The 68878-nt window shown below is 45.0% G+C and overlaps 6 protein-coding genes across 8 annotated transcripts; 3 read left to right on the forward strand and 3 right to left on the reverse strand.

Annotated features, from left to right (window-relative positions):
• The first annotated feature begins 1089 nt into the window (after positions 1–1089).
• trim25 (tripartite motif containing 25) lies at positions 1090–10051 on the forward strand. The gene is made up of 10 exons (XM_069167165.1): positions 1090–1191; positions 1498–2116; positions 2620–2715; positions 2864–3097; positions 4220–4388; positions 4540–4602; positions 4725–4763; positions 5534–5674; positions 6968–7027; positions 7123–10051. The coding sequence occupies exons 2-10, from the start codon at positions 1523–1525 to the stop codon at positions 7656–7658; spliced, it is 1932 nt and encodes a 643-aa protein (XP_069023266.1). The 5' UTR covers positions 1090–1191; positions 1498–1522; the 3' UTR covers positions 7659–10051.
• A 232-nt stretch (positions 10052–10283) lies between these two features.
• LOC138208709 (E3 ubiquitin/ISG15 ligase TRIM25-like) lies at positions 10284–16075 on the forward strand. Of its 2 annotated transcripts, XM_069166787.1 has the most exons (10): positions 10284–10337; positions 10465–11119; positions 12271–12366; positions 12466–12699; positions 13243–13411; positions 13526–13591; positions 13753–13941; positions 14128–14253; positions 14874–14909; positions 15454–16075. In XM_069166787.1, the coding sequence occupies exons 2-10, from the start codon at positions 10526–10528 to the stop codon at positions 15543–15545; spliced, it is 1602 nt and encodes a 533-aa protein (XP_069022888.1). In that variant the 5' UTR covers positions 10284–10337; positions 10465–10525; the 3' UTR covers positions 15546–16075. The 2 variants fall into 2 exon arrangements, with proteins under 2 accessions (XP_069022888.1, XP_069022889.1); XM_069166788.1 differs by lacking the exons at positions 10284–10337; positions 14128–14253 and having other exon boundaries at positions 10350–11119.
• Positions 15898–24338, reverse strand: dgke (diacylglycerol kinase, epsilon). The gene is made up of 12 exons (XM_069166786.1): positions 24234–24338; positions 23628–24123; positions 23033–23192; positions 22812–22931; positions 22532–22675; positions 22292–22449; positions 21993–22041; positions 21743–21856; positions 21544–21615; positions 20763–20890; positions 20455–20566; positions 15898–19295 (listed from the first exon to the last, which is right to left on the reverse strand). The coding sequence occupies exons 2-12, from the start codon at positions 24077–24079 to the stop codon at positions 19074–19076; spliced, it is 1731 nt and encodes a 576-aa protein (XP_069022887.1). The 5' UTR covers positions 24080–24123; positions 24234–24338; the 3' UTR covers positions 15898–19073.
• A 2663-nt stretch (positions 24339–27001) lies between these two features.
• Positions 27002–31274, forward strand: cunh17orf67 (chromosome unknown C17orf67 homolog). The gene is made up of 4 exons (XM_069167441.1): positions 27002–27105; positions 28797–28897; positions 30097–30245; positions 31042–31274. Exons 1-3 carry the CDS (start codon positions 27051–27053, stop codon positions 30211–30213), a joined length of 273 nt encoding a protein of 90 aa, XP_069023542.1. The 5' UTR covers positions 27002–27050; the 3' UTR covers positions 30214–30245; positions 31042–31274.
• Positions 31275–32425: 1151 nt separating this feature from the next.
• cbx8b (chromobox homolog 8b) lies at positions 32426–36356 on the reverse strand. Its single transcript, XM_069167937.1, has 5 exons — positions 36153–36356; positions 35963–36006; positions 35541–35606; positions 35255–35321; positions 32426–33998 (listed from the first exon to the last, which is right to left on the reverse strand). The coding sequence occupies exons 1-5, from the start codon at positions 36219–36221 to the stop codon at positions 33147–33149; spliced, it is 1098 nt and encodes a 365-aa protein (XP_069024038.1). The 5' UTR covers positions 36222–36356; the 3' UTR covers positions 32426–33146.
• A 4809-nt stretch (positions 36357–41165) lies between these two features.
• Positions 41166–48319, reverse strand: LOC138209192 (E3 SUMO-protein ligase CBX4-like). 2 transcript variants are annotated; one of them, XR_011179144.1, is made up of 6 exons: positions 48028–48319; positions 47754–47797; positions 47205–47270; positions 45684–45750; positions 41386–44670; positions 41166–41350 (listed from the first exon to the last, which is right to left on the reverse strand). XR_011179144.1 is itself a non-coding variant. In XM_069167595.1 (5 exons), exons 1-5 carry the CDS (start codon positions 48094–48096, stop codon positions 43219–43221), a joined length of 1698 nt encoding a protein of 565 aa, XP_069023696.1. In that variant the 5' UTR covers positions 48097–48319; the 3' UTR covers positions 41166–43218. The 2 variants fall into 2 exon arrangements, 1 of the variants encoding a protein (XP_069023696.1); XM_069167595.1 differs by having other exon boundaries at positions 41166–44670.
• Between the last annotated feature and the right edge of the window lie 20559 nt (positions 48320–68878).

The raw sequence follows: 68878 nt of genomic DNA on the forward strand, positions 1-68878 counted from the left end.
TCAGCCAGCAATCTAGAGTGGAAATCACTGCATGGGGTCAAGAACTCTTCTGAACAGCATCGTCAGCGAACACAGTTCATTGCTGCAGTCACAAATATAGGTTAAAACTCTAGTTTAGAGTCTACCATATCACATATATAACTCTACCACATATAAACATATCTTCTAGGATTTACTCTTAACTTTAAGGATAAATTCTTAGACAACGTCATAATAGTAAGAATTTTCTTAGATTTTTGTTAATTAAGAGCAACCCTTTGTCCTATAAAGCTTTATGATTTGGGTTAATCTGGCCCTCTCCTGTGTATACAATAATTTTTAATGTAGAAATGTAATAAATATTCGTACCTTTGATGCAACATTAAATTCTTCGAACATACTTTTGGAAACCTAATGTCATGCCTCGGCCTTTAAGCTTGTCGGGTTTCTTGTTTTACTCTGAAATATCTCACCTCTTGTGTCTGTTCATTTTACTTCCTGCCCAGTTATTGTGCTCACCTGTGACTCATTACGCCATCAACACCTTGTGTATTTAGTTTTGCCTCTCCCTCTTTTATTTACTTGAAAGTCACCTGTCTTCATTCTTCCTTGTGAGTTCATTTCTTTACAGGTCATTACTCCTGGTGCTTACGTGTGACTACTCCCTGTAGCCGAGTGTTTACCTGTTATTTTCTCGCTGAGTTTATTTGTTCTGACTTTTAAAGTAAAGTTTTAGTTTGTCGAGCCTGTTGCCGACTGCGTGGTGCGTCTGGGTCCCCACAATGTGTAACTGCGACACCTAAGATTTCTTTTAGCAAATCTGGCTTTGAAAATGTTTAGGAAATCAGGCCCATTTTTTTAAATATTTTTTTATCTGTAGTGTGCATTGTTTTTGTTTTCACAGCAACAGCCATTTAATTGAATCCTTTTGGGTTTCTTTTCATATAAACTATAGTTTTCAATCAACTCTTAATACTTTGGAGGGATGAACAAGAAAAGCAACATGTAATCCTGCTGAAATGAACTTCATGATGAACCTTGCTCTTCATTCTTCTGCAGCCGCGCTCGAATGCTTATTGTGTGCGCATGCGCAGAGGGGCGGAAGGACTTTGACTCTGGCCTAGGCGCTGCGACGCACTGGAGCTGCGCGTTGTGCTGAATTCTACATTTCTGACTCTGGCTGATTTATTCTGCCTTTACTGCACATTCAAGGTACGGTGGGAGACTTACCCTTAATATATTACCGTGTTTTTCCCTTCGTTTTGTTCCTGTATTGAGATGTGTGAACATACATTTTGAAAGTCACACTCGGCGTCGCGCTGCGCGTCAAAATTGTCATTAAAATACGTTTGTTTACCTTTTTTAAATGGACGGTTTTTAATTATTTTGTGTTTAAATATGTTAAACTAGAAGAAAACCCGTCGTGGTTGAGAATTATTTTTGCTTTATTAAATGATCGAAAGCTATCCGTACTTTTGTGATCCCCCCACTGACTTAAGTTTCGTTTCTGACTCACAGCCTCGTCCTCAGATTAAGTCTCACTATGGCCGAACTGTGCGAGTCATTGCTGGGTCTGGAGGATGAGCTGACCTGCAGCATCTGTCTCGGTACCTTTATCTGTCCGGTGACCATCCCCTGCGGACACAACTTCTGCCAGCTGTGCCTGCTCGCCACTTGGACGGACACCTACAGCTGCCCCCAGTGTCGGACCCTCTTCGCCACCAAACCGGAGCTGAAGAAGAACACGGTCCTCAGCACCGTCGTGGAGACCTTCAACCTGAGGTCGAACAAGAGCGAAGCCAGCCTGTTGGGAGAAGAAACCGCAACAGAGAAGAAGATTGAGCGTGTCATACGCTGCGATACGTGTATGGAAGCGAAAGCGGCGCAGACCTGCCTCACCTGCATGGCCTCTTTCTGCGACGAGCACCTGCGCCCTCACCGGGAGAACCCCGTGTTCCGCCTCCACCAGCTGGGTGAGCCCGTCGGGGACCTGTTGGATCGCATCTGCCCCGACCACCACAAGCTGATGGAGCTCTTCTGCAGCCAGCACAGCCGTCCGATCTGCAGCCTCTGCCTGCAGCAGACCCACAAAGGTTGCAGCTTCACGTCCCCTGAGGAGCAGAGGACCCTGAAGGAGGTGCGTGATTGTCCACCTGAAGTTTAAAGGCCCAGTTCACTTAAGATAGATGTTCATCTGTGAGACTACAAAATAGGGATGGATGGATTTAGATTGTGGTGCTCAAAGCATTGAAGAATTGTGTTATAAAATTCAACGTTCTCCTGACGAAGTCCACGGGACAGTTTACAGAGGGACTACTTTTTTGGTTGTTCCAATAAAAAAATAGTCACAGTGTAGTACATTTTGTTCTTTTTTTTTCTCATTGAAAGTGAAATCATTTTATTTATATTTTTTAAGCATTTCGCAAAATCAAACTTGCGGCAATAAGATTCTGCAGTGGTTCTTCTGTTCTTGAAAGATGAGAGAAGACAGGCTTGATTACCCGAGACCCTCCTTTTCTTTATTTTTAAAGAAATTAGAAAAAGAGAATTAAGAGCAAAGTTACCATGTCAGACAATAATGTGTTTGTAAGAGATGACCATGATTCACTGTCTGCATTAATCTTGTTTCTCCGTTTTTAGTGCGACCTGAGAAGCACGTTAAAGATGCTGAATGGGAAGATTACGAAAAATGAATCTGTCGTAACGCAGATGAGGGACATGCAGAACAAGTTAAAGGTAACGCTTTGACTGCATTGTTCAAGTGAAGTGGAAATATGGTGCGTCGAAAGAAGGAAACCTCTAAACGACAAAACAATTCTGTTCATTTTCATCACTGTTCATTTACCTGCCTCATCACCCATCTATATTTACGGTCCTTCTCCAGGACTCCGCGACCTACAGGAAGAAAGCCATGATGACTGCCTTCCAGCAGATGCAGAACATGTTGGCCCAGGAGGAGAGCGACGCCATGAACGCGGTGGACTGCGAGGTGGAGACGGGCCAGACTAAACTCAGGCTGCTCGAGAAGAGGTTCAGCGAGAACATCGAGACCATGAGCAAAGCTAAAGAAGACATCCACAGCCTGCTGAGTCAGTCCCAGACGCTGGCCTTCCTGCAGGTGGGGCAACTGTGATTATCACCTCCATACAGCTGCGGGTAACGGTACTAAGATTTTATCAGGAGAAGCGGACGTGACCCGATGCCCCACTCGGTGTTACTGATTCGATAGATGCCGTGTTCAAGTGGAACTCGTGAAGTCGTGGTTACAGCGTGGGGAGTCGGAATGTTTGGCGTTCAAGTGGTTAAATCATTAAAAACAACATGGAGGGCGTCTACAGGCCTCAGAGGCGAACCACTTAGCAAAGGGAGGGAGGATGACGTAATGTAGGAAATGCAAAGTCACAGAGGGAAAAGATGAGGCCGCTGGGGAGAGCAACATTTTCCTCAGACGTAGGCTGTTATCTAAGTTATGAAGACAAACTCTACGTGACTAAAATTACAATATATTAGCTGGACATCCAACCGAACATGAACTTCCACGACCTCTGACATTCCTGAAATTTTGAGTTCCGACATCGTGAATACCACAAGAAGGCGGCGTTTATACGGACTCTTCTCGTGTACACGGTACATACGACCGCATTTGAACGCAGCAATAGTCAGAAGCTTTCAGACAATGGTTTAATTCTCTGAAGTGACGGAAGACAAAATCCAAAATAAACCAAAAAAAAATCTAACCAAAGGTAATGTGATGTTTCAGCAGTTTGAGTTCGGGCCAACCGGGTACTTTTTGTATGAAATTGCTTGCATGGAAAAGATATAGTTCCAAAACTTAAAACATGATTACCTAAACAAGCAACAACAAAAAAGATCCACTAATATTGTTTCTTTTGTATTATCAACAAAGAGGGTCAAAGTTTGAGGTGCATTTTTATGGCGAAGTAATATTTCCCAATTGCATGCATACTGTATGCAAAGGTTTGAAGAGTTTTACTTTGAAACTGACACAGGAAGTTGCAGTATTCGGCCTGTAGATCAAGATTATGTGTCAGACGGGGATATGTTCAATTCAAATAAACATTAGGGACAAGATTACTGAAAACCACTGGAATAATCTAGATTTATTTACTGCTAGTTTATCCGGATGGGCGCTTTTGAAATAGTCAAACATTATCTTGACTGTTTTTTGAATGAAATTGTGTTCCATTAAAGAAACGGCATTGTGCTCCTCTCTGCACAGACTTCATTCACCCTCCCTGAAGCCGTAAACTTTGACCCTTACACCCCTCGAATCAACCTCGACTCCAAAAAGGTGATGGCAACACAGATCTTTGTTGCTAACCTGAAGGACTATCTGGCGGCGATCCTCAAACAGCCCATGGAGTCCAGAGTACCGTTGCTTAAACCAGGTGAATTTGCATGCACATGTTGCATGGAGACGCATTGGGGGGAGGGGGGAAGTCTATAAATCAAAACGGTAGTTATAATGGTAATGGGATATTGGAGGAACAGTCTTGTGGATTAAAACGATGATGTAATGACGCTGTGGCGTGTTCTCAGGTGAAGGAGCAGCTTGTGACTTGGGGTTTCCGCCTTCGAGCTCTGCAACTCCACAGGAATCTGGTACGTTCACGTCCTACACATGGTTTATTATTAAAATGTTTAAAAAAAAAAAAGTTTTTTTTTTTTATAACAGGTCCATTGATGGGAATATAAAGCCTTATTTAATTTTTTGTTTTGTCCAGCTCCTCAGGTTAAAACGGGCTCGAAGAAGAAACCTCAGAGTAAGAACATTTCAATTATTTTTTTTTCTCCCTATTTTAATAGCAGAGCAGTAGCTACGTATTCCAAGTTACATACCTTAATCGAGATCAACACCCGAGTTGTATACTTCTCTGTGGCCACTGCATTTGCGATTTCACTGTGGACCTGAAACTTGAGCAGAGAGCGCACATCAAGTGTCAAACTTTGGGGAAACGGACATTCAAAGGGAGGCAAAATCTAGCAGGTCGTGGGGAACTACGATTGTGATGTTGCGCATTTTCATTAAGCCGGGAGCGCGTGGGGTTGTTGTCATGCTGGAGAAACCCTGTTGCCATGGCGCCACAGTTCAGGTGGTTTGTATTCTCTGGGCTTTAAAAGACGCAGCAACGGACAGGTAACTGACAAAGAGGGAAGAAGAGCACCCAGACTAAATACAGCAGGGGAGGGAAGGACAGCGAGGGAAACTAATCGGGGCCGACAATCATACGAAGGACAGGAAGTGAAACAAGACAGACACAACAGGGGAGCCATTTTCCAAATCAAACTGCTTGGGTCGAGTGTAAAATCGCAAATGCACATGTAGTACTGATCGCATAGGTGCTGATGTCGATCAAGCGACGTAACTTGGAAAATTTTCCCCCAAAGGTAATGGCTTCCCCCTGTTCCACAGTGTACTGCGTTCTATTTGTACACAACAGTGTACAGAACTTTGTGACAATCATATACTCGTTTCACAGTTTTGTTTTTTAATGGTTTAAATAGTTAATTTGTTTTTTGACCTCCTTTTCAGAAACCAAAAAGCCTCCCAAGTCCAACGAAGCCCTTGTGGGAAACAAGAATTTAGGCCATTCGATGGAAAACCTGTTGGACTTCGGTGTGATGGACATCTCCAGAGGCTGTCCTCCTGCAGCTGAAGCCAAACCGAAACCAGGTACACGCCTGATTTGTGGGCATCCTTTGCGAGTAGTGGCTGATGTAGGTTTAAGCAGAGCTGGACAAAAGGCTAAAGAAGCTTCAGAAGTTCAGTTTCTAATCTCCAGATGTCATGAGGTTCCCTTTTAAAACCTTGAAGCCCACGCTGCTAACCCATCCCAACCCACCCAAGCGACATCTCTTGAGGCAGTGCAATACCACCGAGGGCCACTAGAGTTTGGCTCCAGTTGACTCTATTCCTATTTTCTCCTGAAATGCAATGTCGGTAAATGTTTTCCACAAGTCATTATGGTGTCATCAGCTAAATTCCCTCCTTCTGATTCGGTGGTCCTTCTGGAAAATAATTCCAGCATTAATCAGATATTTGGCCCGGAAAAAGTGGGATGTTTGGCGGTGTGCCTGGTTTTTACATTACATTGCAGTACATTTCATTTAGCTGACGCTTTTGTCCAAAGTGACTCAACCATGAGGGTACAAAACCCAGAGCAACAAGGATCAAGAAAATACAATTTCTTCAAGAAAGCCAAACTACAAAGTGCTAAAAGTAAGTGCCATTTTAAGCGCTACTAAAGCGCTGCCTATTCAAGGTAAAGTCGGAAGAGGTGTGTTTTTAGTTTGCGGCGGAAGATGTACAGAGTTTCCGCTGTCCTGATGTCGGTGGGGAGCTCATTCCACCATTTAGGATCCAGGACAGCAAACAGTCGTGATTTTGGAGAGTGTTTAGCTCGCAGTGAGGGAGCGACAAGCCGATTGGTAGAAGCAGAACGGAGGGAGCGGGCTGGGATGCAAGGTTGAGTGACGGGGCTGGGGTACAGGCAGGTTACTGTTATGGGTGGGCGGGGCGTCGTGTCAGCTCCTCCGCTGCTCGCCCAAATATGGTCACTTCGGGCTCCGAACTAGCGAGATGGTGCTGACCAAACAAAATCAAGCTCAAGGCTTCATAACGGCAGCTCACAAACCAGTGGGTGACGTCACTGTTGGTTGTCGCTTGGTTCACAATTAGATCCACCCCTCGCTTCTTGCCAGCTCGTCCAATTATGATCCCTTCTGGCTCTGAATAACCAAGATGGCGATGTCCAAAATGCCAAACTGGAGGCTTCAAAAACAGCAGTTCACAAATCAATCATTGACATCGTCGTGGGTTACCACTGGCTATGGAGTCCAAAAAAACTCTTCGAGAGAATCGGTGGAGCTCCCTTTTTTAAAATTTTTTTTTTTTTTTTTTTTTTTATAGCTTTCATTTATTTTCTCTGCGCTCGATGACTACTGCTCTTTTTATCTCCTTCCTCAGGAACTTTGGACATTTCCCCAAACATAACTTCTGCGGAAAAAAGATCTGAGCTTCTGAAATGTAAGTGCAGCAGGTGTCTTTCTCCTCTGTGTGCTAATAGGAACTGTGTGTTTTTTTTTTTTTTTAAAGGTCTGTCTTTCTTCTGTCCCTTCCAGTTGGCACGGTACTCACTTTTAACCCGAGGACGGCCCATAGACGCATCACGCTGAGCGAGGGCTTCACGAAGGCCTCCGTGTCGGATGAGCACGCAAACTACCCCGAGTGCCCGGAGCGCTTTTCCGTCTGCTCCCAAGTGCTCGCTGGCAAGGGTTTCTCCAGAGGGCGCCACTACTGGGAAGTCCGAATGAGCAGCAACAACTTCGTCGGCATCGGCTTGGCTTACGGCGGCATCGACCGCAAAGGCCCCACCAGCCGGCTGGGCCGCAACGCCCTGTCCTGGTGCATCGAGTGGTTTAACGTCAAGCTTTCGGCCTGGCATAACAGCAGTGAGACCGTGCTGGTCAATCCCAATCCGAAGCGCATAGGCGTGCTGTTGGATTGCGAGGGCGGTATGGCTACGTTCTACAGCGTGGGCGACCGGGCGTATCCCTTCCACTCCTTCGTGATCCCCGGTGGTGTCGCCGCCATCTATCCAGCTTTCTGGATTTTCTCAAGCGGCTCTTCCATTTCTTTTTGCAAGCTGCAGGCGTGAACAGCACGCACAACTGCATTATGCAAAAAGAATACTCTGCCAGTTATAAAGCCGGTCTTGAATATTTGGAATATCTAAAAAAAAAAATTTTTAAAAATTAAACCCCAAAAGAATTCACGTTAAGAGGCTGAGCAGTTATTCAGCTAACTGGTTTATTAAGTCTTTGTTGAGAGTGTTGCTTCCGTACTTTTGGCTGTTTTTGCCGTTATTTGAAACTAAGATTATACTCAATAGTAGTGCTTCGTCCATGCTAAGTACCTTTCTTGTTAGGTCTGCTTTAAATCAAGAGAATTAAGTAGTAGGTGGTGGTAGTTACTCTGTCCCGTCTGAGGATATTATCGGACCGACAGACGAAGACGTCACAGCTGAAATCGGTGTCAGGAGTTGGTGGCATATCGTGGCTTTTGTCATTGGCTCTTGTTATGCTAGCCGTGATGTACAGGAGCCGAATCTGTGGTTTTTGTGACCGCAAACAGAAAAGCTCGCTGTGTAGAAGTGATTGCGATGCACTTGTGTCTTTCTCTCACTTTATGATAACTTGTATGCAGCAGGAATTAAAAAAAAAATATTGTTGTGTTTTGGTGGCAGAAGATGAGCAGAATAAAAGATCAGACGCACTTTTTGTTTCGATAAACTCAACAATCAGCCTGTAAAACTGGTACGATGCAGTTTTCTGTGGGCTGGTTGCAGTTTGTGTAGCAGAAACTACTGTACACTTACAATATGGTAGGTGTGTATGTGTGTCCTGTATCATACGCTGTAGAACCGCTGCACTCGCAGCTGTTCTGAAGAAGTGAATTTATCACTTCGGCACATCGGCGCAGTGTTTTGGTAGAAGTCTGCATATGAAAACTTCTTGTTGAGTGTGTCTAATAAGAGCTGGGTGATGCAGGAAAAACCTATCATGATAACCTTTTCACGATCTCAATATTTTCGGGTGACGTAAAAGGGAAAATTCGGTGTTGGAAAATGACAAGGAACAGTAAATTGTGCTGCTATAGATTCTGCCACTTTCTGTGTTCATGTCTGCTGGAGATTTGACACCAAAATAATAGTGATTTATAAAACGAAAGTGATGCGTCAAGCTTGCACCTTTGGCCAGAAGTGGCTTTACCTTTGAATACATCGTTTGCATCGCCCGGCCCTGAATCCTCACTTCCTCAATGTTTTTGACCGGTTTGGCGGATGGGAAGAAAAGTCGCATAGACTAACAGTTTCCATCACGTTCTGACCGTCTCTTTTTCTTTTTTCTTTTGTATATTTTTACGGTGTTTTGGCAGGAACGGTCCTTGGTCAGATTTGAACCTCCTGGGATGTCCTGCTTGCCTGTTATGCTCCATTGAAATGTTCCTTAATCTATGGGAGGCACATTAAACCAACAGGCCATCAGAATCCTCTGTTGGCTGTTTGGAAGGTGGAGGGAAGCTAGATGTATTGTTTCACATGGGTGAATTATTTGTGTGAAACAGGTTTTTTTTTAAAGCTTGTGAACACACAGGCAACTTTGATTATAGAGGCTCAGTTCCTGATGTGGCACCACTGCGGTCCGTCAGGCGTTGAAGTGGTCGTCAGTGTGCATACGGATCACTTTAAATAAAACGAGCATGTTCATCCTGCAGAGATGGATCTGTGTTTTGCATCAACAGTGAAGTTAGCTGATCTCTTTGTTCTTTCGGACAAAGAACTAGGTTCACTGTGTTTAAGAGGTTCCGATGACACTGTTGTCCTGAGGGAGGAAAGGTTCAGATTTAACGACTGCTGCGGAAAATTAATGAGGTTTTTCCTGCCAAAGCAGTTCAGGTATGGACCTTTTTATTTTGAGGTTTTATTCCTGTACCTGGTCTGAACCTGTGTGGGGAAATCTGTCATTGCTCATCATCACGATGGGAACTTTTGCTTTGGGTTTCTGAAGCTACCGAGAGCTTTCCCAGACCACAGTCAGTCTCCACGTCCTGATATGATGCTGACGCTTCTCGAGCCTTATTAGCGGGTTTAAATCACACGATGGTGATGTCTATGTTCAGGAAAATTAAAGAAGATTATTGTTCATTCCTTATAGCTTCTATTTTGTTTAGTTAAATTCCTCCGAGATCAACCACAGATCATTGTGTTGATTTTTAGTTTTTTACCTAAAACAGAGTGCTGAACTTAAACTGATCTGTAGTTGACTGTTCTTCGCATTAAATATAATGTGCTTTAATACCCTGGCTTATTTTTTTAATGTTGAACTGTCCTGTCTGAGAAATGGGTAAATGCAAAGAAACGTATAACTTCATACAATATAATATCTGTCTTACTGTATTCAGTGTATTCTTGCTGTTGCATTTAGTTTAACAGGAAACTGTATTGTAAATGAACCAGGGCTTGTTGTTATTAAAAGCTTTTCACTCTCAGCTGCCTTCTTTTTTCTTTTAAAGAAAGTTTATGTAATATAAATATCAAACGATATAAACATGATCCAGAAACACCGCCGCCTTCTCTGGACCCAAGCTCATTTAAGATGGACTGAGGCAAAGTGGAAAACTGTCCTGTGGTCGAATAGAAAGTTATTTGAACTGCAGTGCACTGGGCGTGTGGATATCTGTGTGTCTGTCTGTGTAAGGGGCGGAGTATTGTTTGTCACGGGTCTTGTTACACAACCAGATGCAGATCCGATCAGTCCGGTTTCAGCTGTCACTGGTACGTGGGGAGTAAATTCAAAGGAATAGTTCATTTTACATGCATTGTAATTAGAAAATTATAAAAGAAGTACTGTTGATCTTAATGTTTTTGCGACTTTTCTGACCGGTTGGTGTTCCTTTAACAGCATTGGAAACGGTTAAGTTTCGTTTCTGCCTCGCAGCCTCGTCCTCAGATTAAGTGACGCTATGGCCGAACTGTGCGAGTCATTGCTGGGTCTGGAGGATGAGCTGACCTGCAGCATCTGTCTCGGTACCTTCGACTGTCCGGTGACCATCCCCTGCGGACACAACTTCTGCCAGGATTGCCTGCTCTCCAGCTGGAAGGACTCTTACAGCTGCCCCCAGTGTCGGACCCTCTTCGCCACCAAACCGGAACTGAAGAAGAACACGGTCCTCAGCACCGTCGTGGAGACCTTCAACCTGAGGTCGAGCAAGAGCAAAGCCAGCCTGTTTGAAGAAGAAACCGCAACAGAGAAGAAGACTGAGCATGTCATACGCTGCGATACGTGTATGGAAGCGAAAGCGGCGCAGACCTGCCTCACCTGTATGGCCTCTTTCTGCGACGAGCACCTACAGCCTCACCGGGAGAACCCCGTGTTCCGCCTCCACCAGCTGAGTGAGCCCGTCGGGGACCTGTCGGAGCGCATCTGCTCCGACCACCACAAGCTGATGGAGCTCTTCTGCAGCCAGCACAGCCGTCCGATCTGCAGCCTCTGCCTGCAGCAGACCCACAAAGGTTGCAGCTTCACGTCCCCCGAGGAGCAGAGGACCCTGAAAGAGGTGCGTGATTGTTCACCTGACGGGAGCATTAATACATCCAGGACATGTGCTGACCATGTGGGTGACCCGTGCGTAATTAATTTGTCGTGCCCCCCTCTTTTTTTTAAACCAAAGAAATATACCTTTATCAATGTTGCACATAACATTAAATTACACTTTAAAACTGATAGAACAGATAAACACACCCGAATCTGAGGAAGTGCAATCAATAACTTAATAACAATACATGATCAGAGACTAAAATATGAGACACAGAGCAGGAAGTTGATCCTGGAGGAGGCACTTTGGTCTGGAGAGCCTCGCCTGCTGATGACGTCACTTCAGTCCTGCTGCTTGTGTGCTGGTTATCCAGAACACCTGGACTGGTAGTAGCCTCGATGGTTGGCCAGCAGTTGCTTAAATATGTTTTCAAGATAGTCACATTTCACAAGTAAACTGGGCACAAAGAAAAGCAGGGTTTACAGATTTGAAAACAGAAAAAAATAGAAGTGTAAATACATTAATCAAACTATTACGCTTGCCATATTTAAACTTGATATCATAAGCAAACCTTTATGCTCATATTTACATTCATACAGGAAATGAAAACACATTATCTACGTGTACAAACCATAGACTGTATATAAAAGTGGACGTAGCTTCCGGGGTCTGAAAAATGAGACTGATCCAGAAGTGCCATAAGCTGCAATACCACCGAGTGCCACTAGAGGTCGGCTCCAAAAAGCCTCCGGCTCCATAGGCTCCCATTCAGCTTCTGTCATGAAATACAAAGTCAATAAATGTTTTCCACGAGTTATTTCGGTGTTGTTAGCTGAAGTCGCTTCTTTTTATTAGCTTTCTGGTGGTCCATCTGAAAATAATCCCATCATGAATTAGATAATAGGCTTCAAAAAGCGGTATGTTTCGGAGGGGCGTGTCTGTTTCATTGACAGGCCTGTGCTTTGGTGATAGCCAAAATCAAAAATTGAGGCTTCAATAACGGCCATTCACAAACCAACCAAAACAGTCTAATAAATCAGATGGTGGACATGTACTATAAAAAGTATTGTTTGTAATTAAATCCGGGCCTTCCACTGAGGCTGTGATGAGAAAGTTAGCAGTGTCTTGTACCAAACTTCTCTCTACTAAAGCTTTTGTGTTTGGATTTGTAGTCCGAGTTCAAAGACAAGTTGGGTCAGCTGGACGAGAAGATCGAGAAGACTGATACTATTGTGTATCAAATGAATGAGTTGCAGAGCAAGCTGAAGGTAATTTTCACACATTGCACATCATGAATTGTTACTAATAGGACACATTAATTTTCTCTTTACTTCTACATACTTGTCCCTGTATTTATCTTTGCTCAGGACGCAGCAACCAAAAGAAAGACCGCTCTGGCAGCTGTGTACCAGCAGATGAGGGATATGTTGGCTCAAGATGAACGCGAGGCCCAACACGAGGTGGACCTCGAGCTCGAGATCGGTCAGACGAAACTTCTGGACCTCAGTAAGAAGTTCACTGAGAACAGTGAGAGGATGAGAAAAGCCAAAGCTGACATCAACGGTCTGCTGAGTCAATCCCAAGCAATGGCTTTTCTACAGGTGAGTTGAACAAGGTGAAGTAGGGGAGTGGGAAAAGGGCGGGAAACTGATATTTAGTTTCCAGATAAGACAGAAGGAGGTTGGCTCCAAAAATCCTCCGGCTCCATAGACTCCTATTTAACTTCTCTCATAATATTCTCAGTCAATAAAATGTCTCCACCAGTTATCTCAGTGTTGTTAGCTAAAGTTACTCCTTATTAGTTTTCTGGCGGTCCATCTGAAAATAATCCCGTTATTAATTAGAATTTGATTGACAGGTCTGTGGTGCAGTCAGGTTACGGCTATCGGTGGACGGGACGTCGTATCGTCAGGTTTCCAATCAGATCAGTCAGATCCACAGCTAGCTCCTCCCCCAGCTCGTCCAAATATGGTCACTTCCTGCTCCGATCTAGCAAGATGGTGCCAGACAAATTCCGAAAATCGAGGCATCATAACGGCCGTTCAGAAACCAACGGTTGACGTAACTGTTGGTTGCCGGTTGGGGGGGGGGGGGGGGGAAACACATCCCATTGCAACATATTTACTTTCCATTATTCCTCACAGGCTTCGTTTGAAATGCCTCGGGTTGTAAAGTTTGAGCCTCACATGCCTCGAATAAACCTGGACTCCAAGAAGGTGATAGCAGGACAGACCTTCGCTACTGCCTTGAAGGAGAGTCTGATGGAGACCTTCAAACAGCCTGTTGAGGCCAGATCACCTTTACCTAAACCAGGTAAATGTGCAGGCACACTTCAGTAGGAGATTTTACATTTGGAGTGGTATTATTATTTAAGTATAATAAAGGCCATCATGTCTAATATTCCGTGTCATGTGTGACGATGCACAGGTGAAAAAGAAGCTCCTGTCTCTGGACCAGAAGGAGCTGGAGGTAGTGGAAACCAGCCAGAAACAGGTGCATGCACCTATAAATATCTAAAAAACATTGAATATATATTTACACACATTTTTGGTGGTCAATTCATGTGCCATTTTATGCTCACTAAAATTTCTGATGTTTGGATGAAATTCCCAGTATACCTTCTAATTTCACCTTCTCTGTTCTAAATGTACCAGCACCTGCAAGGCAGAAAATAAACCCGCAGAGGTCCAAAAGTCCAGGTCGTCCACCCATCCAGCCGTGGTTCCAGCCGGTTTCTACTCCCATGTTTTACGAGTCGCACGGTTGGAATCCAACCATGTTTCCACAGGGCCACTCACAGGGATCATACAGAGGTCCTTACTTTTCAGAGGGACAAAAGACATGTAAGTAAGAAAACAAAAAAAATAAAATCATGCACAAACACGGGTCTGCAAAAAAAAACCAATTCAACACATTAATTTGAATTAATTTAGCAAACCAACAACAAATTAAAAGACCAAATGATGGACATAATTAGTTGTAAAATAGAACACCTACCATACGTAGCTAAGCTTTTCTCCAAACTTCAGACCCTCAGAAATGTAAAGAAGAAACTATCAAGAAAACCTTATCAGAAAAAACTGAGAAGAAAACCGTCTGTAAGCCAGCTCATAAAATGACCCCGAAAAGGCCAGAGACAGGAGTCAAACACAAAGGTAAAACAGAATCACCTTTTCATACTGAAAGGAATTTTGTTCATCCACCGTGAAAGTACAAGTTTGGACCATTTCAGCCTGATTTGAAGTTACAGTTAAGTAAGTAACTCAAGTTAAGTATTCTTGAAACAAACCAGGTCATTGGACACATCTGAAAAGTGTTTTTTATGGTTAACAAATATTGATTATTCTGCACTCTTGTGGCATTCCTGACTTCTGAACTGTATATTTTCTACAAGCCTCAAGTTCACGAGTTGGGACGTGTTTGCTAACGTTTGCAGAAATGTCAGAGGTCATGGAAGTTCATGTTTAGTTGGATTTTAAGTTAATATATTGTAATTTTAGTCACGTAGAGTTTGTCTTCATAACTTAGATAATAGGTTACGTCTGAGAAAAATGTTGATCTTCCCAACGGCCTCATCCCTTCCCCCTGTGTCTTTGTATTTCGTGCATTACGTTACCCCCATGTTAGCTTGAAAATTGTTAGCCTCTGTGGCTTCTAGACGCCGTCCACGTTGCAGTTACCTAGCAACAGTGTTTTTACAACTGGAACCGCTTGAACGCCGAGCATACGGTGCTAACAAATGTCTTTAAATATGTTGTCGTTCTCCCACATACAGACATGAAGAAGGATACCAGCCAGCAACCCCACCACAGTATGTTAATAACCTTTATATTCTTCTGCAGATCGTAATTTGATTTCACATGTTTTTTGTTGGTCATGCACACTATTACCAGGCTAAGGCTACATGTTTCTCATATTTTATTAGTAATAATAATAACATTATAATCTTCCAAAAAGGAGCCAGAATTAAAGTTTTATGTTTTTGTGTGCTACTCAAAATAACTTCTAAAAATGAATAATTAACAGACGTCACTTGTTCGTTCCACTGCACATTAAACTAAATCGGAAGAACGTCCTGTTTTTATAGAACTATTTTGTGAAATCAATCGTGTTGAGCTCTGGAACAGACATCATTAAAATGAGCTGCAGGCACAATACGTGTGCAGGTAAAGTCGGAAATGTGTCGCACCTGACCGTCTGCAGAGCCACTGACCGAAGTTCACTGGCACAAAGGTCACTTCAGGAAACTACTTTGTTTTAGCAATTCAGCTGTTGACGCACTTGTGCTGTTTGACACGTGGCACATCTCTCACTCTTTTTTGTTGTTGTTGTTGTTGTCGTTTATTTTTCTTCAGGACAAGACAGAAGACCACCCAGCACCTCAGGAGGAGCCAGGAAAGATAAACCTAAAAACCAACATCCTCACCATCCACATTCTAAAAATTAAGTAGAAGCTGCAGCATTTTGCATTCACAAAGAAGGCACTCGCGCGTCATATGATTTTGTACATTATCAATTGCATGACAGAAAATTATACTATTGACCTGCTTACATTCCTTGTTGATTATTGATGCGTGTTATTGTTTATGTGGTCATATTTTGTGTGTGCAATAGGTGTGCTAGCAGCTGAGTCAACAGCTGGTTGGGTGATAAGCTAGTGTATGATTAACATGTGCCAGCGCAGTGACTTCAGTGTGATGGTTTTATTAGTGTGTGACTGCTGCGATCTCTGACCCGAGTTTAAAGCCACCAAGTCTTCTCTTTACTTCCAATTTAATCAAAACACAGACACACCGGAGTTATATATGAAAATATTTATGGGAATGTCTTCAAATTCAAAAGCTTGCTTCATTACATTCATTTCAATCAGAATCCGTTTGTGTCACCTGCAGTAATCCGCCCGAGCCTCTTCATAAGCACTTTTTGTAAACAGCTATGGTTATATGATTGTTAGCAATAAAAGCTCATTTCCTCCCACCTGGAGTTTTCTTTGTATTTTGTATTTATTTATTTTTTTTTACCATATAAGGCTTCCCATTAACATCATATTGAAGTCAAAATTAAGTTGATTACCATGTTTTCTGCGGAGCCTCTAGCGTTCTCTAATCTTTACACGTCAAAAAGTTAAGCATTTTCAAATATACATTAATTCATAATGAAAGCATTTTGGTACACACAAACACAATGAAACGTGAATCGAATTCCGAACGCAGAAGCCCAGTGATAATTATTTAACGTCCGCTAAAGATAGCTACTCCGTTTCACTCAATTTGCCATTTTAACTCGATATAAATACTGTTTTGCGTTTTCCAAGATTTGATGAATAATAAACTGTCAGCTATAAGATGGGAGCAATCAACACGGCCAACAGTCATCCCTCCAGCATTCACAAAAAAAAACTCGTAAACCTCATTAGCCACGCTAGCACCGTTGGACATTATATGTTCGGTGGTTTCAAACTCGTGAAAGCTCAAAGCTGTTGTTAAATCTTTGTGGCAAAATAAAGGCCGAGGGGCACCAAAGAAACGACCGTCTGGTCACGCCAAATCAATTTTTAGGTTACTTTGCAACAAGCTGAACATCCAACACATTGTTGTCGTACAAAGATCGAGCTCTACAACCATTTTCTAGAGATGGTAAACTGTGAGTGTATCCTGATTAAATCTTAATCTAAAACTTACAACTGTATGTACAACACTGGCTGTTTTTAGTTCTGCTCCGGTCTCTACAGTCTCCCGGTAAACGTTCTCAGCGAGCGGTGGATCTGATTGGAAATCTGACAATACTACGTCCCGTCCACCGATAGACGTAACCTGACTGCACCACAGACCTGTCAATCAAATTCTAATTAATAACGGGATTATTTTCAGACGGACCGCCAGAAAACTAATAAGAAGGAGCGGCTTTAGCCAACAACACCCGAGATAACTCGTGGAAAATATTTATTGAGTCTGAATTTCATGAGAGAAGTTGAATGGGAGTCTATGGAGCCGGAGGCTTTTTGGAGCCGACCTCTAGTGGCACTCGGTGGTATTGCAGCTTAAGGCACTTCTGCATCGGCCTCATTTTTCAGAGACAGAAGCTACGAACACTTTTATGTACAGTCTGTGATTGAGACTGAGCTGCAGCCAGAACAGAGCTGAAAGACAGTAAAGAACTCCTCAAATTTGAGGTGACATTCACATTACACCTGATTGTTTTATCCAAGGTTGATACCTACAAGTCCAAATCTGATTCGAGCTGAGCGCTAACACATTAGCATTTTGCTGTCTTAAAAATGTTGCCAATAATTTGAGAGCATCACATAACGACATCAAATATCCTTAATAAATATGAGGACCGTCAACATCTATCATGAGATTCCTTCTAAAACTGAACTGGATTTGTGCTGCTAGCGTGGCTAAAAGCTTCCCAATAAACCTCGCTTGCGTCGAAGCGAATTCAGTGAAACACAGCAAAGGGCACGACTCCGGTAAACGCGGACGATAAGGTAACGGGGTGGAACGGCAAAACATTCAGTGAAACGACGAGAGGGAGATGAAAACCGTGGAGGTGCGTTTCCCTGCCAGGGGAGGTGCATAAGTCAAAAGCGTTAGGCAGCACGCGGGTTCTAAAAAGCTGAACCCCGGTTCAGCCTCAGGAGCAGCAGGTCGGCTGCAGGTTCACAACAAAACAAACACGCTTCTGTAATATGGCTCTGAGCAACAAAACGGGACCACCGCAACTCATTCTCCTCACAAGAGAGACAAACAGGAACTTCCTCCTGCACAGGCTTACCAAGAAACCTCAAGGGGGAGGATTCGATGCCACCTGCACCAAACACGCACGGAGTCCGCCACCTTGTGGTGACTACTGGGTAAAACCCACGACGGCTGCTCGAATGACAGGAAATCAAAACTGTATAATCTCATCAGCAGTTAATACTCTCGGCAGTAACATGACAGGGTTGTTGTGTTTTTTTTTTTTAATCTATTTTAAGCTACGTCCGAGACAGTGTAAGGTATTCAAGCAGTGTAAGTGCCAAAACAGTGCAACACAAAATATGTAAACAGCAGGGACGATGTAAAGAAGAGGGAAAAAAACAAAAAAACAACAAAAGGGGGGGGGGGGGGGGGGGGTTCTTACACGTCGGTGAAAACGGATCGTCTGAACAGCAGCTACTTTCAAAATAAACCTCAGCGAGTCCGGCGGCTTCCTGCAGCTCTTTCAGGAAGTCCCACGTGGAGTTTTTAAGTGTGATCCGACAGCGCATCACGAAGTAAACGGACGGACATCGACGTCCGGCGATTGGCGACACGTTGGCAGTCCTGCCGGGAGGCGCGCGAATTCTGCAGATAGTTTGTGCACGTTGACGTTTCACACGACGTCCTCTGGCGTCGACTCTCCCTCTGACCGTTTGTGCTTTTTGTGGAGTGAAACATTTTTTTTGGTGGGAAATCGAGCATCGCCTCCGTGCGTCACGGCTTCACCAACCCGCCGCTGCTTCCGAAATGGCTTTAATATGGGTCACCGTGTTAAAAATGGCTCGCCGGTACCTGCGGGTGCGACGCCTACAGTACAACTAAATACAGTGCAGTCCACTACAGACTATCTATGGCACGAGGGATCAGTGCAAATAAACAGCAATCTTTTTCTGAAACATTCACCTCCTCCTGACTGTCGCTGTTCTGGAGGGGAACTGCCTGAGCTCTGGGTTACAATATCTGGGGAGTGTGGAGACAAAGGAGCAAAAAAATAAATAAAATAAAATAAAATAAAATCACACCAGCTCGTTTCCAAACAAACCTTTCTAACTCCAGAGAAAAGAAATGAAATCATCACACAGAAAAAAAACGTATTCATCTTGAAGTGCAAAGGGTCATAGAGGAGGTCACAGATGAGGGCTGAATGGAAACTCGGGCTGTAAAAAGGATAAAAGGAGAGCTTCGGGTCACGTGATGTTCGGGGGGGACGGAGGGAGGGGGGGGAAGGGGCGTCACGCACGAGCAGAGGCCGGCCCCGGGGGCCTGGGCGAGTCGTGAGGGGTCGGGCTCTCCGCCTCGGAGGCGCTGGACTCGTCTTCGTCGTCGTCCGTCTGCTCGGCGCTGTGGTACAGCATGAAGGCCTGGGTCTTGTGGGTGATGGTGATGGTGCAGGGGCCCTGGGCCCACGGCTCCCCGTCCACCTGCATGGGCATCTTGGAGCTCTTCAGAACCAGCTGGAGAGGAGAAGGGAAACATCCTGACACTTCAGTGCCACGTACTGTACCGACGGTGATTGAGATCTCTTCTGCAGTCTGTAGTTTGGCTTGGGGGAAAAAAAAAAAACCGGGCGACCTCTGTCGCCATTGGCTACAACAACACCCGCCTGCAGCTATTTGCTGAAAATGGTCTCGACATGGAGCCCCTTTAAATTGCTTTGTAGCTTAAAACGGAGCAACCAGGTCGCCGCTTTTGGCTCTTTTTTTTTTTTTCGCCGCCCCGAGTTTCGCCGCACGACGCGATGAATAAAATTCAGAACCTTCCAAAGTTTTAAGGAACATTTATTCTACTTGCGTTAATATATCTACGTGTGACAGTGAGTACGATTAATATCCTAAATCAGGGGTCTCCGAGCTTTTGTTTTTTCCTGTGAGAGCTCCTCGTGTTCAGTAACATTTATTCACATAAGTGAGCTCCACCCAAACCAGCCGAATCGGCTAATTTTATGTGAACAATAACAACAGTAAATTGATACTCAACACACATTTTGTATCACAACAGCTTCAATTCAACAGCATGTGCATGTTTTTTGTTTTTTCTGTGTGCTTTTATATCATAATGTATTATTTGATTTAATCTAATTTAAAAGCCAAGAAATGCAAGAAATCCACAACTCCCATTGTGACGTTAAAATCTTCACCCTCCACTAGCAGCCATGTACCATGTCGTGTTTTCAAATAGCAGTAAAATCAGGTCGTCGCCGTGCTCCGTGCGGTCGTCACGGACACGCTACGGTGGACGGTAACACAACACGTCCTCTCACTTTCCAGGATAAATAATGGGAGGTCTTCGCTGTTTGAAAGCACTCGGAAGTTTGACGTTTTTGTTTGCGTGCGTCGGCGGCAGGATTATTCTCGCGTTCTCACTGACGGCGCAACGTGGATTTTTAAGGGTTTGCGGTGACGTCACAAAGAGCAGAGGGAGGCGAGGAGAAGGGAGCGCATGCAGGAGCTGAGAGGGAATATGACTTAATCAGATTAGGTCCAATTAGATTCTCAAGTGCTGCACCGAGGCCGCTTGATTACATAAAACGGGAAGCAAGGCCGGGTGTGTGTGTGTGTGTGTGTGTGTGTGTGTGTGTGTGTGTGTGTGTGTGTGTGTGTGTGGTAGCCTCACCCTGACAGTGTGCGCCTGTCCGAGCCGCACCGGGTTTGCCAGCTTCACCTGGATCTGAGCGCAGTGGAAGGAGCCGAACACGCCGACCACCTCCAGCAGACCGTCGTCCAGCCTATAAAAAGGGAGGGGGGGGGGGGGGGAGAGAGAGAGAGAGCACCACGCTGCTCACTTCTGGTTGCCATAGAAACTCAAAGCAACCCATACAACCACCGGAAAGGACAGTTCCCACGTTAAAAAAAAAAATAAAAAAAAATCGGATCAACCCGACGCTAGCAGCAGTCGTTACGTCCCCTCCGAGCGCGTCTTACCGGGTGGGGGGGCACGGCTCGTCTCCCATCCCCTCCCACAGTCGGCAGCCTCCGCCCCAGTAGCCGATGTTACAAACGATGATGCCCTCCAGGCTGGGCAGCGCCACCCTCTCCCCGTCCAGCTCCAGCTGTGGTGGGGGGGGGGGGGGGGGGGAAACAAAACGCACATACAAACACATCTGGATTTACTGCATTTTCTCCACTTTCTCCCTTTTCCCGTTTAGATTATACGCTAATGTCCGAGAGTTATTAAATTCTGGTCGCAATATTTATGCCAAATTCTCGAGTTTTAAAATAAAAACCACTATTTTTTTTGTAAAAAAAGAAAAGAAAATCCCCCTAAACTCAGAATCGAAGACCCCACAAAGACACCCCGGTTACGCCCGTGAACTATATATTCAAGTTTAGATAAGAAACTTGCATATATATAAATTTAGCCAACAAAAAAAACAAAAAAACATTATTATGCATTAAAAGAAGAGTTTAAGTTTTAATCTCAGGAATGAACAGTTCTTTTTGTTAAAAGTTGATGTCTAGCAGCGACTGGTTTTGCTCATATTTAATTAAAGTGAAATCCTCTCAAGTCTTTATGCTGACGTTTATCCTTACGTTAAATTCCCAACGAGACCCCGCAGAAAACAACAAATTACACAAAAAAAAAACGAAATACAAACAGGCTGCAAGATTCGTGTCTTAACGTCCCTTTAAGAAATTAAATGTATAACTGGGAAGAGCCAGAATTAGCATGACGCTTCATCACAACGCACGAAGTTGACTGTACCTCGATCCTCTTATCCAGGTCTTTACATTCCTGCACTAAACAATCTTTGGTGCCATAGAGGAAGTACACCGCCTGGGGAAAAAAAAGACAAGAAGGAGACGTCACAACGGAGCACTCGGCTCCCCTGGAGTCTCCCCGTTCAATGTTTATGTCGACATATTTTACTCGATCCGTTTAACTCAAACGAAGAGCCTCCGACCTTGTTGATGATGCGGCTGGAGAAGAAGGAGGGCGTTTTCTCGCGGTGCGTGTGGAAGTTGAGGGCCATCAGGGCGTCGGGCCCCACGGAGAAGTAGTTGTTCATGGACAGGACCTGAGGGACCAGATCCCGGGAGACGCTTTAAATTTACAGCGGGTCGACCGACGGGCCCGCAAAACACGTCAGCGCGTAGAAGTGGGGGGGGGGGGGAGGAAGAGCCCCCAAAACATCCCGCAGTCTTCGAACTCACCTTTGGTTTACGGAAGTAGAGGCCTTTGGAAGCCACCTGCACTTTCCATCTGAAAATGATTACAAAAAAAAAAAGGCGATCAGTTAAAATCCAGACCGACACAAGCAGGGAGAAAGCTCGGATATCAGAGATGAAGCACGGCCGAGCACCGACAATAAAAGCCTTCCCACACAGAGGATTTCATGAACAGTTCTGCTGAGCAAATACTGACTTATTTTTGCTGACCTAAGGGGAATAACGTTTACATTAAAAAAAAATTTTTTTTTTAAAAATACTAGAATCAGTCTGTAAAATAGCACCTGTCCATTTTGACCACTTCGGCGTCGAGGATGTTCCGGAGAACCTGCTCCACGGGGATCTCTCTGGCGTACCCGGCCCCCCAGCCCAAAGTGTTGGAGAGGTCGTTTCCTGTCCCGAGAGGCAGGATGGTCACCCTGGGGATAAACTGGTCCTGGTCCTGACGCAGGAAATTACGAGACATTACAAACGCGGCACGGGGAAGCGAACGCTTGCAAATGAGAAACGAAAAGCTCCCTCGCCTTCAGCTTCATCGCGTCGATGGCATCCAGCACCCAGCCGACGGTGCCGTCGCCCCCGCACACCAGCACCCGCACGCTGCCGGGGGGGAGCAGGGTGCACAGCTGGAGGGCTTTGGAGGGACTCAGCTCCGAGAGGTCAAACACCTGGAGGTCGGAGGAGAGGACGGACCGGTCGAACAAAGAAAACTAACCAAATGACGACGTCCGAACGGAGAGAGAGGAGGGTCGAGAAGATGGAGGGGGTGGGGGGGGGGGGGGTTTGTGTCAGCTGCCGACTGACCTGCACGGGGTTCAGGATGGTCCGAAATTCCCCCAGCAGAGCCTCTCCCATGTTGTTACCGCTACGCGTGTTCGCCAAGACCAACACGGGAGTCCAGCCGCCGCCGCAGGACGACCCCAGCTATCGGGAGACACAAGCACAAAGAGCTCGTAAGACCTGCGGTGCGGAGGGAGCGTCCGAGGTTCCCCGCCGCTGCCTTGACGATCATGACCTCTCGGCACCTTGCTGAACTCTTCGGGGTGCCTGCGCCGCAGCTTGTTGACGCGGTAGAGGTAGTGAGGAGGGATGATGAGGCTGCGGAACTCGCCCAGGTCGCACGCGTCGGCGTCGGCCAGGCTGTCCATGCAGTCGTCGTGCACCGTGGTCTGACACCACACACACCTGAGAGAGAGAGAGACACACACACACACACACACACACACACACACACACACACACACACACACACACAGACGAGAGAGATCAGAGAAGACACAAAGGAAGCAACACCCTGAAGCTGGCTGGCTGGTCTGCGTCTGACGTCAGGAGGGTGGGGGGGGGGGGGGGGGGGGTTAAAGGTGCCATTGGGATCAGGATGAGCGGTGTCATCTATCTGACAACACGGGATTAAACCCTTTTAAGCCAGAGAGCAGCAGCGGTCCAGTAGAGCAAATTAAAGGCAGATTAAAAGACTCCATTTGCTATGAAAACATTAGAAGGTTCATGCAGCAGTCTGCATCTGGATGGTTGGCTGCAAAAAGAGCAAAAAAAAAAAAAAAAAAACCCAGATGTTTTTCCCCCACAGCTGCAGACCTGCTTGTGCACGCTGAACTCTACCTGAGGTCGCAGAGTTTGGGCTGCGTCCCGCACTGCTGCTTGCATACGGCACAGTAGCTGGCCAGAGGCACGTTCCCGCGGACCCAGCGGTGGTCCACGGCTCCGTCGGGGCCGCAGGGGCCCATGATCTCCTTGCAGGACAGGCTGCGGTCGGCCCGGCGCAGGCACTGCTCGTCGGCGCACACGCCGCAGCAGTCGCAGAAAGCCCCCGTCAGGATGTGCTGGGAGCAGACGCAGCAGTAGGTGGGCTTGTTGAACAGATCCGTGTAGTGCCAGCCGTGCTTGCTCTTACGGAAGAAGTCCTTCATGTGCGTTTTCCGCTTGGAGCGCTGGGCGCTGCACCACAGCGTGATGATGACCGGGACGACGACGGCCAGAGAGGTCCAGAGCAGCAGCGTCCATTCCTCCCGGGAGCCGCAGTCGTCCCGAGCCTCGTCCCCCTCCCTGCACATCGCCGCTGCGGCCGCTGAGACGGTGGCGCGACCGACGGCCGATGCTAAAAAAAAAAAAGAGCGGAAATCAGTAACGCGGAGAGCTGCGTAAAGTACACCGACTGCACACGGGAAGAACGGAACGTTTCCCGGCGACACACATCTTCGCACTCACAACGCTCGCAGCACGCTGGCACTGAATTCACTCTTGAATATTCACCAGCTTCAACCAGCAAGAAACAAGATGCCGCAAACGTGACGTCGGACCTGTAAGCCTCCTCGCTGACGTCGCTCCGGCAGAGAAGCGCTCACGCGTCAAGATAGTTCACCGGCAGTCTAAACGCGCATGCGTACATCGGGAGAGTATTAAAAACCAAACAGGAAGTTTCTGTTTTTATCCACGAGAATAAATGTTTTGCTGTGAATACCGACGCTTCCATGTTATGTTATATGATAGCCTATGTAACTGTATTATTAATATTATTAATTGTATTATATAATGTATATATAATATGAACAGATCCGTGTAGTGCCAGCCGTGTATATATCTTATATTCATATAATTGAAATATTGTATTATTAATAGTTGTGCTGATAGATTGTAAATCGGGAGAAAGTAATTTGAACTCGGATATTTGTTCATCTATACTGGTATAATGGTTTAATCCATTCAAATTGTAAACTATATCTTTATCTGCAAGGTTAAACTATCAACTACTGGAAACCTAAAATAAAACTGTTATTAAAAAAAAATTTGCCGCTCTGTAAAATGTAAATAAAAACAGAATGTGATCATTTGCAAATCATGTAAACCCATATCTAATTGCAAATAAAGCAAGAACAACATGTAAATTGTTGATCATTGATGCCAGCTACATGTTTAAAAAAAAATTGGGACGGGACAATAAAAGACTGAAAAGTTATGCAATGCTAAAAAAAAACAAAAAAAAAAAACACCTGGCTGAACATCTCACAACTAATTAGGTTACCTGGCAACAGATCAGTAACATGATTGGGTATAAAAAGAGCATTTCAGACAGGCAGGCATTAAAAAACAATCCAAATCTGTAGCGGAAATAACTGCATGGGCTCAGGAATATTTTCAAAAACCATTGTTTGGAAATCTGCCGGAAAAGTGATGCATATAAAACCACAAACACAAATCATAACAAGCAAAGTATTAGCTCAAATGTCGGATTTGGTCCACGTACTCCAAGTATAAAATCTAAACCATAGATCATAATTCAATTCAGTTTCATTTATAGCGTTGAATCACATCGTCTCCCCACAACAAAACCTTAACAACAATATGAAGAGGAAGCCAACAATTCAACAGTTCCCATACCAGTGACAGCTGGAAGGAAAAACTCCCTTTTAACAGAAAGAAAACATTATATATACACAGGGAAGTCTGCTGTAGGCACAGTAGTCGACATAGCAGACCTCCAGCAGTTAAAGTGTAACAAAATAAAGCCTTAAAAACGCCATTTTCAAACTAAAGTCATTCGCTCTGGTTAAAATATGAAACATCTCAGCTGTTTCTCGGTTTCCTGGTGAAATTCGAGCAAACACGGAAGTATCCACAGGCGACATCTCACTGTTTAAAAAAAAAAAATCATCTCTGACGGTGAGCAGAAAGCTGGTCCCCAGCGCGCATGCGCTCTGCGCTGCATCGTTGAGCTCATTGAGTGTTACATAATCACATTGAAGGGAAACACGGCTGTCTGTGTCAGGTATTAACCGAGGAAACATTATCATTAGAGTTCACTGGGAACTCATGAATTATGTATGAGGGACGGGGGGGGGGGGCAGAGGGGGGGAAGCAAACACGGAAACGATGACGTCAGCATTTGAGCGTCACCGGCGGTGCTCTGAGGCAGCGCTGAAATAAAATCAATAAAACAGAAAATAAATTAGCCTGTCATGCGGACTGCTTATAATTAAACACACAAAAAAAAAATGCATCAAATCTAAATAAATTTGGTGATTTTATGATACCTGTGTAGAAATTTGATGAGTAGAAAGGGAAAATGTGAGCGTGAAGAGAAGACTAACACAAAGCAAAAACCACATCAAGGCTAACAACGCAAAGCAAAGTGACTGACTGATAAAAAAAAATTACTTAGTTTTTGTGAACTATTAGATCTGTTTGTGTCAAAAACCGTTTCCATAACAACCTCTTTACACCATCAGGCTGACACTGTGTTTTCACTATTCTCACTATTTGACTACTTTCACTTTGACCTTTTAAGGGCTGCAAGAAAAAAAATAATGTATTTTTCTATATTGTCAAAGGGGATCCATGGTCAAATGGTCAAATGGTCAAAATCAACATCAAAATCAAAATCAAAACGGTTAAGTCATCCCCTCTTGTAGTCACGCTCCCAAAACTGTGGATCCTACACTTCCCACAATGCACCTCAGTGTTTTCTCTCATCACTGTTATTTCCTCTGACTTGAGCACACTCCTGTTGACAAGTAAACTCACCTTTAAACGTAGGATTGGTGGGATTTACCTTTAAATTTTATTGAACGTGTTTATCTCATCGTGTTGTTCTGACTTGTTGAGGCTCATAAAGGCAGAAAAAAAAAAACAGAAGGGGGATTTATTAATAAAATGTTAAAAATGTGTCGAAAGCGTCTCTTCTCTTTGTGCTTGCACCGCCCTCTAGCGGACAGCTTCGTACCTGCCACCTGATTCAACAGAGCTCCTACATTAGAAGTGCTATTACTTGTTCATCCATCGTATTTTCTCACCTTTAGCGCTTTAATGTGAATTAAAAATATATTTATTTGCTGGTCAAATAAACTGTGATTTATGTGAAACATCTCCTTGGTAACCTGAGCCGGTATATGTGACAGTTTATGAGTGAGGTGAAGGAGGAGCAGGAGGAGGAGGAGGAGGAGGAGGAATTTTCCCCCTTCACCCCCTCTGGACTCTGGTCAGGACCCTCAAAGCAGAGAAGACTCAGGCAAGAGGAAGGTGAAGAAGATGAAGAAGCTGGTGGTGTTTTTGCTCTGCGTGGTCCTGCTGACCGCGTACACAGGTAAGAAACGCTCAGCAGACCGTCACAGTAAAATATGGGCTGACATTTGGATTAAATAAACAAACCTTTGTGCCCTGCAGCCTCTTTTTTTTTTTTTTTTTTACAGATGTGAGAGAGTCAGGACATTTATACTTTTAGACAATGAAAATGTGATGAGGGGGAAACAGATTATCTAAATTTGGGATAGTTTAAAGGGATTTTGTTGCACCTTTCTTTTGTTGTAGTGGCATTATTCAGAAGGAAATTCTTTGCGATGTCTAAATTTGTGTTGCTGCTTTTTTTTTTTTTAGCTTAGTCTTTTTCACCTCTGTTACGTATCTAGCAACTCAGTTTTTAAGCGCAATTAATTTACTTTTGTTTGCTTTTAGCCACAACTTACAACAGAACAAATTCAAAGTGACAGTTGGAAACTGTCCATGAGTGTTTTTGCCACGCTGCTGTGAGGCCTCAGGCAGCAGCAGCAGCAGTTGTTGTTTTTGCAGAAGCAGCAGAAATAGAAGCAGTAGAAGTTAGAAGCAGAAGTAGTAGAAATAGAAGCAGAAGCAGTAGAAATAGAAGCAGAAGTAGAAGCAGAAGCAATAGAAATAGAAGCAGCAGCAGAAGCAGCAATAGTTGTTGTTTTTGCAGCAGCGGTAGAAGTAGAAGAAGTAGAAGCAGCAGCAGTAGAAGTAGAAGCAGCAGTAGAAGCAGCAGCAGTAGATGCAGCAGCAGTAGAAGTAGAAGCAGCAGCAGAAGCAGCAATAGTTGTTGTTTTTGCAGCAGCAGCAGTAGAAGTAGAAGAAGTAGAAGCAGCAGCAGTAGAAGTAGAAGCAGCAGCTGTATTATCAGCAGTAGTTGTCAAAGCAGCAGTAGAAGCAGCAGCTGAGTTATCAGCAGCAGCAGGAATAGAAGTAGAAGCAATAGAAGCAGTAGAAGCAGCAGCAGCAGGAATAGAAGTAGAAGCAATAGAAGCAGTAGAAGCAGCAGCAGCAGGAATAGAAGTAGAAGCAATAGAAGCAGTAGAAGCAGCAGCAGCAGCAGCTCTGGCCCCGTGTTGACAGAGCTCGGTTCACTTTCAGAGCAGCTCCCTCAATCTGGCAGCAGAGGAAGAGCGAGCCATGCCTTGGCTGCCTGCCGGGGTCATGTGCTGCACAGACTGGACTCCCCGGGGAGCGAGGAGGATGAATGGGCACTTTGTTACCTTCCAAACCAACCACCCTGCCTCCTAACACAGGCCCGGGTTCACAGAGAGGCAGACAGAGAGCCCTCACTTCGCAGGGCCGCTCCCTCGGTGGAGAGGGGGGGAAGGGAGGGGGGAGAGTGGGGGGCGGGGGGGGGAGAGAGTTGAACAGCCTCACGTGGGCCGAAGCTAAACAGACCAGGTCGGCCTTGGCTCACCAGCGGCAGATAGTGGTGAGAGGTTTATTCATGGGTCCGAACACAGCGCTCACTGAGAGGAATGTTATCCTGATTAGCCAATAACCAGCTGCACAGAGAGCAGCTGCTGTGTCCTCCGAGAAAAAAAACAAAAAAACAACACAACCGAGGCAGAGGTCGAAACCGTCCGCAGCGACACACACTGACTCACACCTACGAGGCGAATCACAAGTCTGTTGACTCTTCTGCTGCAGCATCAGCTGAGTACGTTGGAAGTGTCGTATCACGAGACGCGCGAGTAAACATTGACAGTCCACCTCTGATGTGTCACTCAGATGCCAACCGGGTCATCCAGGAGAGTCTGGCGAAGCAGCTGCTGCGCAGCAAGAGGCAGGACCGTCCGGTGAAGGCCGGACACCCCGACGAGCCCATGAGGGTAAGGTCCGGTCTGAGATAAGAGCACGAGACGTTAAAAAAAAAAAAAAAAAACCACAAAAAAAACCCAGAAGAGGAACACCGCGGACCATGATGCAACGTGTTGTTCTCACCGTCCTGTTCGGCATCTGTCAGCTGCATAAATAGCAAGATAATATTTAAAGTATTCATGAACATTTCTGTCATTAGAACTATTAAAAACTAATAAGATGTATTGTTTTTTATATAGAAGTTCAACTGCTGTATCGTTGAATCTGATGCCTCACAGGGAGAGCTGCATTTATTTACAAACGGATGAATAAACACCTATAAAGTTGTGAAAACAATTAAATTAATATATATTGAAATAAATTAAATGAATTGTTTACAGCTTTGTGAATATTTGTACAATTGTTTATTTACTCTACATGTTATAACAACAACAACAAAATCGAATTTCATAATTTGATTGATGTTTTTTTTCTAATTTTATTCTAAATTAGTAAAATTTTTGGGAAGTGTTGGTTTCAGTCGACAGGCCAAATTAAATGAAGCTTCAGATCCACAAGGGATCAAGTGCCATGAAAAAAAACCCAAAATATATTAAACCTCGTGCACAAAATCACGAGGGTAAGAACAAACATATTTTCCCTATGTTGTCATATGTTGCAACATGTGTCATACGTGTGATCACTTGGGAAAACTTGTGGGGTTTTTTTTCTGTGAGGAAACCAAGGCAACAAAAATACAGTTCAATAAGATATCATATTAGGTAAAATAACCTTAAAGGCTTTTTAAAAATTCAGTCATTGTGCAATTGAAGGTCATTTTTAGCTGAACTTGAACTTTATTTCTCATAAGTCCAGTTTTTAACCTCCTAAATCCGATTCGTCAGAATAGAAAACGACAGATCTGTCGGTTGTTTCGTTTCCTCCGTTTCTGACTTGGGAGAAAATGAAAGCGAAAATTCCAATGAAGTTTTGTTTCGTACGTTTTTGCACTTTCACGCTTTGAATACTTGGACGTCAGAGTCCGAGTTTTCCCCCGGTCTCACGTGTGACTTGCAAGATGGACGGACCCGACTCAGCAGATTCACGTTCACGAGTGAACTGCACGTCTATCAGCTCCCTCGTGTTTCTTTTTTTTGCCTTGCCGTTGTATTTTCATCTCGCGTCGTTGCGTTTCGCCTCGCATCCCATTAAATGCGCCTCTTCTTCCCAGGAGCACCTGCTGCACATGCAGGCTCTGGATCAGCGGGCCCAGGAGACCAACATGGAGAACTGGATGAACCCTCACTGCCCCCCCCGCTGCGACAGGAACTACGGGCACCCGGTCTGAAGAAGGTCGCCCCGGAGTCTCCGCAAAACACTGTACGTGAACACGACACTTGCAGCCACACGGGCATCGATGAGCGTTTCACACAAACCGGAGGGACAGATGTCTCTTTAAATTCGGGACTGCCATCAGAAGTGGCGTTCCCTGTACGGCCTGGAAAAAGTGGATCATCTGAACCTGCACGTCTCCATGAAAATACCTTTCTGTCTCTCTGTCGCTGGTTTCTCTGTGCCGCTGAGTCATTTCTCTTCCTGTTTTTCTCTGATTGTATCAGGACTGCGTAGCACAACAGGAAACCTCAGACGACCTGCAAAAAACATGCTTTCGGAGTCGCATGGCGTGTTTTTAACATCCTCCGTTTCGCTTTTGAGGTCGTTTCAAAGTCGAGTTTCAACATCGGCGTTTCAGTTAGTTCAACATTTCTGTCACTGACGATGTGTGATGATAGCTGCGCGTTCAGTTGTCATGGCAACAGCCAAAGCTGGTGAAAAATGAAAAAAAAAAAAATGAAAAAAACATCACTCGAGTTCACTCTTCCGATTTTTTTTTTTCTGTTTACATAGAAAAAAAAATAAAAATGGGAAAGCGAAGGCGAGCCCTGAGGGTTTTATGAATACGGCTCATTCATTCTTTACTGGACGGTATAAATGAATTTATTAGATATATAATAACTTCTATTCATCTATATTTTCAAATGGGCTCCTCTGATAAATATCCAAATATCCTTGTCTGTTCTGAAAGCTGCTGCAACGCTTAATTCACTCCTCATGTGTCACTTTGCCTGATGATATTATATTATATTTAAAATCTTCAATCTTCATCTCTCTGCAGGAAAAAAACACCAGGAGGGACTGAACATGGACCCGGCGACGCTGAAAACTATTAAAAATGAGAAGATAGAAATTCCTCTTTGCTTTTTCCTTCATATTCTGACCACGTAAAGACATAAACTGCTATCTTGTTGTAGTTTGATCTTTTTCAGAAAATTCTTCTTCTGCTTTCTTAGTTTTGTGTCAGACTGTTTTTTTTTTTAATAATCAAAAATAAATAATCATTCATTCTGAGTAGCATTTGTTTCATTGTTATTATCTTTTTTTTTTTTTTGGTGAGCATGAATATGAGAAGAAGGCCATAAACCTTCAATCCAATCGTTTGGTTCTTTTATTTCTGGGAGACGTTTAACCGTACGCATGCGTACTGTATTCCGCTTTAGCGCGTCACAACATTTGCACAGGATGGTGGCGTTATTTCCTTAGTTAACTGAAACCTAATGAGATAAAACCTCCGTTTTTACTCTAAATTCATATATTGCATCGCTTTTTAAAAGAGAGAAATATTTGAAAAGATGTTCAAACGCACTAAACATTTCATTTCGGTTATTTTATTTTGATTAAAAAAAGAAAAAGAAAAAGAAAGAAAAGACGGTGCTTCCCGTTTGCGTAAAGTGCGCGCGTGTCTAATGAATAAATGGTCAGTTATCAGATCCGCAAGTGTCACGAGCCGCGATGCGAAGTGCGGTGAAAAGAGTCCACACACGCACACGCACGCACGCACGCACACACACACGCACACACACACACACACACACACACACACACCGGCCTTTATTCAGAGGAGACGGGGAGCGCAGTGTAACGCAGTGAAATGCCCTGAAAGATGTTTTTTAAAAAAAAAAACGCATTTCGGCATAAACTCCGTCAACTAACACAGAAATGATCAGGAAAATAAATAAATACAAATGCAGCCATTGTCTAAAATGCCAGAAATGGATTTGAGAAATAGAATAAATGGAATCGAAAACAGCCGCTTGGGGCCTGTTGGGAGGATTCTACTGAATTAACCCGGAATATAAAAAGCAGTATTTAAGATGCACGAAGGACACGTTCAAATTAAATAATCACAGCGGGTCCGCGGGCCTTGAGCCGGCCGTGCATGAAGGAAAAAACAGGACAGTAAAATGCGCGCGGGCCTGCTGCAGGGCTTCACTGGTTCAACTGAAGCGTTTAAAGTCTGCTGCAGAATTTGTTTTTGTTTTTTAAATTTTTCATTGAGTGTTTCTTTTTAAAGATATCCAAATAAAATAAGGTCAGTAATATATATTCAATGAATAAGAAAATAGTCCTAATAATTGAATTGTATTAAATGTCATTCCTGGGTTCAGATGTTCCCTTCCAGGCCGAAGCTGCTGCAATAAAAAGTGACAATAAAACACAAAGAAGTGAGAAAATTCAAATGATTTATTGAAAAGCGTCTAAAAAGCAGATTGACACCAACTGTTTTATCCTGTTACATCAAAGCTTTATGGAGGTTTTCTATGAAAAATGAAAAATATACTATGTTAATGAAAAGAAAGACAGCTGAAAGCTCTCTCAAAGTGGGTGTTGAATTTAATCATTTAGTTCATAATTAGAAATGTTAGACATTAAAAACTTATTAAAGACTTATTCTTTTTAATACTTCTGAATTCAAAGTGCTTGAGTAAAATTATTTAAATATTCGTCCCGCTGAATTGAACGGGACCTGTCAGTCCAATCGGTTCAAACGATGGAGAAATAACTCAATCCGCAGACTGAATTTCATTTCCGAGCTTCGCCTCGTTTGTCGGTGTCGACGAGCCGCAGCTCAGAGTGAAAAAAATACATTCTAGTTAGTTATAATTGCAAAATAGTAAAATTCACGAGCTCTGTACAGAAAGGAGCCACCGGCTGCAGTGGAAACATGCGACTCATGTTCACCCCAGTGCATGATGGGAAATGGACTTCATTTGATTTGGTCAATACATTAAATAGATGTCCGACTTTATAATATATATACATATGCACATTATGTAATTTGCCTTTAAACATTACATACAAAAGCTGCTCTGCGTGATAATCTCCCGCTACGTCCTCCGAACCTCTGAGAGGTTCTGATCCGGGTCTCGGCACCCGAGCGGATCATCTCTTGTCCTTGAAGAAGCCCTTGGAGGTGCTGCTCTCCTTGATGGTGACCGTCAGGAAGTTGGTGGTCACGTCCGTCACCAGGACCTTCTCGGCGTTGCCGAGCGACGGCCGCCAAGTCACCTCGTCGGGGTCGTCGACGAGCCGCGTCGGGGACGGCCTGTCCAGGAAGTACGGCTTCTCCATCTTCGGCGGCTGAGCGGGCCGGCTCAGGCCCGCCGGGCTCGGGCTGGAGCGGTGCTTGAAGTGTGCCGGCGCCAGGTAGCCGGAGCCGTCCTTAGTCCTGTGTGGGTCAGTTCTGTGCGTGAGCGGGCCGCGGTCCGAGTAGAGCGCTTTGTGCGAGCTCCCGCCGGAGATGCCCCGGCTGTGTGGGTGGTGGTGGTGGTGATGGTGATAATGGTGATGGTGGTATTTGTGGTTCTCTGGATGTCTGTGGGCCAGTTTGACCAGCCGCATCTCGTCGCCCTCTTGGAACTTGCCCAGTTTGTGAGGGCCGTGGCCGCCCGGCTCCTCGGCTCTCCTCTTGTGGGGCTCGGAGACGCAGCCGCCGTCCTTGAAGCGGGGCTTGGGCTTCGGGCCTCTCTTTTTGGGGACGTGGAGGAGTCCGTCTGCTCCGACCTGGTGCAGCGCGGACGGCTGGTGGTCGCGGGGGCTCAGCTCGGGCGGTCGGACGCGAACGCTCTCTCCGCGGTTGACGGTGCTCGGGGGGAAGATGGTGGGGACGACGGCCCTGAGGCCCTCCCTGGCCCTCGGGGTGACCACGGGCTCTGGGGTCGGGTAGGAGATGTGCATCCCTCGGACTGCCTCACTCCTGAACTCGTAGGACTTGGCTTTATATTTGGCTTGAGCCTTTTAGAAAAATAAGAAAACGAGAGGAGAATTACTCAGTCTGACATTTTGTTTTGTTTTGATTCTTTTTTTTTTTTTTTACAAGACTTAAAAGGCATTTGGACAATCAGGCAGCCTGACATTGAAAGGAATTCATTCATTCTTCGTTGGTTTAATTTAACTTTTCGTTTTCCTCTTGTAACATGTAGGAAGTGATGAAAAAAGGCCTACTGCCTGGTGCCGAACGTATTTGTCATTTTAAATCAGGCGGAAACTGCATGGTACGGAGTCACCAACACGTTTCAACATGTCAGTATTTTAGGAGACATTTCGCGAACCCATTTTTAACAACGGCTCCGTCAGCGGAGATTCTGGTATTTTTCTTCAAGACAAACTGTTGGTCATTAAGCAATTTTCACGCTTCGCCGTCCTGAAAAGCCGAAGCATCGGGCCGTGCTGCTCTAAATCTCGACCACATCGCATTTACAGGAGCATTTTGGGATCTTAATGTAATGATGGTAATAATAATAATAATAATAAAAAAAGGGAATTTTACAAAGAAATAAAAAAGAACTGTGAGCGAGACATTTCACAAGAAGATCTTAAAGTACTCAAAGCCCCTTTAAGTATAAACACGTGAATGGTGGGTGATGTGCTCCTCAAATATTATCACACTATATCAGGGAATTTCTGCTATGACAAAATTCTTGACGACACTGAGAATATTTTATTTCGAGAACACATCATCGCAATAAAATAAGTGTAATAGCTATATAGGCGAGTTTGTCTTTAAATATTCAGTAAAAAAAAAGTGTAAACATAATTCATCTGTCAGTTCTTTTGTTTGTAAACAACAACAGGAAGTCCGATTTTGTATTAACAGAGCCACTAATGGATGATGTCATTACAAGTCGGTATATCGTCATCATCGATAGGATTTTGCTTTTTAATTATTATTAGTATTATTATTATATGAAGAATTATCGCGATATGCATCGTATATACCCAAATCAGCACAAGCAGGCTGAATACACATCGGTTTACAGGTGGGCTGTTCTCAACATCCACAATTAAGCATCATTGAAGGAAGCATTTTAAAATACTATTGTCCCCCCCCTCTCCTCCCCTCTCCTCCTCCTCCCCCCCCCCCACACACACACACCGTGACAAGCAGTTAGGATACCGCGACACACAAAACACATCGTGTAAACGCATGCACGGGAATGCGGCATGATTTAGAAATAACATGTGAATTGGGCTTACGAGGCTGAACGTACCTTGAGGAGAAACGTCTTGGGCTTCGGTCCTCTTTTTTTGGGCCCGTACAGCTCCCTCTCCCGCTCCCTGCGAAGAGGAACAGTAAACAGGACACCCATTTTGAGTGCGACGGGGGAGCAAAGTGCACCGAGGAGGAGGAGGAGGAGGAGGAGGAGGACAACCCGCCGCGGTTCTTCACCGGACCGTCCGCGGGCTCTCTCTCTCTCTCTCTCTCTCTCTCTCTCTCGCACCCCGGTGAAGGCCACGCAGCTTTTTATTTATTTATTTATTTATTTATTTATTTACCTTTGCTCAAAAGCGGCAAACAGGCGAGAGTCCAGGATGTTCTCCTCCGGCTCCCAAGTGCTGTATCTGCGGGGGTAAAAACGTGAAGTTTAGACTAGGGGGGGGGGGGGGGGGGGGGGGGGTGAGGAGGAGGAGGAGGAGGAGGAGGAGGAGGAAGGGTCGGGGGGAGATAGGGGGGAGAGAGAGAGAGAGAGAGAGGGGGGGGGGGGGGGGGGAGAGCTGCCAACCCTCCGTGTGGATGACCGCCGTTAGCCTCGCGAAGCTACATGTCTCCAAACCGTGTTTGTGCACCTCGGATTCACTCCGCTAGCTGTGGCGAGCTAACGGCAGCCACACAGCCGGAGAGAGAGACGGTGTATATACATATATATATATATTTATATATATATAAAACATAATACTAATAATAATGCACGACTTACTTGGGAGACCAGCCTTTCCATTTCACGAGGTATTCGATGCGACCCTGCGTGCCATCACAAACAAAACACAACCCGCTCGGTTAGCTTTGCGGCTTCTGCGCTGCGTTATTATTTATTTTATTGTTGTTGTTGTTGTTGTTTTTTTGTTGTGTTCAGGAGCCCCCGTCCGCACGTCCAGAGCCGGCCTTACCTTCCTTATCCTCCGTTTGATGATCGACTCGGCCGCGAACACCCTCTCCCCGACGGCGGACAGCTCCATGTTGTGGTTGTTGTGTTTTTCTCCTCCTCTACTCCGGTGCTAGCCTACCGTTAGCTCGACGCTAAGAGGTTCTCCTCCAGTCCCAGCCGCTCTTGAATTCCCGACAGACCATAATACTCCCTTACAGAACGGACGTCAGCGCGAATTTTTTTTTTTTTTTTTTTTTTCCACAGCGTTGCTAAGGAACCGCAGTCGGTGGAACCTCCAGAATAAGCGCCCATTGGTTCAGCCGTTGCTACGTGCTCGGGTTGCTAAGTGAGGGGAGGAGCGTGTGCGCCTGAGTGAATTCTTTCGGGGGAGGGAGGAGGAGGAGGAGGAGGAGAGGGGGGGGGGAGGGAGAGAAAATGGTGGCTCTTTTTTTTTTTTTTTTTTTTTTTTTTCTTTTCCCTCGCGCGGCGGCAGCGGCGGCGGCGGATGAATCATTTCAAGTTATGAGAGATATTCAAAAATGCACGTGGTATGAAAATTAGTGTCGTTGTACGGATGTGATAGGCGAAGACAGAAAATGAAGGATAACAATGAGACCTGCTATTTTCATTTAGTTGAACCAGCAACGAAACCTATTTTATCTGCCGATGCAATAAAGTGTCTTGGACGGAGGTTATTGCACAATATTTGTCCATAAAAGACAACAACAATGTGTGAAATGAGTACTAATATATGTTTGTCCTTGTGGTGTCTATAAGATTACTGCGCTTTTTTTTTTTTTTTTTTGTCAAGTAAAGGGATTTTTCTGTTCATATTATTCCATCCAAACGCCCCATGAAGGAAAAGTTTTGAGTCGTGCGTAGTTTTAATTGCTTTTTAAATGCCTTACCATATTTGCTGTTTAAAATAATCTCCGCGTCAGGTTAAGCATTTAAATCAAATGCATCTCATTCGTTTTTAAGAGGCTAGAGGAATGGATAATTAACTGTACAACTTTAAAAAAAATAAATAAACCTTTTGCCGGTTAAATGACTGTCATTATGTGGAAATAAAAAAAAAAATCAGTTGACATATGAAGAGATCTGCAGTGTTTAATCGTTGTTTGTCCCCCCCCCCCTCCTGCATTATGAAAATGGTCCAAACATGTTGTCCGTCATCTCCATTAGTCCGTTTAAAACACGAATATACAACGTTGTGATTGGACTCTGATTTATAAACCGATTTTCTGTCTTCCCGGTGACAAGGTGACTCAACTGAAATGATCTGCAAATTCGTCAGTAAATTGTATGGACTTCTGTTAAGGCCTCGATCCACAAAGGAATAAAGGTAAACACCAGAAAAAAAAGAAAAAAAAAAAAAAAAAAGGTCAGTTTTATTTTAGTCGCAGGAAGTCCAGTTTTAGGCGAGATAATATTTTAAATAATTAGGTTTTTGTTTTATTTTTATTTTTTTTAGACACAATGACGAGTCTGGCGTCTCATAAATCAAAATTCCATTTGAATGTCTGCAAAACGCAAGCCGACAGGGCAGTTTTAAATTCTCAAGTCAAAATTAATTTGAATATTTTTGAATGGGCCAGTGACTGAGCAAAATCAAAAACAAAACATCACGCTGAAATGAAAAATAAAAGGTGAATAATACTACTAATAATACTAATCCTAATAATAATAATAAATTGGACTAATTCCATTTAAAAAAAAAAAGAAAGAAAAGACTCTTCATGTATTACTGGTCATTGATTTTGAGCATTAAATTGTTCCATCAAACCCTTTTTTTTTTTTTTAGAAAGATCAATTAACAATTCAGATTATTATCAGGGATATCTCAGTTAAATCAGCGACTCTTCCTTAAAAGACCAAAGCTTGATGCTTTAATGAATGTTATGAACCCACTGCAAACATGTAAATACATGCAGGTTAACCGGAGTAACACTGATTTTAAATGTAATCTCAATCTTTTAAAACGGTCCATTTAAGTTACATTTGCATTTCTCCCCTCTGTTTTGTGTGGAAAAATACTGGCTTTATGAACAGAAACTGCAGAATAGAGTTTAAGAACATTGTAAATAAAATAGCTTCATAATTTCAACAAATTTGTGCTGACGTTGGTCAATACGATTCAACGTTAACTCGCATATCTGAATGTCCTTCCAGAGGAGAGAAGGCAGGGAACTTTAACTTTAACTGCACTGAAATCGCACGTGCCGTTTATTTCTGGTCCACATTAAAATAAAAAAAAAATTCAACTGAGATGAAAAATACAAAATAAAATATGAGACCATGGCAATTAAAAGGATAGGTACTGATTTTGTTTTACATTGACCACTATTTTAGTTAATAAACCAATCAGATTATTTGTGGTTGTAAATTGGTTGAGTGCACGTTAATAATAAATGTGTGTAACTGCAGACTGAATGTACCTTTGAATTTCCCTCATTTAGACGTGAATGCACCAATTAAACGGTTTTTCTTCTCGTGATTCTGTTCAAAGCAAAAATGAATTCATATTAAACTCCTGGAGGCTGATAGAAATTAAAATGTAATCATTTACAGACAGAAAAACGACGGACTGACGCAGGTAAATCAGATTAAACCACCGTTTGTTCGTTATTGGTGCACATTACGACTGGAATATTTCCCAAAAAACACTGTTTTCCTCCAAGCTGAGACCCTGAAGGAACAGTCATTTAAAAAAAAAAAGGGATGTTACACCCATCTAAAACAAATATTAGAGTTTACATTTGATGAAGAATTACAGAGGAATTATAACGTTCACATCGAGATCTTTACAGGAAAGAATCACACAAATGCCTTTAGAAGCCTCCACGCGTATTAGTTCTTTCTATCACGGGCTTATAGATGCAGTCTGTCGTGGTTTTCGGTGCACAAATTCTCCGCGCACAGACAGAAAGGGAAGATGGACGCACCTCAGACTCTGGATGCGATTGGTCTCGGCGCGCCTGCAGTGCAGCAGTGCCGCCGCCGTTAAAACACCATTGGCTGGCTTGTATCCGGGCAAGACGCGGGTTCCCGGTGCGCGCAACGAAAGGGAAAAACCCGGCCACGACACGTAGGCACCGGTATGGAAAATACAGAGATGTGGAACAGAGAAAGACAGAGATGGGTCAGGGTGTCACGTGTCCTCATTCAGAAGGTTTGATCAGATTTTTCCAGGTTGGATGTGGAAGAATTCAGGTGTGGCAAATTAAAAGGGTATACCCCCCCCCACCCCCCTCTCTTTTTTTTAAAAAACCTGGAAACTTTTATTCATTTTACTGACAGGTAATAATTGCCAGGTGACGCACACAGGGGATCAATCAGGCTTCATTTGCAGACGGTTTTTACGCAGGGATTTCTTCCACACGGTCCTCCCTTCCCTCAAGAAAAACTTCCACACAGACTGTCATCAGTCAGTGAACTGCAAGTGGACACGGCCGCGCCCCCACTAGCCATTCACACAAGTCCAATTCACTGTAGATGCCTGGATAATCATGTGACCACAAAATGGCACCGGAGTCTTTACGGTGACGAGTCGTGCGGTCTGATGTGTCACTGCTGGATGATTTGGGGTTGAGTCACTTCGTTTGTTTGAAATAAACTGGAAAAAAAAAAAAGTGGTTGTAGATTTACAGTAATGACGGTTTGTTATTCCTCCTTATTTCAGGGTGAAAACACTGACCAACGTGGTGGTTTTGTGACAGAAGTAAGCAGCTGTGTGCTTTTTTTTTTTTCCTTTTTTCTTTAACAAAATTGATTAAGTATGACTAAATACATGAACTCTGTTGGGTTCGCAGAAGTATTTGTGTTCAGCTCATTTCTAAATAGATTTGAAATAAATATAAGAGAAGCGATTTGTCTTTGGACTGAGTAACACGGTTTAGAAAGTAAAACCTACATTATCTGTGAATCTGCGCGTAAAAACCTGCAGTCCAGCCGAGACTCTGAGAGAGGAAACGGGTTTGGCTCTGAATTTTCCCGACGTGCAAAAGCGGCGGTGTTTTAAAAGAAGATCTCTATTAATATGCATCTACTTCCCGGTGAGTTCGCCGTCTGTCAGATCATTTAAAAGGGGCTCTAATTCAGTCCTGCACGCGCAAAGCGAGCCTGAGCTGACAGGTGACCGGAAGAGGAGATCTTTTACACCACTTCCTGCACTTCTTCCGATTATCGGACAATATAATCAACTTATTTGGAGTCCAGAAGTTTTTTTTTTTTTTTCTTTCTTTCTTTCATGAAGGTGAAACAAATGATTTGATACGTTGTGAGGAAATGACTTGGTCTTAAGTCCTGCGGGGGATTTCCCGCGCTGCAGCCTCTCTCAGCCGGAACACCGCTGCAGCGGAATCGAGGCGGGAGAACAGAATGTGGATGGATGACAGAGAATGAAAGAGAAAGAGAAAGAGAGAGAGAAAGAGAGAAAGAGGGAGAGAGAGAGAGAGAGAGAGAGAAAGAGAGAAAGAGGGAGAGAGGGAGAGAGAGAGAGAGAGAGAGAGAGGACAGCCATTTTCTCTGCCGTGGCTCCACGTTGACGCGCGCAGAAAGCAGGTTAGTTGGCGGGCTGCAGCGGAGGAAATGGAAGAGGAGGCTGCTCCTCTTCATCTTCTGCCATTTCTGTCTCTGACTGACACCGTTTCTGCAGACAAGAGAAGGGCGGGTATCAATCATCCCTAACAGACAGACTGAAGGTTTATGAAGCTGGGGAGGACGGAGCTCCTCGGTTATTCAGCTGAGCAGCAACCGGCTGTCTCCACTACACGCGTGGCTGAAATGTAGGAAACCGGTGGAAACGTGGAAATGATCTCCATGTGCGTTATTTCAGCTCAACCTGCAGATCAAAGCGGAGAAATCAGTCTCATGTCAGCGGGATTTATTCAGGAAACGCTTGACAGGGAACAGCTGCTCAGGTCAAAACTACGAGCTGTATATTAGTCAGAGACAGATTCAAGCTTTATTTGAACAATTTGACAGAGATGTTTTCGTCCAATAAAGAAAAGAGATCCTTCTTTCTCAAAGCTCAGACATGTAATCATTTTAATCACGGGATAAAGTCAAAACTGTTTCTTTAAAATTCATGGAGAATTTCATGCTAATGAATGAAAACTTACATGTAGGGTGTAAAAAAAAAAGAGTCAGGCCTGAAACTGGAGCTGCAACACAGCACATGGGTGCTCATCTGAAAACACACACACACACGAATAGAGCCTACACACACACACACACACACACATGAATAAAGCCTACACACACACACACATGAATAGAGCCTACACACACATGAATAGAGCCTACACACACATGAATAGAGCCTACACACACACACACACACACACACACATTTAGCTCTTTATGACCTTTTACAGCAGCAGTTCTCTTCCTGTTCAAACCTTTCGGCTCTTCGCGGGAAGCCGAGGTCACTTCTGATTTAAGGAACCAGTCAGGTTTTTTTTTTTTTTGTTTAGCTGGAAAGGGAGACGTTGAATAAAACTGATACCACATTTTTGAGGTTCTGCTCCTGACTTGCAAAACAATCAACCCCCATCCTACATTCAGCGCTGCGCTCTCGGACCGCAGGCCTGTTTGTGGCTCTTGAGAGTTTCCAGGACGAGAAACAGGACGCATGGAGGCCTTCACTGATCCAGCTCTCCTCCCGTGGAAGCGGCTCCCAGTCTGCAGCGTTCAGGAGGCCGACACCGTCTCCATCTCCAAATCAAAGCTTAAAAAAAAACAAACCCATTTGTTTGACACGGCTGTCGCTCAGACGAAGGCGTAAAAGAACCTCGCACCCCCCCCCCCTATTTATTTGCACTTTTCTGTGCTCATTTTTCTTCACATGGACATTTTAAAAGGTGGTCGCTTTTGCTTTGCGTGCTAGTAAAGTGCAACAGGAACAAGCTACAGTGATTTTTTTTTTTTTTTGCACTCCAAAATAAAACAAACAAAAACAGAATTTCTGAGACTAAGAAACACATCAAACACATTCACTTGCAAACCATTTTTTTTTTTTTTTTTTATTATTGCAAAACGTTATCATAGGAAGCCTTCAGTTTCAGCCGGACGTTCTCACAAGAGCAGCTCGGCGCCGCTTCGGGTCCGGAGGTGCTGCAACGGACCCGCGTGACACCGGGGAGCAGAACTGATGCGCTTTTACACACTTTTAAATGAGCGCCGCTATGAAATAAGTCAAGGCAAACCCATTTGATCTCAGACTTAACTGCTCTGACCCTCTCAGGACGGGTTGGGGTCACCCAAAGGAACGGAAACAATCGAATGGATCACAGTTTAACTAGCAGATTATAGCGATATCAAAGTTGTCGTTGAGCTGCTGCAAAACTGACGAATGGGAGTCCCGGCTTTTGTTTACCTTCTGTTTACACGGAGGTGACTTGTGCTCAGTGTCGGATCTAAAGATGCGTGACTCTTAAAAAAACCCCCAAAACAACACAAATAACGTGAGCAGAAGCAAAATATCAAAGATTAATGATGAATAATTTTCCATTTAAAAGCCTCTCCCCTTCCTTTTCAACGACACAAATCCTATTTATTGACAGAAAGGTGCTTCATGTTTCTTTATCTGCTCGTTAAAGCGTGCCCTAATGGCACACTGTGTCCAAGCAGCACACATCCGCCTTTAAATCATACACACACACGCACACGCACGCACACGCACACACACACTCGCAGACACAGTGTCATTAACCATGATTCAATATAATTCTTCTGCCTTACAAAACTCTCCATAGAGCCGACAATTGTTGGACATTATCTGACAGCCGAGTGTTAGAAATCAAAGTACATCCATAGAAAAAGTGACGTAATTTTTTTTTTTTTTTTTTTACAAGAGTTAAGTGCATCTTTAATTAAATTAATTAGTCGGAAACTGCTGAGATCTGACACTGCATGTGATAAAATCTGGACAGGTAGAGCTTGTAGAAGAGGAAATATACAAATAACGTAATTAAAATCTGAACTATACAAAAAAGAAAAACACTCAATTTGTACATTCAAGCATCCAAAAATACAAATATATGTCATGTACATGTTTACACACACGGCGGGGGACCCCCGCTCGGTTACGCCGTGACGTACTCCTTGAACGTGACCGTGAGGCAGTTCGTGGTGATGTCCGTGATGACGATATTCCCGAGGAAAGGTTGGAAAGACGGGAAAGTCTCGTCTTTTCTCGCCTCGGAAACGGACGGCGAGTCGAGTTTCGCCTCCTCCGCGGGCTGCCGCGTTTCCGACCGCGTCTCCGTTGGCGCTTCCGTTTCCGTTTCGTCCTGCGCGTTCGTCTCCGGCCGGGTCGCGGCGCGAGGCCTCGACTTGACGACGCTCAAGTCGATGGGCTCCTCTTGGTCCGCGTACCCGCAGTCCGGCGGCCCGACGTCGCTCCGGTGTCCGTTTTGGTCGCCGCTTTGCGCGGGTGAAGTCGCCGCGTCGGGGGCGCTGATGCTCCTGCAACTCAAAAACCTCTTACCGCCCGCCTGTTGCCCTCCGTCCGTGTCGGAAAGGTGTCTCTTCAGTCCTTGAAACCCGACCTGCGTTCCTCTTTTGTCCCCCATCGAGGGATCTCCTCTGTCAGAAGGCAGGGGGAGCAGATTAGGTCTGGTTGTCAGCTGTAAAGGCTGATCCGCGGGAAGCTGCCCCTGACCTCTGACCTCTACACGTTTATCCTGTTCCGTCACCGTCGGCTCCGTCTTGGGAGCCGGCTCCTTTTCTTTGGGGAACTCTCCGTTAAATCCAGAACCGGGAACGCTCGGTTTGTCTTTGGGCTTTTTTGCGAATCCGTTCATGAGGCCGAGCTGCTTGACGAGCTTCATCTTCTCCAGGTGGTTCTCCGCGATGGCGTCCGTCCTCTGCGGCGGCGTGTCGGCGGTCTCTGAGTCGCCGTCGTTTTTGATTTTAGCCGCCTGCATCCCGTTCTCCATGTACTTGCTCATGACGATAACGATCCGCCCGTTCTTGTTTTTGTTCTTCACGATCTTTAGCTTGCTGCTGCTGACGCCGTTCGACTGCGGCGAAGAGTCCTCTTTGGGTTTGACCTTCTCCGGCTCTTTGAGGCCGTTGAGGTCGGCGGGAAGCTTCTTCAGCTCCATGGTAATATCCTTCACTTTGGTCAGACATCCAGAGTCCTTGTCCCGAACCCACTTCTGCTGCAGAACCGGGGGCAGGTTGTACCCCTTGTTACCCAGCTCTGGAGCTTTGACGTCTCGGGGTTTGGGGAACTCGTGCACCTTGAGGTCCGGCTGGTAGTGGTGGTGTTTCTTGCTGTTGAGCTGGTAGTAGAACTTCTTGCCGTTGGCCTGCTGCTGCTGCTGCTGATGCTGCTGCTGCTGCTGCTGCTCGGCGTCGCGCTCCCTGCACAGCGGCTGGTACTGGTGGTGCTTCTTGCTGTTCAGCTGGTACTGCTGGGCCTGGGGGCGGAGCATCTGGATGGGGCTGGACTTCTGCCGGCCGTCGTCGTCGTCCAGGGACGCCTCGTGGAGGTCGGCGAGGATACTGGATCGTCTGGCAAAGGACGGGACCTGGAGAACAAGGCGGTGATTAGTTCCTTTGACATTACGCGAAAGGATTTGCTGTTAAAAAAAGAAAAAAAAAAAGAAAAAAAAGATAAAGCAGGCAGTTTTTGATTCATTGTGAACTCTCTACAGTATCTACACATGTGTCCTTGTCAGGCGAACAACAAAAAAGCCTCCGCGGGGGGGCCCAACGAGCTGCGGGCGAAGACCAGCGTGCTTTGGAATGCGTGCGGGGGGAGGAGGGGGGAGGCGAGGGGGGGGGGGAGGGGGGGGCCCTCTCGCCCCGGCAGCTCTTTGAGTCACCGGTGACATTTCAAAGTGTCTCCTGCGGCTGTGACCTCAGCTCCGAGGAATGTCCCCGGCCGCTTTGTGTCCCGGCGTTGACTTCGTCCCGTGTGTTAGCACCGACGCCCTCCTGGGACGGAAGAAAAAAAGGGCCTTTCGGCGGGGGCCGCTGATTGATGCGCTAAATGTACGATTCGCAGTCGTTTAGCGACAACTGCGAGGTCAGGAGTCCCGGCCCTCCTGTGAAAAACATCATCAAGCGCGCGCGATACTTTAGGTGCTCGGGAGCTGCAGATTTGTACACGTGAAGCTCAGTTATCTCATCACGGGATGTCCTACGGAGCCCGTGTTTAATATGCTCTGCGTCTCGGAGGTATTTTTTTTTTTTGGGAGAATCCCCCTCTGATCTTCCATGTTTTCTCAGCTCAGGCTTCAAACGCAGCAAATTTAAAAGAGAAAGCTGCCGGTACAAACTGGATGCGCCGAGTTCATCCTCTGTTTACCAGACAGGGACGTTAGAACAAAAGATCCTTTGAGTTGCATTATGGGAAATGTAGGACGCAACATTTCCAGGGACTGAAAGTCTATCGTCCAATATTTCCCTCGCAGATCTGCCTCATTTTAGAAATCAAACACCTTTCCTACATCGCTTCCTGCAGTTTCTGCATGAAAAAAAAAACAAAAACTTAATCATAACTAATAATCCATAATTTCAGTCATCTTTATTTTTTTACCTGGACCAGAAGGTGTTTGGGTTTGGGTCCTCTCTTGCGGTATCCCATCAGCTGCTCCTGACGTTCCCTGCGGGAGAGGAGAAAAACAGCAACCAATCAGCGAAAACCCGTCTCGCAGGGATGAGTCGCCGTTGCATGGCAACACAACGTCACGGGTGTCCTCCCTCAGGCTCGAAAACGCCGAGCCCACGCTGCAAGTCGGGAGTTACGCTCCGGATTAAAAAAAAAAAGAAAAAGAAAAAAAGGAGCACTTCCACGGCGTCGCACGTCCACCACCTCGACGCTGGCTTTGAACCAGGCTCGTCCCTCCTTAAATAAAACTCGATATCCAGTAATAATGTCCGTTTTCACAGTCGGAGACGCGGGCCAACCCCTCGCCGACTTTCCCTCAGCTTTCCTCCGGTCTCTCCGAGGCTGTAACTCAACACCGCAGACGGGAGTGATGTCAGATTCCTCCCCCCAGCCTCCCACCTTCCCTCCCACCTTCCCTCACATCTAATTACAATGACGACTCGGTGTATTTTCATAGCCCCGGCATTCAGACGATTCGGCTCCCCGGAGAGACGCGCAATTAGTTTCAATAAAATCCCTCCCCCTTTAGAGGGATGGAGATAATTGCAAAAACAGAAGGGGGGAGGGGGGGAGGAGGAACGTGGAGGGGGGAGGAGGGGGGGGGGGGGTGTCGATGTTTTGCTTTAACGTGTGACCCGCGCCTGAAAGGTTGCTGAGGGAGGTCCGGGAGAAAAGACACCCAACGCACGATTCAAATTGCACCGTCACTCATCAGGCTATTTAGCGATTAGCAAAGCAGCTAAGGAAGTAGGAAGTAAATCTGGTTGAAATATTTACTTGGGTTTTTTTGGGCTTTTTTTTTTTAATGTAAATTTTCCTTATTTATAACAATTACATCTCGAGCTCAAAGTTTGGGCTAAATTTGAGCCTGTTGTCACATTTGTCCGCCGAAGGGACGAAGAAGTTAAAGGCACGTGCGCCCAAGCTGAATTTGTGACATCACAAATTGCATTTTTACCAAATCAGGAAGCGACTCACACGAGTGAGAGCTTTAAAAGGTGTCCAGCGTGCACACTGCAACTTCACTCTTCAAACATGTTTGGGACAGTTGGTGGTTCCGGTCTCTTACTTTCAATCAATTTAGATTATTCAGTAATTTCAGAGCTGACACATTTTGGACGATCAATAATCTCGGTTTATTAGTAATTACAATTGGTTTCCGTGTTCCTGTTGAAGATGGCGCATGGTTGCCGTGGTGACTTCAGCCTGATAACCTGATGCTCACACTTGACTAACTATCAGGTGACAACAAGTAGCTGCTCAACAAAGTGGCACAGTTTGCTGTGGTAACCCCCGACCCTCCGACCGCTTTAATCCGTGCTCTGAAGGACACGTTATTTAAAGAGTTTATTTTCCTTTTAATCAACCAGGGATTCGTGTTCCAAACTACAAACATACAATTCAAGAAGTGGAAATGTTTGGTCAGGCGTCTCTTTTTGTAAAACTCACCTGTCCTGGAAGGCGTCGAGCAGCCTCGGGTCCAGGATGTTCTCCTCTGGTTCCCATGTGTTGTATCTGGAGACGGGGGGGGGGGGGGGGGGGGGGGGGGGGGGGGGGGGGGGGGGGGGGGGAGAGAGAACAAACAGGCCTGTCAGATGTGTGCTGACGTTAACAGACAACAGGGCCCGAGGACTGTGTAGGCGCGTAAACAACACGCTGAGACACTTGTCCTCCCCGCCGAACGCACGTGCAATAAATCATAACTTTTACGCACGGCAACAGAGGGGGAGGAGTCAGATAACACCGCACAGATCCAGATATATAGACACAGCGTTCAATTATAGACGCGTCCTCCTCTAATTGGCACGCTGGGGATTGCATACATCGTAAAACCACATCCATCATCGGGGCCGACGCGTCGAGCGCCCAAAAGCAGGAACGCGCAACCGCCCATGTTTGCGCGCCCACGCTCCCAAGAATGCACACATTCTCCCTCCGTACACACTTTCTGCTGGGAACATTTGAATGACGAGTGCCGCCGTGATGGTTTTGACTCACCTTGGAGACCATCCTCGCCACTTGACCAGATACTCAACCCTTCCCTGCGAAGGAGCACAAATACAAAAAAAAAACAACAACGTTACTTTTTAAAAAAAAAAAAAAAAAAAAAAAAAAAAAAAAAAATTAAATACTCTGCACTGTCATCCTGGAGAATATCTAACGGGAAATTCAAAACTTGTAATCCGTGAGAGGAATAAAAAAAAAAAAAAGCAGCCTCCGGTTCATGAATGCATGCGTGTAAAAACGTCCTTCAGCGGCTCCGGTCACCAACCTTTCTGCTGCGCTTCTTCTCGATGCTCTCCACCGCAAAGACGTGCTCTCCCGCGGCGGGCAGCTCCATTTTCTGACACGAGAGAAGCGGCTCTTCTTGTCTTTTTTTTTTTTTGTCTGTCACCGGACACCTTTTTTTTTTGTGTTGTTTTTTTGTTGTTGTTGTGCTCCTGCTGCTCCTCTGATGTGAAACACAAGACACCCCCCCCACCTCCTCCTTCTCTCTTTTTTTTTTACTGCGCCTCTTCCCTCGCTTTCCCCCCTCGGAGAGAGAGACTCCGCTCTGCTGCAGACGAGTTGGAGCTGCAGCCAGAAAACACTTCATGCAAATAGCCGTTGGCGTGACGTCACGAGAGGGGGAGGTGATTAGGGGCGGGGGGAAAGGTGGGGGGGGGGAGGAGGAGGGGAGGTTGTTCCCCGTGCTGCGTTCATGTGCCGGCGGAGAAAAGTGTAATCACGACTTCGGGGAGCGTAAAAAAAAAACAACAACGACCAAATAACCAACTTTTAAATGGAAAATTTGGAATCAATTCAATTTCATGGTGATGGTGTGACGTTTACTGACCAATACGAAAATAAAAGCACCACCTGCAGGTTTAAATGTGCTGTTTTTTTATTTATTTTTTATTTTTTTTAAATGAAGGTATGCTTTTTTTTAATAAGTCATTTGTGTTGACATGGACATCAACACACCTTTACAGAGAAGAGAAAACCTTTACAAACTTCCTAAACGCAAGAGTGTTCGGAAAGTGATGTGACCATGTGACCGAGGAAGCGAAAAATACGAGCTTGGAACGAGACCCTGAAGGGCAACACCCTCGTCTAACTGCAAGAGGGTGCTGTGAATGGAGAGAGTGAATTATCCCTAACCCGAGATAACTGCTCACCAGCCCGGTTTCAGCAGCCGGACCAGGCCTTCCTCTTGGGGGTGGTGGTGGTGGTGGGGGGTGGGATGGGGGGGTTTCTCCATCTGTGCGACTTCAGCAGCCAAACACAACCGTCCTAAATATCTATTCATGAGCTCATTATATCGGGTTTATCTCAACCAATGAGAAAATCAAACCCTTCCTCCCTGAAAATCCACAACAGGCCCGACTAAAAAGCTCAAGGCCACGAGCCGGTTTGACATTGATGCGTCGCCGCCATCTTTACGGGGCCTTTCTGCGCGAGAGAAGCGGGAGAACAAATCCCCCTCTGACGCTCCTGTAGTGCGGGATACAAAAATAAAAAAAATCATCATAATGCGGCATGAATCACCGCCTGCGCTCAGTTAAATTTGCAAGGGCGCATTAGCAATGAACAGATTTCCATATCCTGTGTGAGTCAAGGTCACGCAAAGACGTGACACGTCGCGCGGGTATTCTGACGGTGTCAGAAGATAGCTGAGGGTTTTATGAGGCGGCCTCCATGTAGGTCATCCTCCTCTAACCCCCGCCGGCTTAAACCTCACAGGGGTTATTTGTGACCGCAGTGCCCCCCCCGCCCCCCCTCCCACGCAGGACGGGGCACGAGCCGATTCCGCTCGACTCGGCACGTATATAGCGCTGTGCAGGACAGCAAAGAACCGGAGAGGACGCGTGCAGACAGACCTCTGGAACCGGGAGCTCGGATTTAGGGCAGAGGTAGTGCAACTCATTTAGACGAATTGAGATTTAAAAAAAAAAATTATTATGATTAACTTAAGGGCTCCAAAACACATCCGGTTGTTTCCCGCCACTGGCACACACGGGGCAGCTATTTGTATTTGATTTATTTACTCATAAATCTGAAGCAGAAATGCATTTTTTTTTTTTAAGACGTTTTTTCCTTTGCAAATAAACCCGTGACATTTGAATGCAGCCCGGGTTGCATTGTTTCAGAAGGCTGCACCAAATTAATTTCAGCAGTGGAGGGGTTAATCAGCAGGGCTCGCGCTCGGCCTATTGCAGGAAGGCACGACTGTCTGTCCTTATAAGGCAACGAGAGCTGAAATATCTCGTGAAAGGCACGAGCACGGGCTCGCAACGCTGCTCCTATTTTATTCCAGATAGCCTTTCATAAACACGGCGAAGGACAAAAACATCCGTTAATGTCCACTTTGTTCGCTCTCTGCGGCACCTAGGGGGGTGCTCGCGCAGCAGCAGCAGCAGCAGCAGCCTCCGCGCGCTCACAAGGGCACGCGGCTGTGGTCTGCTGTAATTCAGATGCGTCACTCCTAAATTAAGGATGAGCAGAAGAAATTAGAAGCTCAGACGGGAGGTGAAGGTGTTCAGAAAAAGAAAAAAAAAAAAGAAAATCAATAAACACTGGTCAGGGAGTTTTTTTTTTATTTTTTTATTATCAAACGTGCCCGCACGCGAGCGTCTTGAGTGTCACCTGTCCTGCACCTCACGACGGCTTCACGACCCGCTGAGGGATCTGATTGGACATTCAGGTCCATCAGATAGATATTATATCTAAAGCGTCGCAAACGACGGCTGACGATGCCAAAAAGGTCGATACGTCATGTATACACTTTGGCGCTCACGCGACAGTTTTTGTCTGCAGATTTTGGTGGTTACACGGCACGTGCTCTCCGGGGCTGGATGGTATGCGACGCCGCGCGTGCGTGCGTTATTAACGGTCCGCTTCCAGACAAAACTTCACCTGAGCAGCAGCAGCAGCGCGAGCACATTACAAATTAAAACGAAAATCTGCACACGCGGCGACTTAATGCAAAGCAGCCAGTTTGTCTGCAGCTGTTTGCGAAGCACGTGAAAGTCCCCCCCTTTTTTTTTTTTTTTTTTTTTTAACGATATCTCGATGTAAAAATAAAGCGGCACGCGCATTAAAAATGAATTTAAAAACAGCAAAGAAACAACAAAAGCGAGCGAACGTGTCACAATCCGGGTGTAAAACCGCATTTATCCACATTTAAACTCCTCGTGCAGGTGCGAGCCGGCTGAAACCGAGTCAATTAACCGCATCTGCCGCGCTGGATGGAGATGATCACCTTCATTCAAGAGAGGCAGCGCACGTGGCACGTTAAAATCCATCGAAAATGACAGAGCAAGGAGCTTATTTAAGAATGAAGGACATTTAAGCACATCCCTCTTTATCCTGATTTTAACTAGAAAAGTGAAAATAAACCATCGAGCACAACTTTCACCTGAAGCCACTCTGTAATGACTCCTGACTTCAGGTTTGATATCACCACAGGGTTCCTCTGCATGTCACCTAAAGGGGAAACGTTGTTTTTTGTGGTGTTTTTTTTTTTTTACATCATTCAGTGGAAGGGAAGAAAGAAAGAGACATTACTGTAAAATAGGAAGTGAAACACAGAAAAAAACCCTCCTAAAAATATTCTTTAAGAGCCCAATTTAAAGTAAAAATGTTCTAGGAAACTGTTCCCGAAAGAGGAAACTCAGAAGAGTGAATGAAGTTTTGTAATAAAGGGGCTCATAAAGGAAGGAAGAGCAGGTGAACACCGTGCTCGTGGACACACACACACACAAAAAAAAAAAATCCCTGGATCATAGGATCCTGCGACGCCGCTCGCCCCTCGTTCCCTGAGTGGGGACATCTGATTAAGATGACATTTTCCACGTAGGAAGAAGTGACGCCGACGCCTGCCTCACAGCGCAGAGACGCAGATCGAATGACAGCAAGAGTGGGGGGGGGGGGGGGGGGGGGGGGAGGACACGCAAGACGACGGAAAGACGAAGATGTCATGACACAAAGTCTGGAGGGAAAAAAAAGAAAGCAGAAATCCGGACCGTTTGACTTGAGACCGAAAACAGTCTGGAAATGATCCTGTGTGCTCCAGGATGAGGAAAAGATGTTAAATGATAGAACAAAGGACACTCGGCCAGCTGCCGACTATCGAAGCAGAGAAGAACTCTCAATTATTTAATGAATTAAAAGGTTTCTTTAAAGTATTGATAACTCTTTTTACCCCCCCCGAGCAGATACTCTGCCCAGATGGAGGGACGACAGACTTTTTACACGCCGAGCCAAACAATTCCAGACGTTCAGATTTAGCAGATTTCATATTTTAGTTTAAAAACCACGTTCCTCTACGGTTCAGGACATTCTTTCTGTTAATTTTTTGGATGACATCTTTTTCAAATTGGAAAACGCAAGTGAACAGAGACAGAACAAACTGTCAGCACTCTTATTTTATGGCATGTTTTCTTCTCACGGACATTTTTTTTTTTGGTGGTTCTTTCTTTCCCAATGTTTCATAAAGATCACCGCAGGCGTGTTTTTGCTGCCTCCGATGTGCTCGTGACGATTTTACTGCGCTCGTTATCAGCGGTTGAGACGGCGAGACGGGGACGAGCGGAGAAGGATTCGCCAGGCTGTAAAGCAACAAATCGTTTCTGTCCGTATTCATTTTTATTTGAACCCGGCAGCTGTCAAGAGATTCTTCCAGCAGATTCACACCATCTGATGTGACGTGTTATTTTGTGAAATGATTGATGGCGAGAGAGCGACGTTGAATCACCGAGAAGGTCTGACGGCGAGAAGTTTGATCGCACTGTTGTCAGGAGTTTTTGGTTTATTAAAGACACTTGATCACTAGATGTTGTGATGTTGACAATGTCAACACAGGTGTGTAGCTGAAAATGATGCATCATCAGAAGTGGAAAAAAAAAAAAAAAAAAAGTACTTCTTTACAAGTAAAAGCACAGAAGTATTCTGAGCACATTATAATTCAAGTGAAAATGTTTATTGATACCGGATTTTATCCGCAGTTAAGTAGTTTAGTCCAGTGGTTTCCAATCTAGGGGTCAGGACCCTGTGAGGGGGGGGGGTCACACAATATAGGTGAGAGGTCGTGAGATGATCGACGGAAGGAAAAAAAGAAAAACAAACGTATGATGCGCAGATTTGTTTGAATTTTTCACCAAATCTTTTCTTTTTAATTAAATAATGGATCATTTTTCCTTCCTTTTCCCCCTAAATCAGGGGTCCAGATCGCTAAAGGTTCGAACAACACGCAGTGGTATATTTGGCGATCCATTTCAGCATTTGTGCATTTTTTTTTTTTTTTTTTATCTGTCCGAGAGAACAGAATTAAAATCCAGAAACAGAAAAGACTGAATGCGCAACAAACGCATGTAAACTACAGACGGAGGAACCGGGAAGGGAAGTGATGTGATGCAGTGACACGCGGACGGACAGAGAATAAACACAAGTAAAGTGAGTAATGAGCGTTGTTTTGTTTTCCATGACATCAGTTGAAAAAAATAAAGAAATGCATCGAGAAGAAAAAAAAAAAAAAAAAAAATCAAGCACATGCTGTTGAGTTTAAGTTGCTGCGATACAAAATGTGTGTCGAGTATCAGTTTGTGATTGTTCGTATAAAAGAAGCTGATTCAGCTGGAGCTCAGTGGAAACTAATTGATGTTTTGCTTTTAGCTGAGGATGGCCTCGTTAAACAGTTCACTTTGCCGTTTCATTTCGTACTTTTCCATTCTCACGAGTCTATTTTCCTGTTTTTAGTCTGACGCTCTTATTTTGAAAGGCACCCGCTTAGTTTCCTGTCGCGGGAAACGGAGCAAAGGAATGGACGTGTGAGAAAACGGTAAGAATTGACGACGCAAAGTGAATTGTTTATGATATTAGCACTGAGGAAGGAGGTGCGAGGTCGGTATTTGTTGCTTTACTGTCATGTTGAGATCTGTTGTGTTTTATTTGTGAACTAAAGTTTGTTTAAATGAATGAAATTAGCTTAATGTTAGCTAGTGTTAAGACTGCTGTAATACTGAGCACATTGATATATTTGTTGTTGTATGTATGTTTACGCCAGCTCTTACGGTGGTTTGGATTTTTAAAAATAAAACTTTTAAAATTGAAGTGTCACGAGTAGCTCTCGCGCACTTTTATTTTTGTCAAAGTAGCTCTCAGAGGAAAAAAGGTTGGGATCCCCTGATTTAGGATATTAAGGTTTTACTTATTGTCAAAAGTAAATATCAACATAAGTAGAATAAATGTTCCTTCAGACTGGGGAAGGTTCTGAATTTTATTTAGTAGCCTGAGAGGCAAAACTCAGGGCAGCGAAAAAAAAAAGGTCAAAGACCTCTGATCGAAATGAAACGACTCGTAGACAGCACGTCAATCACATGTAAAACACAGCAGAGGGACCCAACCACGCGACAAAGAAAGAAGTTAGAAAACTACTCGTTTAGTTTGAAACTCGTCACGTTTTGTGATGTAGAATCTCAATCTGAAAAGGAGCGAGTAACGTCAGCTGTTAAATAACTGCGGTCGAGCGAAAAGCGCTTTCTAAAATGGAAAGAAGTCGAAGCGTGAGGCGGATTCAAGTGTGAAAACTGGAGCAAAGTGCGTCAGGAGCTGCAGTTGATAACGCGCGGCGACTCTCTCCACCTCTTCACATGACGACTTTACGGACTGATTGAAAACTGCGGCGCGGCGACGAACTCGCGTCTTCGGAGATTTGTCTTTTGTATTTGCTTATGAAAGCCGAGCGTAATCTAAAGAATGTGATTTCCCACGGCGGAGTCGGCGTGTGACGAATGTCTCCGACCTGCCGAGGTGACAAAGAGACGCCGCGCGTTATCTCCTCCTCGGAGGGGAATAGATGCGGAGATGCTGCGCGGCCCATGAGTCATTAACGTGCAACTCAAAGGCTCAAAGACTGCCTCCCGATATTGGAGTTATTTTTGTCTGGATTGTAATGACGCGGGGGGTTAATAGGTGCTCATGACTCACGGCTGAAATGAGTCTCATGGGTCGAGCTTTCTGAAGGGAGCTGCTGCTGCTTACGTCAAACGCAGCGCGACCCGCTCCCCACGCAGGCTGCGCTGCGTTCGGATGTCATCCGGACATCTCGCCGACTCACATGTTCCTTTCGCGCGTCTGCGTCACCGGCAGGTAAAGCGGCCGAGTGACTCAGAGGCACAACGGATGTTACGCTGATAATGACGCGGGTTTAAAAAGCCGCCCTCAGACATCGCACAAAGTATTTGTTCTTTTATTTTATTCTTTTATCGCATATAATAAATTTCCCGGTGCTGCCTGACTCGCTCAAAGTCAAGCTGCGCAGGATAACCTGAGCTCATAAATGTGAATATATTGACTTCGGCATGTGGTTTATGACGCCGTTCGGTTCCAGTTCACCCGCTCGGCTTCTGGCAGACAAAAAAAAAAAAAAAGAGAGGAGGAGGAGGAGGAGGACGGAAACAGGAGCGGGTCGACCTGCAAACGGAATGCCGACTCAAACTAGGGATGGGTCACGAGTTTCCAATGTTCGAATAGTCGTTTTGAATCTCCAAAATCGTTCAGTACATGCGGCTTTCGTTCTTCTTTATTTCCCCCTGTTTCCCTGGTCCCTGGTTTACCTGTTTACCTGGTTTTAACGTGTTTACTCCCGTCAGAAGGGGGCGGTAATTCACCTAAAAGCTGCCTGCCAATAACATGGGGAGAAGAAGAACACGCACGGTACAGCGAAGGCGTGTGTGTGTGTGTGTGTGTGTGTGTGTGTGTGTGTGTGTGTGTGTGAGTGGGGTATTTGCTTGAAATACCCATCCCTAACTCAAACACGCGACTCCTGTTTCCAACCTCGCATCAACATGTGTCCTGCAAAAGTGCCGGCGGAAAGAAGAAGGAGTGCCTTTAGCTAACAACACTGAAATAACTCGTATATAACTTTGAATTTTATGGTCGTAGTTGAACGGGAAGTCTACGGAGCCGGATGGCGTTTTTGGAGCCGACCTCTAGTGGCACTCGGTGGTATCGCATCTTAAGGCTGCACCTCTGATGCGAGCGGCGGAGCCGACATGTGCGCCGATGGCGGGGAGGCTGGAGGGGAGACGGCAGCTGAAGCCTGGCGGTGGACGGGACACGTGGTTTCATTCGATGGTGCCGGTCAAGAGGTCACGAGGGGAGCAGATGCCTGTGTGTGTGTGTGTGTGTGTGTGTGGTGTGTGTGTGTGTGGTGTGTGAGTGATACAAACATACAAACACACACATGCATATGGCCGGAGGAGGCCAGGAATTTATCAGACTGGAAAAAAAATTATGATTATTTTAATTCATTTGATTTAATCTCCCTGGGTGATTTTTTCTTTTTTTAACAGGTTTGTAACAAAGTTAATTTAGAAAATTAGAGTTGCTTCGAGACAGTTTAGAGACAATCTTCTTTCATTTGTTAAGTGTAGAAAACAAAACAAAACAAAAAAACATTTAAAAACTGTAATCAGGACAGTATTTGCTTGCTGGTTGTCAGACTGGGACCTTCTGAGGCGTCTGAGGGGAAAAAAAAAACATTGGCTGCAAACCACCTGAACTGTGGCGCCATGGCAACAGGGTTCTCCAACATGAAACAAACGCACAAGTTTCCTGCCCTAAGCAACACAGTCGTGGCTCCCCTGCAACCCCTGACTCACTGGATTTGGCTCCTTGCTACTTCTTTTTGTTCCCCAAAAATTTGACCCAAAATCGGATGTTTCTCTGCTCCAGTTTCAGATCCGTGATGAAATCCTAAATATTCACTTACCAGGCGTCACAAACACGCGTCTCTCCAGTTCACTGATTTAGTGCCCACCACAGTTTTTGCACGTGAGGCCACACACACACACACACACACACACACACACACACACACACACACACACACACACACCGTCTTTTTGCCTAATTTGGTCAGAGATCTGCAGGTTAGTGTTTCCTGATGTCTTTGAAGTGTGATAAATACATGGCCACGGTCTGTTGAAGCAACTCTTGGTGCAGTGATTGTTTTTCTCTGCCTCTTACTGCCTGATTTGTTCCTAAACAAATGTAGAAGGAAGCTTCGGTTTGTGACTCAGAGGGACCGACACACTCTGTCCAATTAAAGCACAGGAATATAAAACGTGTTTTCTTTTGCATTTAATCGCAGCTACACTGGAATTATCTTCGCATCACATCACACCGGTTAACATCCGAGCTGTTATCCAGCAACGAGACAAACACACTATCAAACCAGGAGCTGTTTTAAAATGGTAAAAAAAAAAAATATATAAAAAAAAAAAATCTGCACTTCTGAGACTCTTCCAATGAATCCCAACCACTGAGTGCGTTCCCATGTGCGGTGTTGACCGAAAGCTTGCCCGAGAGCGACCTCGGATGCGGCCACATGAGAGAATGCTGATATAAGAGCGGCCTCCCTCCAGGCTCCTCTGGCTGCCTCCTCCCCTGCTGGAGCTGCTGGTGAGGCAGCTGGAAGCCACAGCTACTGTGCAGGCTGATGAGGCTCCAGCTCAGAGATAACTGCGGGAAGGCTCTGTGTGAGGAGGAGGAGGGTGGAGGAGGAGGGTGGAGGAGGACGGAGGCTTCAGGACGTAGCTGCATCCCACTGAATCCATCCAAGGTGACAGGGAGAGAAGTGGTTGGGCCCTGGGCCGGTACCTGGAGGAGAGTAGATTTTCCTCACTCATTGGCTGCTGTTTATTGTGTGTGTGTGTGTGTGTGTGTGTGTGTGTGTGTGTGTGTGTGTGGTGTAAATGTTAAGAGCGGCCTGCAGCCACGCTGACAGTGCACCGCGGGGGGGTGATTAGGCCCGTGCCATCCATCTCACAGGCAGATCCAGCAAGCAGCGGTGGAGGCTGATGGGAAGGGGGGGGGGGGGGGGGGGGGGGGAGGAGGAGGAGGAGAAGGGTTGCGCGTGGGGAGGGCGGGATGGAGAGGAGGAGGGGTGGGGGGGTGTTGGATTACGAGCTAACGCTGATTAGCTGGCAGCTTAACGACATGCTGTGTTTTCCATCTCATCGTCAGCACATGACCCGAGGCTGATTGGAGGGAAATGAAATGGTATTTTTTGATTATTTGTAGAGAGAAAGGGAAAGTGGAGTAGGGCTGGTAGCTGGGACATGAATATTCAATTCCGGCAATTACAAGATGTCCTACTTGGAAGAGGATAAGTAATGTGACACTTTACTGTCAGGAACACAGTATTACCGGTCTTTTAGTATCATTTTATGCACAATAATTTGGTTTCTGAGTTTAAAATGACGTGTTTTTAATTTTTTTGGGGTCAATTTCACAAAAACATACAGCATTAGGATGGAAATATTTAAAATCCCAAAGTATATAATATGCTTCTGGGTCTGAAAAATGAGGCCGATGCAAAAGTGCCTAAAGCTGCAATACCACCGAGTGCCACTAGAGTTCGGCTCCAAAAAGCCTGCGGCTCCACTCACATTCAACTTCTCTCATGAAATTCTCAGTCCATAAAATTTCTCCACCAGTTATCTCAGTGTTGTTAGCTAAAGTCGCTCCTTCTTATTAGTTTTCTGTCGGTCCATCTGAAAATAATCCCGTCATTAATTAGAAAATCAACTTCAAAAAGATGTGTTTTTGGGGGGGGGCGTGTCTGTTTGATTGACAGGTCTGTGGTGCAGTCAAGAATCGGTGGTATCGTCAGGTTTTCAATCAGATCAATGGCGACGGACAAAATCTGAACCGTAGGCTTCGTAGCGGCCGTTCACAAACCGACGGGTGACGTCGCTGCTGGTTGACACTTGAATTTAATACATTGACCATAAAGGCTGAACATTATGTGCCGTAAACAAACCTCCATTTTATATTGTCTACTATCTTTTTTTTTTTTTTTTTTTTTAATCAAATCAGGGTACAAACATAAATGTAATTTTCTTAAAATAATTCAGGCAGCAGAGAGAGAGCAGCCTCTCTGTGGTCCTGCATCACAATCCCACATCACTTTCCATTATGTTTTTATGAAAATGAGTCAGTGCATTCAAATGGTCTGTTGTTATAATATGAGTGTTCTGCCGGTACATTTTATGGAGGCAGCGCCATTCTCTGGGAGATGAATGTGATTGTGGCGTGGTGGTGCCCGGGTGGCGTGCTTAGCGGGATGAATGGCGGCGGCGGCTCTGCGTTTTCTGGCTCATTGCTTCGAAATGACTCTCCCGGTGTCATTGTCAACGAGCGCTGGGAGAGGGAGGATCTTTATCTCTTTTCTTTGCCGCTCCTCGTCTCTTCCTCCCTCTCGCCTCACCCCCTCGCTCGCTGCCAGGCTTTTCTTCCCATGATGCCTCCCCCTCTCAGAGCAGCGAGCCCCCCCCCCCCCCCCCCCCCCCCCCAATCACACGTCACTGCCTCCCCGGAGCTGCTGGAGTGGGGGATGGGAGCGAGGAAGGAAGGGAAGGATGGGTGAGCAGATAGTCTGGGGAGGCGGAGGAATTCTGCAGGTTGCCACGGTGAGCCAGTCGATAGCGCATTGAGCCACTTAGCTGCCGCATGCATGAACCCTTTCTCTGCCCTTCACCTGACAGTGGAGCAAGACCGGAGTGTGTATGTGTCTGTGTGTGTGTGTGTGTGTGTGTGTGTGTGTGTGTTTACAAGTCCCAGCCTCCCTTAGTTACTGTTGCTATGCCTGCCAAAGCTTCCCTTTCCAACTTGGCATGTGTGCAGCTTACAGTGATAACAGATTTATCATCAGAAATTCACATTAACTTTTGAAACCTCTGGTGCTTCATCTAAAACAAAGACAAACTGCTCATTTTAGTGACTGAAATAACCCGGTGATAAATCGGTAACTCCGTGAGACGGATGTTTTTCCTGATATAACCTCATTTTCAAAGCTCGACAACTCATTAAGAAGCAACACCGAGACTGAATTTATGCTTCAACGTGGTTCTTGTTTTACACAAAAGAAAAAGGGTTTTGAGGATTGAGGATTATCCAATTAGCAAAGTCTATGGCAAAGTCAGCAAATCCAATTACGTGCCGGTCAGTCAAAAGGACAACCGTGGCTGATACATTGCGAAGTACGTCAAAGTTATGCAATTGTTCTTTTTCCAATCGCAAACAAACTTGAACGATAAGTTCAGAGACTGCTCCTGTTGCGCGTGAATTGTGCGCAGCACCGTGACGTGAACGCTGCAGGAGGAAGCTAAGACCGTGGTGAGTGTTACAAACCCGGTCACTTGTACACGATCAGCACCTGAGTTAAAAAAAAAAGTTTTTGGGAACGTCTAAAGACGTGAGCATTGAACGCTCAACAAATATCATGTCGAACTCTGGAAATGGTCAACAGAGACCCCTGAAATGTTTCAGAAAGTCTACGGCGATGAAGCGACGAGCCGGGCGAAGTTGTTCTGAGTGACGTTCAGGTTTCAAGAGGGGGGGCGGAGCTTCACTGTCCAAGTCTCCTTCTAATTGGCAAATCTGCCTTCATAACAAGGACCTACGAGGTGCAATTGTACCTGGCGGCTAAATATTAAGTGACACTCTGATTGGTTGATTTCATATCATGCCCAAAAGACTCCTGTGATTAATTAAGAGACTAATTCCAACTCCTTTAAACCATGTATCCTACTTTGTGTTCAGATTATCTGATGTTAAACTACCCAAAGAGGATTTCAACACGCTGTGAACGCACTTGGGCACTTTGAATGCTAAACAGGACTTTTCCCTGTGTGTGTGTGTGTGTGTGTGTGTGTGTGTGTGTGTGTGTGTGTGTGTGTGTGTGTGTGTGTTAAACTCCCCACAGCGTGACAGGCCCGCTCTGTCGAGGTGAAGAAAACTGAGCCGTGATTAGTCAGCTACTGCTGGTGGGAGGGGCTTGGCAAACGGTAAATTACGCAGCACACATAAACAAACTGATAATTTGCAGAGCGAACACACACACACACACACACACACACACACACACACACACACACACACACACACACACACACACACCCATAAAACACACAAACACAGCAGTCCAAGTTTCCATCCATTATCCGCCCACCGGCGGCAGCAGCGGCAGCAGCAGACAGGAACCAGAGCCCATCACGGCCGTATTAAGTTGGATTAATGTTCTGTGGAAACTTCATATCTTTGTGTCAACCTGTTTCTGTTTTTACTGGATTATTTCTCTCACGGTGTGCGTGCACGCCGCCTCTGAACACATCTAGTTTTTCCCCCCGTTGTGCAGTGCAATGAGTGCATGTGTGTACGAGAGAGACTATCGGCTAACTCGTCCACTGTCATGCAAATGAAATGCTGCGGGCCCGTGCTGAGGGAACAAGGCCATTGATTGGAGTGCCGTGCCACTCGCTGCTGTCCTGTGGGGGAGCACATTTGGTTATAGTGATTGAATTTTAATTTTTTTTCAAGGGTCCTGCGTGGTGCGGGGAGGGAAAATAGAAGGGTCGAGAACAAGAAGAGTAATGACACGAGGAATCAGAACGAAAGGATGCAAATGGCCGTCACAAGGACAGGTGTGAGAGACATTTTACAGAGCTATTTCCATGCTAGGTTTTTTTTTTAAAATAGATTTTTCCAAGTCAAAAGGATAAATCAGTTTTATTGTCAACAAATGCCATGAAGTGACGCTGATACTGCGTATTTCTTTGCGCCGTTGAGCTCTACTGTTGACAAAAAAAACGATTAAAACTGCATCGATCTGTTGGCATTGGTACTAGTTTATATGTTGAGGCAATCCTACATATACTGTCCTGCTTCTCTGATGCACTAAATATATGCAATAACAGCCCAGTCTCACATCAAAATGTGGATTAGCCACATCGGTCCAAAATGCCAAACATATTGGGAGACTGCTGTTCAAGTCCAAGAAAATGAAAAAACAAAAACAAAACATGGATCTATTTAACAATAATGTAAGAAAGTTAAATTATAACTCCAGGAAATCGCAATAATTAAAGGAACTTGAAACGATCTCCACAATATTTGTGAGCGCTTGAAATTTTGCACAATTCTTGTGCTTTTTCAGCAAAAAATATCGTCAACAGGAGCTTTGCTGAAAGTATTACAGCTTAAAGTCGCCTTTGAAAATAAAACTGACTTCATTACCAAAACTAAGTGCTCATTTCCAACCAGCGAGGCTCCGCCCCCTCTCCTCTCACCATCAAAACAAACTGCTGCTAGCTGAACCGCAACAACAGGAAGTGACGGGGTTTGTGGGAAATGTGTTCTTATGATGGGAATGAGGAATATGTTGAATGTGTTTTCTCCACACTTCCAGCTGGAAGAGACTGAACTTTGTTTTAGTGTTGAATGAATGTGATTTAAAAAGCATTTAAATCTCTTATTGTGACAGCAGATGTAGCCTTTGTTTTCTATATTAGTCACAGACTGTCTGTTCTGAAAAGCTATGTCACTTTTAGACACTTTTTTTTTATCACTTTGAGCCTCGTGATGGTTCTCTAAATTCAACACAGAAAGAAAAACAGATTATAAATCAATTATTTCTGGGATGTGCAGCAGGATTATTATCACAGAAAGTCAGCACAAAAAAAAATAAATCGATTATTTTTCCTTGCCTTACAATTTTTCCAAATTTACAGCCAAAAAAAACACTCACTTAAAACTTTGCAGATTTATGTAATAGTTTTTTAGATAATCCAGTGCAAAATCTAAAATTTTGTAATCACAACAATCACAAAAAAAGTATGTAACTTACATGTTAATTATGCAAGTAATTATGTAATTATCATAGTTATTTTAAACCAAACTATGATCTTTCCCTCAACCTAAGCTCATGGTTTTTGTGCGAGACATTGTGCGAAAGTCTGGAACATCACCGGGGTCTCAGTCACGTGACGTGAACGTTGTCGTATAGAAAAGAATACTCAGAGAAAGAAAATCTCAACTCAACAGGCGTTATTGTAAAACGAATATGTTTCTGCACTTTGGACCAACGTAGCTATAAACACATATGGATGTTAATTCACTAATTCACAAATGCACCATTCCCTTTTGTTACAATAATGGTTGTTATAAACTTCAGTGGCCAGCTGTTTTAGGAATTTTGAAACTATGAATCTACATAACTTATTTGTGAACCGCTTTTGAAGATTTACAAGAACGAACCGGGTCGAAAAATTCAAATAAGATGGTTGGTTTTGGTCTTTTCCAAGGATTGTCAAATAATACAGCAATATAGATAGAGTTATATCTCTTAATAATAAGCTGTTTATTTATGCTAATCAATAAACAAAATCTTATGTGTTTTAATAGCATTAAAAAACAAAACAAAACTGAAAGCATTGATGAAGATTCAGTGAGTGTTTTCAGGCCTAAAAGTGTTCAAACCACAGATCTAAAAATGGGACGCTGATGCTGAAGCGTTGATATAAAATAGAAAAGCGCGCAGCTCGGGTATTTCAAAGAGGAAATAAAGGACAAAGCAGTTCAGTATTAGTTCCTGCTCTGAGGGCTCTTTCAGCGGCGCCGCCGCCGCTGCTGCTGGTATTAATCACCGTTCTTCACAGCTCTGCCCTCGTCCCTTCTCTCCTCACCCACTGTATTCAACTTGACCTTTTCCTTCTCTCGCTCGCCTCCACTCAGAAACCAGGAGCCTTTCTCATATGTGGGAACATTTTCTGTGACCAGACATCTCACACCCCTGGTTACACACTGGAGGAGAGACGGGGGGGAGGGAGGAGGGGGGAGGGTGAAGGGAGATAAAGTGTGAGGGAGACAAAAAAAAAGAGAGAGCGTGAGACGGGAAACGAGGGAGAACGAAGACGAAGTGTAGACGAATACAATCTGTTTCTGTGTCGACAGATTTTAGTCCCAAATCCAAAAAAAAAAGTATTTTATTCTTTGGCGTTTTTGGTCTCAAACATGCTGAAGTCAAACTTCCATTTCTAAAAGATTAAACGCTACAGGAAACTCCTCTTGTCGGAGAGGATTTGTCGATGAGAGACAGAGAGCGGTATCACCAGAGAGGGAAAATAGAACATTAGATCTTTTTAAACACACATTAGAGTGAGCGATGGGGAGAGAAATTAGATTTGATTCAGTGGGAGATTTTAAAATTACACTTGAATTTCATTCTGGCTAAAAGAGCTGCAGAGAGATAAGAGATGAGGAGGACGAGGAGGAGATGGGAACGTTAACGGTAAATTAGCAGGAGTGGACCTGAGAGAAATTAGATTTGATTCGGAGGCTGCAGGGAGGAAAAACTGGAATTATCCTTTAGATCTGTAGAAAGTATTGAGTATGGAAGAGGGGAGAGAAAAGAGGAGGAGGAGGAGGAGGGGGAAGAGGAGGAGGAATTTTTTATTTTTTTTGTAAAGAGAGACGAAGAAAAGCCGTCCTCTCCATCCGACACTCTGCTCACCTCTCCGGTCCTCCTCCCAGACCCCTCAGTGTGTTAAAGACCCCATAAATAACTCACAGTCCCACACACACACACACACACACACACACACACACACACACACAACACAAAGGGTCGACAGAACGCTCTCCTGCTGCCGTTTCATTTCATCCTCCTCTCCTCCAGAGTCAGTTAGAGCTCCACAAACATCATTAAAAACCAATAGCTTCCTTTTGACGTGCTCTCCTGTCCCCCCCCCCTCTCTTCCCCCTCTCCCTCCCCCACATTGTTGTGTGTAAATCATGTTAAACAACACAGTGTTTGCCCACAGCACATTCCCCCACAGGCCCAGAGCAGGTGGCCATTAAACGGGGAGGGGGACAGGCGGGGTTAAGGCTCATTTAGGGGATCAAAAGCTTGTTAAGTGCGAGTTTAGTGCGTGACGCTGTGGAGCATAAAAACGGCCCGAGCGTGGAGAAAACAACAGAAATTAAGAGTGCGAGTGGCCACAACTTCCTGTGTCATGACGAAACGTCACATTTTGCCGCAATGCCATGGCGACACGCTTTGACAAAAACACACAGGCTGCTCAACATATCACCAGCAATGTCTGAAGGCTTTTCTGACCCGATTTGATACTGATGTGATCAACTAGTTCGAAGAGAGCGTTTGAAACATTTCATTTCCTGTTGCCAGCGGGTGGCGCTATGACTGAATATTACCATGCAGAGGTCTTCAGGGCGGGCCTTTTATCAAACAGTTTGAGGAAGATCGGACAACGTACATCAAAATCACAGCAACTTTCATGTAATGGCGAAACGTTCAAAATGGCCGCCACGGCACGGACAAACAGTCCAACGAAAACAAATTCTTTTAATAAATTTTTATCCAAAAGGTCTTGAGACTGCTCAAACCAAATTTCAAGCCGGTGCGATAAAATCTGTAGGAGGAGTTCGTTATAGAGTACAACACGTGCAGATCGCCAAAATGGCCACTAAATTCCAAATGGCGGACTTCCTGTTGTGTTGGAGGTCATGGTGCCAAAAGACTTTTTATTTAGACCTAAGTGTGATACACATGTCCACCAAATTTAATTAATGTAGGTGAAAGCAGCCTTGAGATCTCATTTTAGGGGGCACTAGCGAGCCACTTTTGCGACGCCCGCAGCCAAAACCTATAAAACACTTAAATTTCCACTGGGGCTGAATTTTGTGCAAAGTTTCACAAGTGTTTGAGCATTTTAAAGCTGCCAAAAAAAAAAGAAAAAAAGGCATTTTATTTCCCAGAACTATCATAATAATTCCTCCCGTTGCGATCGGGCCTTCGCACCACTCGGCGCTCGGGCCCTGACAAACATCCCTATAAAAGAAATAAAAAGATGGACGTGCGGGAAATAAATGAATACCGCTACCCGTACAAAAGCCAAGCGGCGAGAGGGAGAAATTGTCGAAGGGGCGAGAGAGGGAGCGCCGTCCGCAGACTCATAACCGAGAGGCCGTGTGCGAGTCAGCGGAGCCCAGAAACAGACGAGACGAGAGGCCGACCTGGCAGCAGCTCACACAAACGGGAATGGGAATTCGGAGGCAAGCCATAAATATGGACGGACGGACGGACGGACACACACACACACACACACGGACACACACACACACACACACGGGAGTGGGGGTGGGGAGGGGGGGGAACGAGAGAGAGAGAGAGAGAGAGAGAGAGGGTGGCCGGGGACCAGGAGGTCTTGGCTGTCTCCGCTCCACGTGTCTCAGCTGTCCTTGGATTTCCGGCCTTCACAGAGAGCCTGCTGATTTATGAGACGCATCGCGGTGCGCAAGTGTGCGTTTGTGTGTATTTGTGTGCGTGTGTGTGGTTCACATTGTTTAAAGGGAAAGAATGTACGTTACAAATATGTGTGAATATGCAGCGTATTATAAACGGGCATTTTTTTTTTTTTTTTTTTATACAACCGTTTTCCCCCCAAAAAGTTGGGACGCTGTGTAAAATGTAAATGAAAACAGAATGCGATGATTTGCAAATCACCCCCAAAAAAATGTATAGCCTACTAAATTGATAAAAAGACCAAACACATGTAGGAACTTAAGAATTCTTTTGTTTTATGAAAAATATGCGCTTCTTTTAAAGTTGACGCCAGCAACTCGTTTTTCGATGTTTACCACTGTATTACAAATGCTCTTCTTTAAACAACACTCTGTAAAGATTTGGGAACTGAGGAGACCAGTTGCTGGAGTTTTGAAAGGAAAATGTGGTCCCATTCTTGCCCGGTGCAGGATTTCATTAGGCCAGTGGAAGAGGCATCCATGATTTCCAAAAAAGAATCTCACATTTTGGATTTGTCAGACCACAGGACAGTTTTCTGCTTTGCTTGAGTCCATCATTCAAGATCCAGAAACGCTGCAGCTGGTTCTGGAATATCATGGTGGCGTTTTAACCCGCATTTGTCGAATCAGCCACGAACGGTCTACACAGACGATGCTTTTTTGGAAGCGTTTCTGAGCCCATGCGGTGATTTCCACTACAGAATCATGTCTGCTTTTAATGCAGTGCTGCCTGAGGACCCCTCGTGTACAGAGATTTCTCTATACTCTCTGAATCTCTTGATGATATTATGAACCATAGATGATGAAATCCATAAGTTCTTTGTAGTTTTACGTTGCGGAAAATTATTCACAGAATGGTGAACCTCTCACCATCTTCTCTGCTGAGAGACTCTACCTCTCTGAAATGCTCTTTTTGGACCCAGTCATGTTACTGATCTGTTGCCGGGTAACCCAATCAGTTGTGAGATGTTTCAACAGGGGTTTCCTTTTTAACGTTACACAACTTTCTCAGTCTTTTGTTGACACTGTCTCAACAGTTTTGAAACATGTTGCTGCCATCAAATTCAGAATGATAATATATTTTCATAAAATAAAAAAAACAAAAATTCTCCGTTTCAACTTTGAGATGTTGTTTTTGGTCTGTTTTCAATTAAATATTGGCATATGTGATCTGTAAATAAAAAAAAAAAAATGTTTTACATTTTACACAGCGTCCTGACTTTTTAGCTGTCAGCTTTTTAAATCATGGCATTCGCGTGGTGAGAAAATGCAGACATTTACCTGCTGGGCAGAAAGGATAATAAAATTAATTTAGCTGATTCATGTCATGTCATGGGACACTTGAATAAAACACAGCCATCATTAATGTAGTTAGTCACACCTATGATTCCTCTGCTGTAACAGGTCAGAACGTGTGCAGTGAAAAAAACCCCACCAGAGCTAAAATGTGTCATAAAGGACAGAGTTTAGAGCAGCTTGTAACCTAAATCCAACAGTTTATTTATATTTACTTATTATCATATAACAGCATTATTCAGTCAAGGTCCCACTTCGAATTAAAATGCATGTTTTTCTATTATCAGCAGGGATTTAATTTTTCACTCATGCAATAAAAAAAGAATTTAAAACAGCAAATTAGCCTCCATCCAACATGATGGAAAAACCTTCTGGTAAATCTGCGACTTTGAAGCAGCTTTTTCAGCCCGAGCGTCCCAGATGACCTGCGAGCCTCGCGGGTCTCCCCACACACCCACACCCACACACACGGCTCGTACTTTACACACATTTTAATTTGTGTGCCGTGGATTTCTCTTTGATTCGTACTGCTATTCCTCATGTGCAGCATGTGTTAGTGTGGAAACCCTGCTTTTAATTTGCATACAGAGTCAATGGAATATATATATATATAAATTTTTCTTCTTCTTTGCATACAGAATCATTAAAATGCGCAACCATTTGCATGAGAGTGTAATGTGCGGCCTACACATGTAAATAAGACAAACACGCGTTTGTTTGGGAATGTTTTTCGGAGAGGATGTGAGCGCTTGTGAAGGCAACGCCACATGTTTGTTAGTGTTTTTCCACGAGGGGGTTTGCATCTGTATTCAGGTCTCTCTCTCTTTCTCTGTCTCGCTTGTACACGCGCACACACACACACACACACACAGAGGCCTGCAGAGGGGAGAAAGTGGGAGACGGCAGAGGAGCAGAGAAGCGTGAATTATGGATTTTGAAGGATTTCCCATTGCTGCAGGAGTGTGGAAGAGCCTGAGAATTAGTGGGGGGGGGGGGGGAACAAAAAAAACAACAACAACAACAAAAAAAAAGAGGACAGGAAAGTGGAAAGAAAGCAAATATCTGCACAGGTTGGAGCAAAAAAAAAAAAGAAAAAGAACATAAAACCGATCCAGTATATGAGCTGTAGGGATTTCTGAGGCCTGGTAGGAGTGGGAGGGGACGGGAGGAGAAGGGAGAGGAGAAGGGAGAGGAGGGGAAGACTTTCTCCTTTGTTTGTACCTCAGGCCACCGCGTGAAACGCAGCACGGTCAGGTGGTGAATGCTTAACCATGTGTGGCAGCGGATCAAAACATTTTTCTGGTGGAAACGCTTCAGCAGCGGCAGCAAAACTGCTGCATGGGAGATAACATAACCTCCGTGCACGTCTGCACGCACACGCGCGCGCACACACACACGCGCACACACACACACACACACACACACACAGGGCGTGTTATCGGCTGCAGATAGAGATTTAGCGCCAGATGTTAACTGCCAATCTAAACACATTCCTCTCTCCTCTTTGTTCTTGTCATCCTCCTCACTTTTTCTTTATTATTTTCTGGAACAGCACCTCCCAAAACCTCCGACACACGTCTCTCCTTACGGTCGCACTCAAGGCCTGGCAATACATCAGTGTTTCTCTCACACACACACAAACACACACACACACACACACACACACACACACACACACA

This window comes from Embiotoca jacksoni, unplaced genomic scaffold (assembly GCF_022577435.1).
Source record: "Embiotoca jacksoni isolate LCO1_2020_lvr unplaced genomic scaffold, fEmbJac1.0.p SCAF_4, whole genome shotgun sequence".
NCBI classification, from domain to species: domain Eukaryota; kingdom Metazoa; phylum Chordata; class Actinopteri; family Embiotocidae; genus Embiotoca; species Embiotoca jacksoni.

Coding starts and splice junctions, on each gene's coding strand:
- LOC138209192 (XM_069167595.1), bottom strand. CDS start 48,096: ATGGAGCTGCCCGCCGCGGGAGAGCACGTCTTTGCGGTGGAGAGCATC. Junction 45,751..47,204: donor CTCGACGCCTTCCAGGACAG/GTGAGTTTTACA, acceptor CCTCTCCCGCAG/GGAACGTCAGGAGCAGCTGA. Junction 44,671..45,683: donor CCAAACACCTTCTGGTCCAG/GTAAAAAAATAA, acceptor CTTGTTCTCCAG/GTCCCGTCCTTTGCCAGACG.
- dgke (XM_069166786.1), bottom strand. CDS start 24,079: ATGTGCAGGGAGGGGGACGAGGCTCGGGACGACTGCGGCTCCCGGGAG. Junction 20,891..21,543: donor ACCTGGATAAGAGGATCGAG/GTACAGTCAACT, acceptor CCCCCACCACAG/CTGGAGCTGGACGGGGAGAG. Junction 19,296..20,454: donor GACAGGCGCACACTGTCAGG/GTGAGGCTACCA, acceptor TCTCCTCTCCAG/CTGGTTCTGAAGAGCTCCAA.
- cbx8b (XM_069167937.1), bottom strand. CDS start 36,221: ATGGAGCTGTCCGCCGTCGGGGAGAGGGTGTTCGCGGCCGAGTCGATC. Junction 35,322..35,540: donor TTTGCCGCTTTTGAGCAAAG/GTAAATAAATAA, acceptor TCCTCTTCGCAG/GGAGCGGGAGAGGGAGCTGT. Junction 33,999..35,254: donor CCAAGACGTTTCTCCTCAAG/GTACGTTCAGCC, acceptor TTTTTCTAAAAG/GCTCAAGCCAAATATAAAGC.
- LOC138208709 (XM_069166787.1), top strand. CDS start 10,526: ATGGCCGAACTGTGCGAGTCATTGCTGGGTCTGGAGGATGAGCTGACC. Junction 11,120..12,270: donor AGCAGAGGACCCTGAAAGAG/GTGCGTGATTGT, acceptor TTGGATTTGTAG/TCCGAGTTCAAAGACAAGTT. Junction 14,254..14,873: donor GACAGGAGTCAAACACAAAG/GTAAAACAGAAT, acceptor TCCCACATACAG/ACATGAAGAAGGATACCAGC.
- cunh17orf67 (XM_069167441.1), top strand. CDS start 27,051: ATGAAGAAGCTGGTGGTGTTTTTGCTCTGCGTGGTCCTGCTGACCGCG. Junction 27,106..28,796: donor CCTGCTGACCGCGTACACAG/GTAAGAAACGCT, acceptor TGTGTCACTCAG/ATGCCAACCGGGTCATCCAG. Junction 28,898..30,096: donor ACCCCGACGAGCCCATGAGG/GTAAGGTCCGGT, acceptor TCTTCTTCCCAG/GAGCACCTGCTGCACATGCA.
- trim25 (XM_069167165.1), top strand. CDS start 1,523: ATGGCCGAACTGTGCGAGTCATTGCTGGGTCTGGAGGATGAGCTGACC. Junction 5,675..6,967: donor TGAAGCCAAACCGAAACCAG/GTACACGCCTGA, acceptor CTCCTTCCTCAG/GAACTTTGGACATTTCCCCA. Junction 7,028..7,122: donor AAGATCTGAGCTTCTGAAAT/GTAAGTGCAGCA, acceptor TGTCCCTTCCAG/TTGGCACGGTACTCACTTTT.